The 72,089-nt window shown below is 38.6% G+C and overlaps 1 protein-coding gene and 1 pseudogene across 1 annotated transcript; both read left to right on the forward strand.

Moving 5' to 3' along the window:
• The first annotated feature begins 36,347 nt into the window (after window positions 1-36,347).
• On the forward strand, window positions 36,348-44,156 carry LOC123610330 (annotated as a pseudogene).
• A 162-nt stretch (window positions 44,157-44,318) lies between these two features.
• On the forward strand, window positions 44,319-45,063 carry LOC123576106 (high mobility group protein B1-like). The gene has a single exon (XM_045437101.1). The coding sequence runs from the start codon at window positions 44,376-44,378 to the stop codon at window positions 44,838-44,840; it is 465 nt and encodes a 154-aa protein (XP_045293057.1). The 5' UTR covers window positions 44,319-44,375; the 3' UTR covers window positions 44,841-45,063.
• The last annotated feature ends 27,026 nt before the right edge of the window (window positions 45,064-72,089 follow it).

Genomic DNA, 72,089 nt, shown 5'->3' on the forward strand with positions numbered 1-72,089 from the left:
GATGTTGTCAATGCATTTAGTGCATTACCTATCTACCTGTTTTATGCTGCACAATCCTCCCTCTCATACCTACCTTTACTTGTCCTCAACAGATGGCCTGTATAGGCCTTGAGGTACAAATGGAGTTAAAGTTTAATTTGCCAACTTGAAGAGGCTTATTTCTAAAATAGACATTTAACGGGGTGTCTGGGTGGCTCAGTCGGTTAAGTGTCAGACTTCGGCTCAGGTCATGACCTCATGGTTTGTGAATTTGAGTCCTGTGTCAGGCTCGCTGCTGACAGCACAGCACTTCAGATCCTCTGCCCCCTCTCTCTGCGCCCCCCTCTGACTTTCATGTGCTCTCTTTATCTCTCTCTCAAAAATAAATAAACATTAAAAAAATAGTACAGATATTCAGGAAGCCTTAACAACAATCAAGCAAAAACTACTTCCCCCCTTTCCCCACTTCTGATTCTGGTCCCACAGTTTTCCCAGTCAGCTGAGATAAAAAACCTTCCGGTCACTTTTCATTCTCCCTCTTTCTTCACCTGTAAAGTCAGTAAGTCACCAAGGTCTGTCACTTTTCATTTATTTATTTTCTTATTCCCATATCCTTGAGGAGGTTTTTTCTTTCCAGATCAACCACTGGTCATCACAAATTCCACCCAAATCATCCCCATACAATATTCTAAGCCTGCCTGTTTTTATTTAGTCTCACCTCCGTGACCTATCCCATACAATTCCAAGGCTGAGTCCCCAGAACACTACTTTGACAGTTTCAATGGTGCTCTTTTTGGCCAGTCAAGAATATGTTAAAACCTGGGGTGCCTAGGTAGCTCAGTCAGTTGAGTGTCTGACTTCAGCTCAGCTCATGATCTCACATTCCATGGGTTTGAGCCTTGCATCGGGCTCTGTGCTGACAGCTCAGAGCCTGGAGCCTGCTTCGGATTCTGTGTCTCCTTCTCTGTCTGCCCCTCCCCTGCTCGTGCTCCATCTCTCTCTCTCTCTCTCTCTCTCTCAAAAATAAAAATAAACATAGAAAGTATTAAAAAAAAAAAAGAATATGTTAAAACCTTAACCTACCACTCAAGAGAATGCACAACAGAGCCTAACCTGCATTTCCAGTTTTCCTTCCACTGATGTTCCCCCAAGATCATCCCTTTGCTCCAGCTTTAAGTGTCTATTCGCAGTCCTCCCAAAACAACTTGGATTATCCCCCTTTTTTTTTCACTTTATTTTTCTAACAAAAGAGTTCCTTCCTTCTTAATAATCAATCTATATTCACTTTTCCCATCTTTCAAAGTCCAGGTAGATCCCATTTCCTACCAGAACCTGCCCCCGCCCCCCACCCACCATCCCAAATAAAAGGAATAGTCCACTCTAAGTGTCAAGTGTCTGTTCTACTTATTTGGCACAAAATTATTTCATGGAATTACCAGTGTCTTTTCCATGTGTACATCTTTATTTGAACTAGACTGTAGAAATTTGCAAGTAGAAACTACATCATGTATGTTATTAATCCTTTACAGAACTTCTTGTTAAATATTTATACTCATAATACTATATATTTTATATTGCACATAAATATTCATATGTCTGCCTCACAAAATTCCAATTAACTTATTTTAGGTAATCCACCCCTTCGTGAGGATTTGTCTCCATGACCCTTAAGGAATAAATAGTGATGGCAGCAAATTATAATTAGGTAAATTTTAGCTTCTATTTTGGTTGTTACCTAACACTACACATTTTTTTTTTTCAGAGCCCTAAGGTGAGTTACCTGTCTAGTGGCTAAATCAGTTCTGTTCTTCCTCATGTACAGAGTCTGTAATTGGCATAAATGTTCAGTTTCTGTAGATGTACCAGGCGTCATCTATCTGACTTTGTGACTCAGATGGATTTTACAGCTCGCACAAAGAACAAGGACTCTTTGATGACCAGTGACATCTCTTAAGCTGACAAATCACTTCCTTGTTATCGCTGGCATCTCTCACACCTAGCCCATTAGAAAGTGGCAGCTTTAAGAGATGTTGAAAGTTGACGCAAAAAAAAAAAAAAAAAAAAAAAAAAAAGAGGACCAATACTAGGCATTAAATACTGACAGGCCTTGGGCAGACTCGATTTTTAAGTTAGCCATTCTAAGACAGATATAGGATTTTGCTGTTAAGATCAAAAAGTTAAGTCCCATAGCTTTCGTGTGTGGCAGGTCTTAATACCTGGGGGAAGTCTGAACTGTGACTTGAATGGTGACTGGTCACATACATTGTGCCTTACTTTCCTCCTCTTAAATGAGTTAACATCTTCCTTAACTTCACTCAGATGAGCATTATCGATATGAATTCTGCCATTTGGGGTTAAATGAACATTGGCAGGGGCCCCACAACTGAAATTCAAACCCACTTGGGGAGATCTTGTGAACTAGGGACCTGGCTGCTAAAGTATATTAATCCAGGGAACTGTGGAACATCTTGGAAGATAATTCTTCCAAAGAGGGAATCAGACCCCAAGACTCAGCTGATGAGCCATTTTGGTTTCTGCCATTCTGGCCTTATATTCGGGCACTCATATTTGGGTCCTAAGGAGACAGAAGCCATAAGCAGAAACCAAAAGACAATGGAGTGCAAGTTACTACTACTTTGGAAGGACTTCTAATAAAGGACAATACCAAAAATGGAAGAGGAGCATTCCCTCCACCCCAATTCACTACAGGATTGCCCCCCATTTCAGTGGTCACAGCAGCCCCCAGAAAAAGAGGCAACGGTGCCGTGCAAATGCACCGTGTGGGAAACAATCAGTGTTGCACATGAGTCCCTGAGAAACACCCCTGTTGGCCACTCAGAAATACTTGAGTGAGGACAGTAATGCTATTTAGAGGGCTAGAGTCCAGCAGTGGCCAGGGACAGCCAATGAAATATGGCAGATCTCTCAGAGTGACCCCACTTTCACTCAGGGAACCTTGAAGAGAAAAAAACAGAGACGGTCCCCAACTCAGAATAAATAGTTCCACTTTCGATTTTTTGACTTTACAATGGAGTGAAAACGGTACCCATTCAGTAAAACTGTAACATGAATTTTCAATTTTGATATTTTTCCAGGCTAGCCTTGTGTGGTGGGATACTCTCTCGTGACTCTGGGCAGTGGCAGAGAGCCGCAGCTCCCAGTCAGCCTGGCAATCACGAGGGTGAACAACAGATACATTTAACCACCATTCTGTACCGCTACAAACATTCTGTTTTTCACTTTCAGTCCAGCATCAGTAAATTACAAGAGATATTCCACACACTATATCATCAAATAGGCTTTGCATGAGATGATTTACCCAACTGTAGCCTAATGTAAGTGTTCTGAGCACTTTTAAGGTAGCACTTTTTAGGGTAGGCTAAGCTATGATGTTGGGTAGGTTAGGTATATTACACGCATTTTCAACTTACGGTATTTTCTCTCTCTTTTTTTTTAATGTTTATTTATTTTTGAGAGACACAGAGTGTGAGCAGGGGAGAGGCAGAGAGAGAGGGAGACGCAGAATCCAAAGCAGGCTCCAGACTCTGAGCTGTCAGCCCAGAGCCTGATGTGGGGCTCAAACCCACAAACCTCAAGATCATAACCTGAGCCGAAGTCAGACACGCAACCAACTGAGCCACCCAGGCGCCCCTCAACTTGTGGTATTTTCAATTTATGATGCATTTATCAGGCCATAATTCCATGTAAATCGAGGAAGATCTGTAAAGCTAATGTTTACTGAGTGTTTTCAACATGCAATGTTTTTCACTTACTAGTATGTGATCCTGAAGTCAACTCTAGGGAGTAGGTACTAATATATATATATTTTTTTCATTTTATAGATAAGAGACCTCTTACAGAGATTAGGTAATTGGTCCCAAGGCCAGGAACTAATCAGTGATAGCCTGGCCATTCAGCCTATCCAAATGCTGTGAGGTTCCTGAGCCTGATGGGTAACTACCAGGGCATAGAGGCTACTTTCCTGTCTTACAGAAGCAGCTAAGTGGGCTTGTTCTTGTGACAGTTAAATATAAATTCTTTGTTCCAAAAAAGACCAGAATTGGTGCAGCCGTTTAACATTAGTTGAGGATCCACTACAGCTGGTTGGGGTTCAGGACCCCACTCTCCAAAATGAGCCACAGAATCTCCAAAAGCTAGTAAAGGGACATTCCAGAGCAGGCAGCCTGACCAGCTCAGGCAGGTGTGGGATTCTTGTGCTTGCTGTCACAATGTCTTTGAGACTTCGTGGTAAGCGCTCGCAGAGGTTAGCACATTTGTGGAGTTCTTATTCCCGTGATGTGGACAGAGGGGGACTAAGACAGTATTCCTACTCTACATGCTGGGAAGACTTATTATTGGTACTTTTTTGGGCTAGGCTTTGGGGGACTGTAATATTTCCCAGAGAAGCACTTCCTCACTCTGAGTATTAGTCACCTGTGTTATAAAATGAGGGCGTTGGAACAGATCACCTCTGAATTTCTCTGTTGGACTAAGACTCAAAATTAGAAAATTAAGAAAGCTGCTTTTACATTTTTACTATAAACTGTAGGATGCCAGAAAGAAAATAAGGAGGAAAGAAAGAAAGAAAGAAAGAAAGAAAGAAAGAAAGAAAGAAAAAGAAATTTCAAAAATAAGCCAATGGAGATCACACTTAGAAACTGTGGTCACCATAAGAAAGATAGAACAGGTAACAGAAAATAAGAGAGAGAGAAAGAAGGTATCCCAGGGTTAGTAGCTCCTAGAGAGAGGTGAAAGGTTTTCTCCCGGCTTTAACAGAAATAGATTAAACCTTTCTTCAATGTGTTGAGACATCCTGCAGGGTATTTTATGGGCCAAAATAAGTCAGAGCCTTCTCCATTCAAGACCCAAAGTACAAAAGGAATGAGGTGGAGAATACTAGGAAGTTCTGAAAGTGACTCTGTCGCCAGACAATCAGGGACACATTTCCTGACCTTGTAAACAATGGGATTTTTGGATTCATCTCCTTTAGAGGAGAGTGAAACCTTTGTCCCTTAGAATGTTTTAAACTGAGATAGACAAAGAGCACACTGTTTGAGAAATGTTCTGTATTGTATTAAAGAGCCTACTGCAGAGAATGGTCTGATGGGGGATCCCCAGTGTACAGAACTGGGTGACCTATAACTTCTCTATTTTTGTGGATTTCTGCTATCTTAAACCTTTTGCGGCAAGCAGTCAGGTCCCTGAGGAATGGGGAATTGAAATACAACAGGTGGCTTGGCTGGCTCTTTCCAACAGATGTAGAAGGAGCATGCCAAATGTTCTGTCACCAACATCACCCAGCGTGCTCGCACATCCCCCACCTACCTCACACACACACACTCACCAACACACATTTTCTCCTGCCCTGTACTTCTGTGAAGAAGAAGGGTTTAGTACGGTACAGTCTTATAGGTCTCTCTCCATAAGGCAGAGCCCAGAGAAGACACCGACCATGTTTTTTAGCTCATCATTGCCCAGACAATGTACCCAATTTTTATTTATCTGTAGGAAGTCACGGACAGAAACCTACCCAAGAAACCAAGGCATCCTGAAATGTGATAACAAGATAAGAATGTGTTCACTCAGGAATGATTCAATTCTCTGACAGTAAATACAAACAAAACCAAAATACACTACCAAGTAGATAAACTGAGCTGAGATTATTTTACTATCTATTACAACTTTAATGCCATATATGTTTTGTAACTTCAAATCTGAGAAAATGCCAAAAGATAAAAGGAAAAGAAGGAGGGGGAGGGGGAGGGAGAGGGGGAGGGGGAGGAGGAGGAGAAAAGGGAGGAAGGGTGGAAGGGAGAAAGAAAGAAAGAAAGAAAGAAAGAAAGAAAGAAAGAAAGAAAGAAAGAAAGAAAGAAAGAGGAAGGAAGGAAGGAAGGAAGGAAGGAAGGAAGGAAGGAAGGAATAAAAGAAAATGTCAAAAGATGATTCAGGGAAAGTCAAGGCGGGGGTGGTGGGAGGAGGAAGCATGTAATTCCTATTTTATTGAATGCCATCACATTTTTACTGAATGTTTTAGTATGCACTAAACAAGACATTGTCCCTTCCCTCATAGGGCTTTCAGCTTACAAGAGAAAATGTTCATTTAAATATCCAATCATAATAAGAGAGAACTTTTAATAACAAGAGTACAAATAATAAGAAAATACTTTAATTACTGAGGCAAAAGAAGCATAGTAACACACAGACAGAAAGACAACTATGAGAGACTATTTAGGGTCAGCAGAGAAAGCTTCATAAAAGGAGGAGGTTGAGGAAGAGGAAAATATATTTTTCCTTACTTAATAATCTTATACTATCCCCAGTTTGCAGACGAGGAAATTAAAGCTCAAAGGCATTGAATAACTCTCCCAAGATAGCTACGCTGTAAGAGACAGAAATTATGCCCAGGCCTCTTTACCTCTGCCACACCCTTCCATCAGACCTAGGCTGTGACCACTGAATGGAGCCATCAAAGAGTGAAGGGTTTTAGTAGCTGGAGACAGAAAGAGCAACATGAGTAAATACACAGGGCATGAAAGTGCATTGCAAACTTGGTGAACTTCAAGAAATCATAGAAGTATATATAGAAGATGAGGTTGGAAACAGTTTAAAGTGACAAATGGATACAAAAAGTTCAAATCTTAGAAAAACAGAAATCACAGGTCACTCTTCCAGTTGCTTATCTATGTCTCCCCTCCCTCAGATCAATCTTGCTTTTAGAAAACGCCACTGCACTGGGGACATACATACTTGTTAAGTATTCAATTCTCACTGGATGACAATTGTGACTGTATTCTTTTAACAATCAGATGAGGGATGAATGGAATATTTAAAGTCCGGCTTATTATATGACTTGAAGATAGAGTAAGAAAAGGGGGACGGGGAAAGATGGGAATGGTACCATATAGCCTTGAGAAATCAAATCCACAGATTATCCTAAATCCACCATGTATTTACAGGGTCCTTAACGCACTTGAAATTCTATCACTGGCACATGTTAACCTATTGCCAAAGCTTCAGAAAATGGGGCAGGAGGAAGAAAGGCATTTTGTGTACGTAATTTGTACAAAAAAAATATCAGAAAATGAATCTCTCTTTGGCTGCTGCCAGAAATTGACTTTTGTATGGAACCGTCAAAGTTCAGCCTAATCCCTAGGCTTCTCAAAATACTTTATCTCATGACTCAATTTATTCTCAGGCTATGACTACACCAAATATGTGGTCTACAAGATGTACATTTAGTATAATGTAATCATTGTAGTCAACCATAGCCACACTACGTGATAAAACCCTTCTATGCATGATAATCAAATTAACTCGGCAAATGTCCAATTTTTCCTTTTCGAAGACCATGTTTCTTATTCAGAGAATTAAATCTGAATATATTTTTCCTTAGTACTACTTCATTACTTCCAGAATATAGATGTTCTTGTTTATATGCTTCATTATCTTTATAAAACATCAAACAAAAGCACTTTGCATATTTCCCTGCTAAGTGGAGAGAAATCCAGAAATTTACTGGGTTTCTATTGACCCAGTAAATGCAAGACTGAAATCTAAAGGCTCTTAACATTATTTATGCTGAAAATGTATCAAATTCTATTCTGAAAGTACACTGACCTATAAAAAGTATTTGTCTTGCTCTGGTAAACAGGAGCCCTGTGTAAATGGATATCTCAGTTCCAACTGAAGTTTACTTTGTTCTAATCAGAACTGATGTATCAGATCACTTGATGATGTCCTTGTTACACTGGAGAGTCACCCATTCTGCAGCTTGCGGTACTCCACTGAACTCAAAATGAATAAGGAAAGTAGAATTTTTTTAATCCTACAAAACTCAATAAATCTCTCTGAAGACAGATCATAACAAAAAGATAATTTGTTGAAGTTGCCATTCTCAAAAATACATTCCTCAGAAATAAAAATAACACACAACTTTCACAATGGATTTTGTACCATCTTGCAGCCCAGGTGATCAAGAATCTGAAGGCATTGTGGGCCTTCATACTCTAAGATTAGTAACTCTATCAAGACTGTGTGACCTTGTACAAAACCTAAAAAGGTATTGGAAACCTGATTTTTCACTTAGCATTCTTCCAGAATAACTTTCTTTCACTTCCTCTTGCCCTTTGCTCTGCCGATGCCCCTTTAAAACTCAGGTCAAATGTCACATCTCTGGCAAGTCCTCCTTTAACTACCCAGTTCCCCCTAACCATCTCTCTCTCCTCTGTGCTCCCAGAGCCCCTCATGCACAACCCGACAGCCACAGTTCCTCACTCTACCCGGCAGTCTTTGATCGACACGTCTGCTTGTCCTTCGGAACAAGAGGATGACTTATTCAACTTTGTTTTCCCATTGCCTCAATCGATATCTGGGACAGAGTAGTTGCCCAGTACGCTTCTTCGAATAAATAAATGACAAATGAAAAATATATCTATTCATATAATAAGAAGATCATTTTGCACATGTGTCCAAAATTGCATCTTCAGACTTTTCTATTTATTCTCTGTCCTATATTTTAATATACAAAGACATTCTAATTTTGGCCTCTGTGAATAATCTGGCACATTTTGACTTTCAGCACTGTGATTTCCATCAAGCAACATATCGCACCAAAAGTGTAAAAAAAAAAAAAATGTATATATATATATAAGTACACATATTTTACCTAAATATTACTTGAAACAATGGCATGGGCTTATGAGCACAGTGATGAATTTATAATCTGAAATTCAGTGATTGTGTTCCACTGTGACTTGGGTATATAATTCTTTCTTCAGGCAAGGGGCTGTCAATAGGCAGCTTCGAAAAATAATGAATGTTTGCAGTAATAATTTCATGGGTTGACTGAAACTTAATAGCTTTTATTTCCAATTTAGACTTGTGATATGTTCCAGTAGAAACAGTCTCAAATGAAATATAGTCTATTACAGTACTATTTAACCCTCTCTTATTTTGTTAATCCTTTGTCGCTGTTTTATTTGGTTTTGTGTTTACAGTCACAGCAGACTGAGTTAGCCACCTCACTTTTTATTTTGCTGCCTCTGTCTCAGCCTTTCTCAGTCTGCTCTCCATCACCCAGAAGATGGATGTGTGATAACTAATTATCTGATTGATGAGGACCCTTGCTTCAGTTCACTATTGCCAACCTTCCTCTTGGCCCCTTTACTATTCAGTATTGGGGAAATGGCTAATTCTAGATTAGGTTAGTCCACCCTGCTTATTGTCAATAGGTCAAATTGGGGACAAGGTTAAGACTCTCAAGTTAATGAAAGTCTTTGGTGTTCAAAGCTGTGGAAAAGTCTGACTGCTAGGAATATAGAATCCGATGGGCTTGAGTTTGCAGGTCTATGTGTATAGGGACAACGGAGCACCTTACCATGGACAAAGTACAATGTTAGCATTTTGAGGAAGGCAGAAATGAGACAAAAATTAGGGTAGTACTGAAACCCTTGGATTGCTGAGTGTATGATACACAACAGAACATTCTTTAAAATAATGACACTTACGATACCCAACAGGTTGGCTTGAGATGATTTTGCAAAATTACACACAGTAGGTATCTACCCTAGAATAAATGAATCAAAAACCCCAGAGGTAACCTTGACACAAGCATTTTAAAAACAATTAAACTCTCAGGTCTGATGCGCATTTCTAGGTCTGATGTGCATTTCTAGGTCTGGTGCACATTTCTGATAATAACAAACCATTTCTTAACTACCATTTCTTAACTACTTCTGAGACAAAATGCCAAAACCAAATAATTTGATGGGAAAAAAATAAATAAACTGGCTTCGGGTAGTTAAAGACAAAACTTGTTTAGATTCTCTGTCATGGCGCTCACGGCAACAACATTACTATGCTTTTGACGATACCGATGCACAGAGAAGCAAAAGTCAATAAGTATGGCAATCACCCTGAATCAGGCTTTATCTAAACTAGACCCCCCAAAATCACATCATTAGACAAAATTACACCAAGAGCTTATTTTTAAGCCCAATGAATAAACTATAGTGGATAATGAGAGTTCGTTCGGTGTTCCCCTTTGTCTACTCTAGAATTAAAGACGTGCTGATACAAATCTAGTGACTAGATAATCACTAATCATTGTGAAGCAGCAATGCTTTTGAACCATATCATTTTAAAATACTGTAGATACTACTAGAAAAGTTGTGATGAACCAGGGGATGTTTCTTTTCTTCTAGAGGCAATGCAGAAGTAATGGAGAGTGCAGGGATGTGAGCAGCAGCACCACAAGAAATTTTCAATAGAAACCTAACATCTGGGATGGGATTGATAGGAGAAAGTGGTTGGTGTCTTTGGTTCTAGTAATCCTCTGCAAAGTTACGCTTTAAGGGACAAGAACACCAAAGAGTTGACCTCTTTACCAGAATAAATGATTCTCTGGACAAAAATGAGGAATGCTTCCATGTTCTCAACAGTACTCATCATCTTGCTGGCCTTGCATCAAGGTTAATAATTATAACATGTCTGTCCCTGCTGTGACCTCTGAGAGGACACGTCCTCTGATCCTTTCTCCTGAGAAGAACATCCCCACTCCCTCTGCTCCAGGGCCAACCCACTTCCTTCGGGCGGGATGGCCCTCATCCAGATCCAGACCATTCCTGCTGGCAGCTCTTGTCTGCATCCAATCGGCCTCAGCTGGAGGTCCAGATGGCTCATTCCTTATTCTCCAGCAGGGTTTCAGCAGCATCCACCCCTTCCTGCTTGCTCTGCCATTAGTGCCATCAGGCCTTGAAAGGTTTCCCTAAATCCTAACAGCAGCTTAGTAGATTTTACTCCCATAGACTCAGCAATAGAAGGAAGACAGCTTCAGAAAGGATACACTATCTCTGTAAATGAGCAAGGTCCAATTGTGAAGTCTTCCAAGAGTTAGTTTGTATTCATGGCATTTCCCGCATAGGTACATGGGCTTTGTATATCTGTATCGATCAATATCTATGGATTCACCCATCAATTGACAGATAGATATATCAGACTGACAGATGGACAGATACTGAAAAATACACATATAGAGATATAGACATAAAGAGATACACATAGGATATATAAATATCCATATCTATAGCTACCTCTGTATAGATTCAGACATAATTTTTTAACTAACAACTGGATAGATAACCCATTTGAAATGTTATATGTTAGATAAATCTGTATCTGTATTCACCTACCTATATCAAAATTTTAAAGGAGTTTTTGACACTTTGTCAGCTTACCTGTGGTTGCCATGCTACATAAGATTTTCACCAACTTTGAAGAACATGTTTGGGATGATCCGACTTAAAATATAGACTCTGTCAAATGCAAAATTCAGTCTGGGAGCCTTTCTAAGGTAGCCAAAACTGAGGCTATATTTTACCTCATTTGAAGTACAAATGAAGTACATTTGGGCTGGTCTGATTTAATACTTGGGTTATAGAGACTTCACTTTTTGAGCCCAATCCTCTTCCGGAACAGGTAAAGTGAGGCAATGTGCTAGTTTCCTAGGGCTCCTGTGACAAATTACCACCAACTGAGTGGCTTAAAATGACAGAAGTGTATTCTTTCACAACTTGGAGACTAGAAGTCTGAAATCAGGCTGTTGGCAGGGCCATGTTCCCTCTGAAGGCCCTACAGAGGAGTCCTCCCTTGCCTTTTCTAGCTTCTGGTGCTTTGCTGGCAACGCTACCCATTCCTTAGTCTGTGGCAGCATAAATGCAGTCTCTGCCACAATCTTCACTTTCCTTGTTCTTTGTGTGCTCTCTGTGTCTTCCAATCTTCAGAGAGATTACGGAGACACCAGTCACTGGATGTCGGACCCACCCTAATCCAGTATGACCTCATTTAACTTGACTACATCTGCAAATACCGAATTCCCCAAAAGCTCGTATGTCCAAATAAGGTGACAGAGGTTCGAACTTTAACATATCTTTTGATATGAACAAACAATAGAGACAATTTAGCCAACATGGGTGGAGAGCCCACATTATGCCAGGCACTAAATACCAGTCTGGAGAGTAGGCCCCAGCTGTAAGATGCTATGAACACAGAAGACAAATAGGGCTGCAAGTTAGACCCTAAAAAGGATGAAGAAAAAATTATGGTCAAACTAAGATACTTTTGATAATGAAAGTTTTGCAATAAGGAATTATGCCAGGACAACAGGCATAAACCAGCACAAATCCTGAAGAAAGTCAAATGTATGTTTACCCTAGCCCTAAAGGGAAAAGTCACAATATTAGGCTCTTGAATTGAAAGTATTATTTCACATTTGAGTTGCTTCTCAAATGGGCAACTCCATGTGAGGTGCTCTAGGGTGAGGCACTGCAGGGATTTATATATTTAATGATGGATAATAACTTCTTTAGAGTGACACTAATTTATTGAAAGAAATTACTTGTAAGCATTAGGGTGTTTTTATCTTAATAATCGGCGACTGTTTTTTGCTGTGAATGTTTTTCGTGCACTTATAAATAGAAAGATTTAGCTACCTTCAATTCTGAATTTCATCTTCAACTTACGTTGGCTAGCAGCTCCCAAAAACGATCCCTATGTTCTCTTTCCTCAGTATATTTGATCACATCTGGCAGGAATGTTACTGGTTATCTTCCCTGAATCGTGTTTTCTGGTGCCACCAAAATTAAACCCATCATCTAAATCCTTAAGAATAGAATAAGGGACTGTATAATTAGTATTTAGCTATCCAAAGTCACTGATATTCAAATGCCACACCAGAGTGAGAAATTTTAATTTTGTTTTGATTTTTGCAAGAAAAAGAACGTAGGGGGAAAAAAAGCCTCAACCAGCTGATAGTTTATCTTAAAAAGTAGGTCAGTTCACAGAATGAAAGGATGACTGTTTAATTAACTAGAAGCTTGAAACCCCCAAAAAAACCCCACTGTGTTTGTCTTTTTAGAGATTAGCCTTACCAACATCTTACATATCTGCCTGAGTGGTAGCTAATAATAATCAATTACATAGTTTGGAACCTCTTGATCAGCTACCTGCAATGTTAGGTACTAAGGCAGCTATATAAAAATAAAACATGTCTACAGACATTTTTGTTGGGTATTCAGGATCTACGTACCCATATAACTAGAAAGGTAATAACAAACTGGTGACCCCAACAAAAATTAAGAGTAACTTAAAGCCAGATGCCAATCAGTGTGGATTTGAATGATGAAATCACTCTCACAGTGAGTGTTATAAGTACTGCTCCTGGAAGGTGACAAGATAGAAGAGAATCTGCCAAGGGAGAAAGAGAGTGTGCAAGGCTACAGGAGAGAGAGGAAGGAGCTAACATTTATTGAGTAACTACTATGTGTGTGCTAGTTAGAGTACCGGACACCTTACATCACCCAATGTGACCCTCATGGCAAACCTGGGCAGCAAGTATAAGTGACAGATAAACCATCAAAGTCACAGAGCTGGAAGGCAGCAGAGAGAATACCTGAGCAGAGATTCTCTGAATCCACAGCCTACTTCTGTGCCAGAGTAAGGAGACTTGTCCAGCAGCGGTCCAGGCCTTAGAGCTGGAAAGGAGCAAGATCTCCTGAGCAAGAGGAACCTCAGCTCTCCGGAGTACCTCTTCAGAAAATGGTCACCACACTGAGGTGGTTTCCTCATTTGGAAATTGACTGACACAAAAGCTTCATTTTCTCCTCTACAGACATTTAAAAGAATTACTCTAAGCCTTTGGTTACAAGAAAATGTGGGGTGGGGGGGAAGTGACTTTATACAGCTGTCTGTGGGAGTAATTTTTAGCAGCTTGAATTTATATTAAAATAAGCTATAATGTAAGTGTAAATGTGATGAGTCAGTATACTGCCATTTTCCAGGGCCATTTTTCTCTACTTGCTTGACATGACTCACCAGATTTTTTTTTTCCTTTCACACAGAAAGAATCATACAAGAAAGGATGGGGAAAAAATAATCATTTAACTCCTTCTTGAAGTTGCTCAGCTTGGCTACACTCAGGGGTCAACGTTTCAAAAGTTGAAACGGATAGCCTATATAAGAACGACTAACTGCCAAAGGGCAGGAAAGTCTCCTGGATTAAGCAACGTCTTGGACTGATACAACTTTTAATGTATACCTTCTCATTAGTGGATAAGAATCTAGGAGATTCTTAGTTCACAATGATAAAAGGGGTTATTGATGCCATCTCTTTACCTCTACACACGGGACCTTGTTTCCACTGGTTAATTAGTGTTGGTAAAGCCATGTGAAATCCTAAGATAAAAAGGCTATACACTATTCATATGAGATGTTGGTGAACGTGTCATCAGAAGCAAACTGAAATATGGATTCTGCTTAAGGTGCTTCATACTCTTTAAGATGAGGATTTTAGCAAGGTAAGTTTTATATTCATTAAACTCAAGGTTTTAGCCAGGTGAACTCAAGTAGCTACAAATGCATAAGTAGCTCCTCACTTGGTTCAAGTGCATCCACTCACAAACAGGTTAAGAGCAAAACAAGTTTCTTTCCTCTGTAATTGAAGAAAACAGTCTATTAAAAGAAAAATAGAGAGGTTTAAAAAAAGTCAGATGTTTTTACAAGGTTGTTGCACAGAGTAAAATAAAAGCCCCCTCAACCTATAACACTGGCACATATGAAGAGTTATATCGCATACCAGACTCTACTCCAGGCATTCCAGGAGCACCCTGAACACCACAGCCATGGCTTGCAGTCTAGTCAGGGAGATGTACAGGTACGTCAGCGTCAGCGGTTAAGGACAGAACCTGCTGCTGAGAGAGGAGGAGACTGCTCTCAGACTTGGAATATCAAAGATTTCCTGGAGACAGTAATGTCTACGCTGAGACATACCATGTGGGGTGAGTTATCTGGATGAAGATCTGGGATGGACTGGGATGGGAGTTAGAGTGGGGAAAGGGTTTACTGGGGATGTTTCAGGCAACGGTAACAGTTGTGTTCAAGGGACTATGGTATATTGAGATTATATTCAAGAAACCAAAAGAACTTCACTATGCCTGTGGCACAGAGCTCCATAGATAGCATTTGCTTCATACAAATAGATTGAATGACATAGTCATGAGCTTTACCCTCAAAGAAGTTAAATCCATTTGGGCAGACAAAACTAAACTGAATAAAGCAAGGGCTAATTACATGGGGCAAAAAGTGTGCAAAGGAGATCAAATCACTGGGGCAAATGATACATCACCTCTCTGCCTTCTCTCTTCAGCACCCCTTTTGTACCACGGAAATTTTATGAAAATGAAGAGCAGGATACCCATAATTACTCAAGTTCTTTGGAAGAGGTTTAGCATTTGTCTGAGTATGAGGATGCTCTCTGGATCTCTCACAAAAGGAAGCGGTAAATCAAAAGTGCACAAGGAAATACGAGTGAGTGTCAGTATTTAACTGAGGGCAGGAGCCTGCGGTCAAGAAGCCACATGGCAAAAGCATCAGGTAACCTAGGAGAGGGCGGCAGCTGGTCAAGAATCTGGTGAGTCAAGCATGTGGCCCTTTGATCTGAGTGGGGAGTTCAGTAAGTGGACCAGAAAATTGCAACAGGAGGTATATATAGTGAAAAGAATAATTTTACTATTCTCTAGGGAAATTCTAAGACCTAATTACAAAACTATCAGGGTAAAAGTGGGTCCCAAGATCCTTTTAAATGCCAAATCTCTCCTGACACCATACAAGTTGTAGCCAGAAACTACAGCTGCTTCCATGGACAGGAAAGAGGCAAAATAAGACTGAGGCAGCCACGTTCATTTCAATGCACTGTTCGTTCACAAGGCTTATATATCACCCACAATAGGGGTCATTTTCCATAAGAGGATTATTAGACATTTGAGTTAGTGTAGAGGCCAGAGACTTCACGCTCTTCTATGTACCCCTCCTTTGTTGGTGTGGACTTAACTGTTCTTTCTGTGGTAGTGAGGATCACATCACGGCAAGCCATCTCTGGGAAGGTCCACCAGCAAGACGATGGCTGCAGTTTGCTGTGTGAGGTTATTGCCAGTGCACGAGTTAGATGGCTGCCCCGCACGCACGTGTGCATACGCAACTCAAAAGTAAGGAAAGAGAACACGAATGAGGAAAGAAAAAAGTGAAGGGAATAAAATGAGCCAGATCTGAGTGTAAAGGAGAGAAAAAATAGGCAAGGAAAAATAATGAAAGGAAAGACAGGGCAACAAAAGTATAAAGGTGGAGAATGAGGAAATAATTGGTTAGGTGGTGTAATGAAACGATCATTTATGTTAAGTTTTTATGCATACCAACAAAACTATATGCTGGTTCATGGATAAATTTATAAGTAGTTAACAACTGACTGGAAAGGGCACCTCAAGTTCATTAAATGGTTCCCTCTGTGAGAGAAGCAGGGAGAAGAACGGGACCAGGTGAAGAAAAGGGAACCAGTGTTATCGATGCTTTAAGTCCAGAGCATTGTGTGAAAATGGCTCCGTTTTTAAATTCCAAGAGGGTTCATTGGTGCTATAGTATTCTCCACAGTTTTCTGGTGTCTGTTTAACTCTTCAAAGTAGAAAAATGAGAGACAGGGAGATGAAAAGAGTTTTGATGACAAAGTACAAAGCATCAAGGTGCATGGTCGACCAGCTAATTACCAGCCAAAGGAGGCAGGCAAGTATTTAATGTCTCAGCATTCTGGGAGTGACCGGAGGGCAGTTTCCCACCCAGGATCAGGAGAATTATCTTCGGTGTTCCTTCTAGTCTCACTGTGCTTTTCCTAACACCACCTCCAAGAACCCCTCTGGCTGCTCAGCAAACGCTCTCAGTGGCTCAGCTTTGTTTACTTTCTGAGGTGGCTGATTACCTGATGTGTTTCTGTCAGCTGAAATTTACAGACACATTACCATGTTTGCCAGGCACCGTGAGCTACAAGACAAGAATTTCCTGAGGAGGACAGTGCAGCACGCACTAGGGAGGCCTGTATGCCCTTCTGACCAAGGCGGTGTGTCCTAGCTCTATTAATGCCATTAGTGTGAAATGTTAAAAATCCCTCACTAAAATTTTTGTTCATCGGGTGCCTGCATTTCTAAAAGGTAAATTGTCTTCTAAGCCAAGATATATAGTAGAATAGATACTTGGTAGGGGAGGGGGGTTGTTTTTTTGGTTTTTGGGTTGGTTGGTTTGTTTTTGTTTTTGTTTTTGCTTTTTAGTATAATAGATACTTGTAACACAGAATCTTACTAATAGGCTCTGTTTACCAAGCAAGGGAAGTTTTTCATATCTCAGGAAAGGGAGTGGAGTTCAAGCTCCCAGCTAACAGGTTACACCGGCTCTGAATAATTGTAGAGCTGGGAAAAGAGAAATTGAGGAGCTTTGAAAGACAAATGAATACGAGAAAGTACAGTTGAAAAGATTGATTTGTTTATTTTATTGTGTAGGGGCTACAGTAGCCTGAAGAAGTGGACAGGTTAATCAATTTCCTGAGGTCACATATGATGAGGTTAGTAACATATAGAATCAACGGATAACCCTGCATCTGAAGGGGAAAAACAATGACACACCGAGCAGCTTTTAGATATTCTTCAGGCACAAAGGGAAGCTTAAATACAAAATCTCACAGCCTAAGAAAGTTTCACTGCAGGTTAGAGGTAAAATGGGATTCTGTGATTTAAGAAGTACATAATATTTTTTTGTCTATTTATCTAATAGAAGTCATGTCAATACCTACCATCAGCCCACTAGCCCCATCTTACCAGAAATGAAACTAGGCAAAAAAGTGGCTGAGGGTCACAAAGCAATGCAGATTATAAATTATCACTTCTAGGCTTGTTGCTTAGCTACCAAACCAGCCTGTCTTCTTACCCTTACGCTGCCTGCAAGCATCATCTGCTGTTACTTAAATACACTTGAGCAAATGCCGAAGTTAGAGACCAAGAAATTATTATATGGATATGATTAACTGCAAGAAAAACTCTTGAGTGCTTAAGATAAAACCTACTGCCTGGGCTAAAGTGTGAAAGGACTGAAAGGGTAAATTGTGGCTTTAGAGTATTTCTGGTCCGTGGTAGAAATTTTGCAAGTAAAACTGGAAGCAAAGGAACAATTGATCATTCACCTGAAAGCAACCGCCAGACAGCACTGTCTCTTTGGTGGTTTTGTGTTAAAGAAGAGACTGGTTTGTTTCCTGTCTGATAGAAATTGACGGTTAAGCTGCCAATCTTCAAACCTTGCTATAAATACGTATTATATACATGACCATGTGCATTCATCCATGTGGAATACACACACATAGAGAACTATCATTCTCAAATATATTTACGTAGGCATAAATTTAAGGCAATACTGGCACCTTGTTTGACATGGTAAAAGCCAAGTATTACCTAATCATGTCATAGTTCCCCTCATTACCAAATGAGTTAAAGAAAGAAAAAAAAAGAAAGAAAGAAAGAAAGAAAGAAAGAAAGAAAGAGAAAGAGAGAAAAGAAAAAGGAAAGAAAAAAAGAAGCACAATGAAATTGAAACAAGAACTGGCGCTCTGGCAGATGCTTCTCGTGTGTGTGTGTGTGTGTGTGTGTGTGTGTGCGCGTGTGTGTGTGTTTCCTAAAGAGTATGAAATGCAGATGCAAATGAAAAGTGAATGTTTAAATGTGTTTTGTATAAATGTGAGGAATAAACATGTCGAGTGGCTGAATTAGTTGCATGTGTTGAGAGAGAAGTGTGATACCATCTGAAGAGCTAAAATTGGAGGTGAGCAATGACAATGACCGAGAAACAAACTGTCTAGGTGTTAGTTTCAATAAAAAAGATAAGAAACAGAGCAGAGAGGCTAGAGAGAAGGTAGGGGAACATTCTGATCAAATTATGTTTGATCAAGGTTTGAGAAGAGTGTTGGGAGAGGAAAGTGGGCTCAGTGCATGACTAGGGAAAGGGAATATACCAACATACTTTAATAAGCAACCAAATAAAGGTAATTTTAACTTTCAACGGTGACATTAATACAAGGTTAAAAGTACAGATGTAAGCAGCAGATTAGATAAGGAAGAAGAATGCTATTTGGTAACTAAGAGAAAACTAGATGTTAGTATCATGACACTTTAGTTACCCAATTGGTGTCCCAGGAAGGTCTTCCAAGTAAAGGAATATCTAGGATATTGAAAGCTTAACCCTTTAAATCCCATTAAAAAAAATGCAATTATTTTGTTGAAAGTCTGGCTGAGATGTATACTACTCCTCCCTGCTCCGATAAACAGGGATAGCATTTACCCTTTTCTTGGTAACATGGAGTCCTTATCATGAGCATCATGCTGGTGTTCTGAATGTCCCAAGGCCATTGAGGACTTTGGACTTCAGACCGATTCACTGAATTCCTCCCACCTACTGGTGTATTGTAATTGCCAGTTTTTAGTATCTCGTCCCTATGTGGTTAAGTCCAGTGGTTCGGAGGGGAGCTTCTACACTACGTGACCTCACACTGTACTGCTCCAATTACTTAATCAGTTTCTTCCTTCATTCCTGGGCTGTTTTCCTAGACATCCTTTGCTCACTTTTTGTCTGTAACCTAACATGAAGTAAAATTAATGGGGGAAAATTAATTTTAGTCATTCAATGGCATCTTGACACACAAAAGGAAAATGTGGTTCTACTCTGCTAACCAGCAAAATGTAGAAGATTCATGCACAGGCTGTATTCTTGTTCAAAGATCCTTTCTGATAAATATTAAATAGTGACAATTATATTCTACCTGATAGATAAGGCAATGGGGTACCTTGGTATTATCACCTTACCTTCTCTCATTTCTGACTTTCCCTTCATAACTTGCCCTTGTTTAGACTGCCCACACTCAGCCTTGATCATTTTTCAACTTTTCACACCTACTTCTATGCTGCAGCAAAAGCTCCACAGAAGCCCTGCTTGTTTTGCAGTCCAAGATAGGATGTACACAAAAATAGCACTTTTATAAAATATGTTACCACTTTAAATACAAATCTTCCGCAACTACTTCTTGACCATCTTTCCTTCTTTCAGGAGGGAGGCCAGAGAGGTTAGATGAAATGAGGTAAAGCATTTCCTCCCTTGAGAAGCGACTTGCTCAATAACTTAAGCTCTTGCTACATGCCTAATAAATACTCCCTATGGTTTAAATGTCTTAGGTACAAGATACAGCCACACTGAGTGTGGATGTGTACCCAAGCTTAACACAGATGACCCGGATGTTTCAAGGGGAGTTTTTCACACTTCCCTCTGAAATTAGTAGGTGTAAATGACTCCTCTAATTTCAGAAGGAAAGAGAGTTCTGGGCTTATTATCTGACTTTGTTCTGTTTCTGTATCCTTATTTAAAAGGGATCTATCCTGCAGTCAGAAAAGTTTCTTCCTTGCTTAGAGTGTCTGGACATAATGACAAAGAACCAGAGACAAAGAGTTAGATGAAAAGTCTTAATGCATTAATAATTAGCCATGAGAAAGGAGTAAAAGGACATTATGGATCTCAAGAAGGAGGCATGAATGAGTAAAGAGAAGGCTAGATAACCAAAAAGCAAGAATGAGATACTGATTGACCTAGACTCAAGCTAGAGAGATACTAGTCATTCCTGAAGTAGGAGAAGCAGCAGCTGGTCAAAGGACAAAATGTCCTTCTATGATGTATTTGTTTCCCACACGACTGATCAGAAGATGCCTCAAACTTAATCCTCCAACTTTCTGGGGTTACTCTTCCTGTAGTTTATATTTTAAGTAGCTCAAGCCTCCATCCTTCATAATCCTATGAGGATTTTATGACATCACAAGAATTGTGTGAATTACTAGAGTCAAATTCTCTCATAGTCACCTCTTACCCTGCTTCATAAAAAAAGCCAACAACCTAAAATTGAATATTACACATTTGTGTTTTTAAAGTACTTTAGCCAACCTCTACTGTCTCCTCCCCCACCATGAAAATTTCTCACTGGGAAACCTTTCCTCTCAAAGCCTCGCTTCCTAGCACATTGGAGTATTACCTACCATAGGCATCCTCAAACTTTGCCTTTTTTCAGTGTCCCTAATCTCTATCTTCCAGGCTACCTAGGTAACCTCCAGATTCTCTTTTATATAAAGTTATTCAGTGAAAGTTATTCAGCTTTGCCTTATATTTCATAATTGCGACTGCACCCTGGAATCGCCTGAGAAGCATACAGCATACCAATATCCAGTCCCCACCCTACACCAAATGGGCTATATATAATCTCTCTGAGTGAGGCCAGAATATCATTATATTTTAACAGCTCCCCAGGTAATTCTTTTTTTTTTTTTTTTTTTTTTTTTTTTACGTTTTATTTTATTTTTGGGACAGAGAGAGACAGAGCATGAATGGGGGAGGGGCAGAGAGAGAGGGAGACACAGAATCGGAAACAGGCTCCAGGCTCTGAGCCGTCAGCCCAGAGCCTGACGCGGGGCTCGAACTCCCGGACCGGACTGCGAGATCGTGACCTGGCTGAAGTCGGACGCTTAACCGACTGTGCCACCCTGGCGCCCCAACTCCCCTGGTAATTCTAATGCACAGCTAGAGTTGAAAACTTTTCTAGCCCGGTGCTTCTTGTGGTTTAATGTGCATAGAAACCACTGGGGGATCTCATCAAGATACAGATTCTGATTCAGTTGACTTGAGGTGGGGCCCAAGATTCTGCATTTCTAATAAGCACCCAGTACCACACTTTGAGTAGCAAGATTCTAGACTAGGTTTCCAAATTTCCTCAACACTAGAATCACCTGGGGAGTTTTAAAAACTGATGCCTGGGTCCTAGTTCCAGACATCAGAATTTTTAAAGTTTCTCAAGTGTTTCCATATCTCTGGTTTAGACCATGAATACATGAAGAGTGAGTCTGTCGTATCTGTCATCTCTCCCATTTCCAAACCAAAAGCCATCTCTCTAATAGGAATCTGGCTGCTCCCCTTATATGCAAAAGCTTCTGCAGTTGGCTCCTATTTTAAACAGCCTTTTCTATCCCAGTTAAAGGATATTGTATGTATGTCTAAGGCAACTATTTAGTAAATCAGTACTAATGATTGTCAACTAATACTTTTATTCCCAAGATTCAATACTGTAATACCTTTAAATATTAGCTTTAGCAGATATTGCTAAACCCAGGCGGAATTTTTCACCCATCAGGTCTCAATAATAAGACCAATAGGAGATCACTCTTTAATTGGTACCCTGATATGGGCTCTTTATAAAATTGATACTTAAAAAAGGATGCCAAGGTCTTACCTTGGGGGTAGTCAATGAGTTATTCACTGCATGGGGGTTCCATCTGGATGTCAAGATAATTACTGGTGAGTTTACTCCATTACCACACATACACACAGATGCTGGATGGATAGATAGATAGACAGATGACAGATAATAAATGAAGAATTGAGGAGAAATAGATAGACTAAATTGTTGCTTTTCCCTAATCCTGAGCTCAAAACAATTAGCATCCTTCCTTTGCATATTATGCCCCAGCCAGTTCATAATTTTAGTGGGCTAGTAAGATTTTTCAAAATGTCAGTACTTTCAGAGCTTGATTTTGTATCTAATTTGAAGGAACTACAAAGAAGAGCAGTATACAAGGTATTGTAGAGAGACGTGAGGGGAGTAGATATGTTTTCTATATTTGAAAAGCAGAACACTCATTGTCAGACAGGATGAATAGAAATATGTAAGTATATAAAAACACACACTGAAACACACAGCTAGTTTCAGCTATGCAAAGAATCAGACTTGAGGGCCGTACTGTTGCTGAGAGACCAGGCCCTGGAGCCATATGTCTGTGAAAGCTGTATAAAAATGATGGGTTTCTATAGAATTTTTAAGGCACAGAGGGAGGGCCTTGGCATGACAGAAAAGGGTTAAGAGGGCAGGTAGAACAAAGAAGACTACTATTTAAGCAGTGTCATTGGCAGTGTTCTGTGGCAATACAATCCCATCAAGAAAACTTTACAGATCAGGATTTAGGGACCTACATTTTAAAATGACTGAATATAAAATGAATTAGATTTTTAAAACTTAAATTTCAAAGGTACTATGGGATTCTCTTTTCTCTTCTCTGACAATTCTGCAGTGTTAGATACAAAAGAGACATAGTTCAAGAGATTTAAAGAGTATCCTATTACCTTGAAGATTAGGCTGATTTGCAATTGCCTTGCTGTTGTGTGTTCTTCTGCAGAAACTGGAGACCTCTGAATACTTTTCACTTCAGGGTACTTTTAAGTCTTTTCCTAAAGTAAAATGTGTTTGTCGTGTGTATTTGGCAGGAAGGACAGGAAAGTAGATAAAGCTTTTATTGTACCCGATACTCTGACGATTTGAATTTCATTCACCTATAATGAGATGGCTAAATTTACAATAATACCTGTACCATCATCTGATCAACAGGGCTCCGTGCTTGTGTAACCAGATGGCATAAATGTACATGCCAAAAAGTTAGCAGTCTTACTACATGTTAACAACGTTGAATTGATCAAATATCTGTTAAGATTATAGGTAAATGGATGCTCTGGTAAGAGATAGCTAGGCTGCCCAGAAGGTTTTCCAGCACTGCTCCACACTATTCTGAGCTCAGCTGTCTTTTTATCATTTTTCTTCTATTTTTTCTTCTTCCTTTTTTAAAATCACCCATCAAGGGCACTTGAAAACAAGAATTATTACCAATCCAACTCTTTTTACTACATTGTTGCTATTCTATAAAGATCCGGAATCATTCTTCCAACTTCTTCCATGTAAAACCTTAAACAGATGTGTCTCCTCTGCGGGAAAAGGCACAAGACTTTTCAGTTTGGAAGCACCTTAAAAGCCAAGTGCTATGAAAAGAACAACTGGACAGATTGGCTATCCAGCTTGGGTCCTTATGACTTGAATATCTTCTTCAATTCTATACTCAAGGTGTGGTGGCTCAATATTTAAACTCCATGTAATCTCACACTGAGTACACAAAAATAAAATGCTAGAAAAATCTCTAATACTTGAACCTATCATTTAGTTGAGGTTGCAGAGCAACAAACTAACCTCAAATCTAAGGAAACTATAGAAAGCAAGAACTGGGGCGCCTGGGTGGCGCAGTCGGTTAAGCGTCCGACTTCAGCCAGGTCACGATCTTGCGGTCCATGAGTTCGAGCCCCGCGTCGGGCTCTGGGCGGATGGCTCAGAGCCTGGAGCCTGTTTCCGATTCTGTGTCTCCCTCTCTCTCTGCCCCTCCCCCGTTCATGCTCTCTCTCTGTCCCAAAAATAAATAAACGTTGAAAAAAAAAAAGAAAAAAAAAAAAAAAAAAGAAAGCAAGAACTTACTGACCTGGGGTAGATGCTGCTGGACACATGTAATAAAAATTAGGATAAAATATTTAAAGGATTACTACATGCTGAGTACGGGCTAGCCAAGGAATATAGAATGCCTGGGGGCTGCAAACATAAGGGGAACTTGCACCCACTTGCCAGCCCTGTCTCTACAGACCTTGCCAAATGCTTACAGAAACACTGGTTAGAGTACTATACTAAGAAAGCCTCCCTTGAGATGTGGGAAGGGAACAGTCTGCTGGAAAAGCACAAAACTCCACTTGGATCCTTCTCTCCTATCTCTCCTAGAATCAAAGGGCTTAAAACTACTGAAGAAGGGAGATGTGGGAATCCTTGTTCCCTTTCCTTTAGAGCACTCCTGAAAACCCATTCTAGCTAAGAGATTGGAATAGGAAAAAACTCCCTACCCTTATGGTAGGGGCAGGAATAAGTGCTCATCCCAGACCAATAAAGGTCTTCTCTGACTGGATGAGACACATCATGAGATGACTTATGAGACTCCAATGACCAGGACACAATGCCTGTTAAACTAAATCTTAATAAGAACAACAGAAACATCACCACCACCACCACACACATACACAAAACTAAATCTTAATAAGAACAACAGAAACATCACCACCACCACCACACACATACACACACTTACCATGATGCAACTAAAGATGAGTAGCAACGCATAGCAGTCTGTTTGGGGGAAAGGAGCAAGATCATGGAGGGAGACCCTCTCAAAGTAAGATTTAAAACAGAGTGGGGGAGCAGACATCAGAAAAACCTTCTGGCAAACCAGTCTCCACCCTGAGCATAAGGTAATGCTAAAGGATTTTAAGTTGGTATTACCGCAAGGTAACCATAGCAAAACAAAATGCAGATGAGCTCAACTCCTGACTTTAATTGACCCAACCTCCCTCTATACTAAAGTCCTATCAGAAAAGAAAAAAAAAAGTTGTTGCATCATCTTCAAGTACAAAAATTAGTTATCTCAGTCTTTGATATCCCACACGAGATGTCCATGTACCAAGAAAAAGTTAAGAAGCATCCAAAAAAAGCAAAGAAGAAACAATGCATTGTCAAAAACAAGGCAATAAATATATCTCAATCTCAGATATGATACAGACGTTGGAAATAACACACTAGGAATTAAAAATAACCATAATTAATATATAAAAAGCTCTAGTGGAAAAGGCAGACAAACATGCAAATTCAGATAGTAATTTCAGTGGAGAAACTGAACCCATAACAAAAAAAAAATCAAATGAAAATGCTAGAAGTTAAAATAACACAGATGAAGAATGGCTGCAGTGGGTTCAACATTAGATAAGACTTAGCAGAACCCAAAATACATGAAATTTAAGATAAGTCAAAAGAAATTAACAAAATAAAACACAAAAAGAAAAATGAGTTAAAGAAAATGAACAATGCATCCAAGAGCCATGGAACAATAGCAAATAATCCAACATATATGTAATTAAAACTCCAGAAGAAGGAGAGAGAAGAGGGAAGGAAAAAAAATGTAAAGAAACAATGGTTGAGAATCTTCCCAAATTAATAACAGATATCAAACTATAGATCCAAGAAGTTCAGAGATTATCAAGGAGGATAAATACAAAAACACAAAAGAAAATATCTACACATATATCAAAACTGTTGAAAACCAAAGACAGAAAGAGAAAGTTAAACACAGCCACAGGCAGTAACAAAAAATATATACAGAAGAACAAAGGTAAGAACTATAGCAAACTTCTCATCAGAAACAATACAAAGAAAAAAAAAAAAAAACTTGAGTGGCATCTTGAAGACACTGAAAGAAAAATTGTTAAGCCACAATTTTATACCCAGTGAAATTCCTGTCAAATAAAGAAGAAATAAAACTTTCTTCAGATGAACAATCTCAGAGAAAATTCATGGCCAGCAAACCTGAACATACCAAATGTTAAGAAAGTTCTTCAGACAGAAGGCATATGATACCAATCAGAAACTTGGATCTACAGAAACAAATGAAGAGCAGTAGAAATTGAACAAAATGACAAAGACAGAGGAATCGAATAAAATGACAAAGACAGACAAAATGACAAGACAGAGGAATTCTCTCCTAAAGAAAGATCAAGAACAAATCATAGCCAGGGATTTGTTCAAAAGATATAAGCAATATAACTTGAACAAGAATTTAGAACAACAGTCATAAGAATACTAGCTGGGCTTGAAAAAAGCATAGATGATACCAGAGAAACCCTTGCTGCAGAGATAAAAGACCTAAAAAGTAGTCAGGCCAAAATAAAAAATGCTATAATAGAGATGTGAAACTGAGTGGGGTTAATCACAATGAGGATGAGAGAAGGGGAACCTATCTGATAACAAGATAAAATTATGGAAAATATTGAAGCTTAAAAGAAGAGGGAAAAAGAAGCTATTAGATCACAAATACAAACTTAGGAAACTCAGTGATTCCATAAAGTGCAATAATAACCATATCACAGGAGTCCCAGAAGAAGAGTGAGAAAAGAGGACAGAAGGTTTATTTGAACAAATTATAGCTGAGAACTTCCCTAATCTGGGGAAGTAAATAGGCATTCAAGTCCAAGAGGCACAGAAAACTCCCCTAAAAACCAACAAAAACAGGCCAACAACAAAACAGAGTGAAAACTGCAAAATACAAAGATAAAGAGAGAATTTTGAAAGCAGTTAGAGACAAGAAGTTCTTAACCTACAAGGGTAGACACATAAGGTTAGTAGCAGACCCGTCCACAGAAACTTGGCAGGCCAGAAAGGAGTGTTATGATATATTCATCGTGCTAATGGGGGGGGGGGGGGGGGGAGGGGGGAGGAATAACTCAACCAAGAATACTTTATCCAGCAAGGCTTTAATTCAGAATAGAGTGAGATATAGAGTCTACAAGACAAGGGAAAACTAATGGAGTTTATGAATACCAAACCAGTTCTCCAAGAATTATTAAAGGGTACACTTTGAGTGGGAAAGAGACAGACCAAAAGCAACAAAGACTAGAAAGGAATAGAGGCAATCTACAGGAACAGTGACTTTACAGATAGTACAATGGCACTAAATTCATATCTATCAATAATAACTATAAATGTAAATGGACTAAATGTTCCAATCAAAAGACACTGGGTATCAGAATGGATTAAAAAAAAAAAGAGCCATCAATATGCTGCTTACATGAGACCTATTTTAGACCCAAAGACACCTCCAGATTGAAAGTGAGGGGGTGGGAAATGATTTATCATGCCAATGGACATCAAAAGAAAGCTGGAATAGCCATACTTATATCATACAAACTAGATTTTAGGCCAAAAACTATAATAAGAGATGAAGAAGGGCACTATATGATAATAAAGGGGTCTATCCAACAAGAACATCTAACAATTGTAAATATTTATGCCCCCAACATGAAAGAAGCCAAATATATAAACTAATGAGTAACAAACTTAAAGAAACTCATTAATAATAATACAATAATAGTAGGAGACTTTAACACTTCACTTACAACAATGAAAAGATCATTTTAGTAGAAGATCAACAAGGAAACAATGGTTTTAAATGACAAAATGAACAATATGGACTTAATAGATATATTCAGAGCATTTCATCCTAAAGCATCAGAATACATATTCTTTGGAGTGCACATGGAACATTCTCCAGAATGGATCACATACTGGGTCACAAATCAGGGCTCAACCAGTAAAAAACAACTGACATCATACCATGCATATTTTCAGACCACAACACTATGAAACTTGAAATCAACCACAAGAAAAATTTTAGGAAAACCACTAATACATGGAGATTAAAGAACATCCTACTGAAGAAGGAATGGGTTGATCAGGAAATTAAAGAAGAAATAAAAAATACACAGAAGCAACTGAAAATGAAAACACTACAGTCCAAAACCGTTGGGATGTAGCAAAGGCAGTCATAAGAGGGAAATATATTGCAATACAGAACCTCCTCAAGAGGCAAGAAAAATCTCAAATACACAATCTAACCTTACACCTAAAGGAGCTGGAAAAAGAACAGCAAACAAAGCCTAAAACCAGGAGAAGAAAGGAAATAATAATGATTACAGAAGAAATAAATGATATAGAAATAAGAAGAAAAAAAATAGTAGAACAGAATCAATGAAACGAGGAGCTGGTTCTTTGAAAGAATTAACAAAATTGATAAACCCCTAGCCAGATTGATCAAAAAGAAACAAGAAAGGACGTGAATAAATAAAATTCTGAATCAAAGAGGAGAGATCACAACCAACACTGCAGAAATACAATTATGAGAAAATATTATGAGAAATTATATGCCAACAAATTAGGCAAACTGGAAGAAATGGACAAATTCCTAGAAATATATAAATTACCAAAAGTGAAATAGGAAAAAATAGAAAATTTAAACAGACCCATATCCAGCAAAGAAATTGAATCAGTAATCAAAAATCTCCCAACAAGAGTCCAGGGCTAAATGGCTTCCCAGGGGAATTCTACCAAACATTTAAAGAAGAGATAATAACTGTTCTTCTGAAACTATTCCAAAGAATAAAAAATGAGTATGAAAACTTCAAAACTCATTCTACAAGGCCAGCATTACTTTGATTCCAAAACCAGACAAAGACTCCACTAAAAATGACAATTACAGACCAGTATCTCTGATGAACATGGGTGCAAAAATTCTCAAGAAGATACTAGCAAATAAAATCCAACAATACATTAAAAGAATTATTCACCATAGGGGCACCTGGGTGGCTCAGTCGGTTGAGTGTCCGACTTCGGCTCAGGTCATGATCTCTCAGTCTGTGAGTTCGAGCCCCACATCAGGCTCTGTGCTGACAGCTCGGAGCCTGGAGCCTGCTTCGGATTCTGTGTCTCCCTCTCTCTCTCTGCTCCTCCCCCACTCATGCTCTGTCTCTCTCTCTGTCAAAAATAAATAAGCATTAAAAAATTTTTAAAGAATTATTCACCACAATCAAGTGGGATTTATTCCTAGGCTGTAGGGTTTGTTCAATATTCACAAATCAATCAACAAAATACACCACACCACATTAATAAAAGAAAGGATAAGAACCATTTCATCCTCTCAATAGATGCAGAAAAAGCATTTGACAAAATATAGCATCCTTTCTTGATAAAAACCGTATCAAGCAGGGATAGAAGGAACATACCTCAACACCATAAAGGTCATACATGAAAGACCCACAACTAATATCATCCTCAATGGGGAAAAACTGAGAGCTTTTCCCCTAAGGTCAGGAACATGACAGTGATGTCCACTCTTAACCACTGCTGTTCAACATAGTGCTGGAAATATTAGCCTTAGCAATCAGACAATGAAAAGAAATAAAAGACCTACAAACTGGCAAGGAAGAAGTCAAACTTTCACTCTTTGCAGATGACATGATATTCTATGTAGAAAACCCAGAGGGTTTCAGCAAAGTCACAGGATATAAACCAATGTACAGAAATTGATTGCATTGTTACACACCAATAATGAAGCAGCAGAAAGAGAAATCAAGAAATTAATCCCATTTATAATTGCACCAACCAAAGATGGAAAATACCTATATGCTGAAAATTTCAAAAAGCTTATGAAAGAAATTGAATAAGACACAAAGAAATGGAAAAACATTCCTTCCTCATGGATTGGAAGAACAAATATTGTTAAAATGTTGATATTACTCAAGGCAATCTATACATTCAGTGTAATACCTATCAAAACAACACCAGCATTTTTCACAGAGCTAGAATGAACAATTCTAAAATCTGTATGGAACCAGAGAAGATCCTGAATATCCAAAGTAATGTTAAAAAAGAAAAGTAAAGTGGGAGGCATCATAATTCCAGTCCTTACGCTGTATTACAAAGCTGTAATCAAGAAAGTATAGTACTGGCACAAAAACAGACACATATATCAATAGAACAGAATAAAGAACTCAGATTATGGACCAACAACTGTACGTTCAACTAACTAATCTTCAACAAAATGAGAAATAATATCTAATGGAAAAAAGACATTCTATTCAACTAATGGTATTGGGAAAACTGGACAGTGACATGCAGAATGAACCTGGACAACTTTCTTACACCATACACAAAAATAAATTCAAAATGGATGAAGACTTAAATGTGACACGAAAAAACATCAAAATCCTTGAGGAGAACACAGACAGCATATTCCAACAAGAGAACTTGCCTTATAATGTGAAAACTAGATTACAATGTCACAATAAAAGAAAACTACAGACCAATATTATTGATGAATACAGATGCAAAAACCTTCAACAAAATACTAGCAAATGTAAAAACTAGCAATATGTAAAAAAAAAAAACAAAAACATAAAAAAAAAAAAACAAAACTACACAATATGGCCAAGTAAGATTTATTCCAGGAATGCAAAGTTGGTTTAACATCCAAAAATCAGTGTAATACATGAGACTAATTAATAAAATGAAGAACAAAACCATGTGATCACCACAATAGAGAGAGGAAAAACAATTGATAAAACCCAACTACTCTCCTGAGAAAAAATGCTTAACAAACTAGGAATAAATGAAATTTTGTGAACCTTTTGAGGGACATCTATGGAAAACCCATAGCTAACATCATACTTGATAGTGAAAAACTGAATGCTTTCCCCCCTAAAATAAGAAACAATACAAAGGATATCTGCTCTTACAACTTCTATCTAACATTGGAAGTTTTATCCAGGATGAACAGACAAGTAAAACAAACAAACAAAAAAACCAACTTTCAGATGTGAACAGAAGCAGCAAAGCCATCTCTGTTCTACAAATCATATGACCTTGTATTATAATCATGAAGAATCCACACACACACAAAAATAGGATTAATAAACAAGTTGAGCAAAATTGGAGAATACAAGATCAATATTAAAAAGTCATTTGGGGGATGCCTGGGTGGCAGAGACAGTTAAAAATCCGACTTCAGCTCAGGTCATGATCTCACGGTTTGTGAGTTCAAGCCCCACATTGGGCTCTGTGCTGACAGCTCAGAGCCTGAAGCCTGCTTTGAATTCCATGTCTACCTTTCTCTCTGTCCCTCCTCCACTCACAGTCTGTATCTGTCTCTCTCTCACTCACTCTCTCAAAAATAAATATTAAAAAAATTTTTTTAATCATTTGGAATTCTATACACTAGCAATGAACAATTCAAAAACAAAATTGAGTAAACAATTCCATTGACAATAGCATCACACACACAAAATAAGAATAGATTTAACAAAAGAAATTAAATACATATACTCTGAGAACTGTAACACACTATTGAAAGAAGTGGAAGACATCTCATTTTTGTGCATTGGGAGACAATTAGTAAGATAGGAATATGTCCCTAATCGATCTATAGATTCAATATAATCCTTAGTCAAATCCCAAGTGGCTTTTTTGTAAAAAAAAAAAAAAAAATGTTTTTAAATTCATTTATTTTTGAATGGAGGCATGAGTGGGGGATGAGCAGAGAGGGAGACACAGAATCCAAAGCAGGCTCCAGGCTCTGAGCCAGATTGGGCTTGAACTCACAAACCATGAAATCATGACCTGAGTCAAAGTTGATGCTTAACCCACTGAGCCACCTATATGCCCCACAACTGGCTTTTTTGTAAAAATTGATGAGTTGATCTTAAACTTTATATAGAAAGTCAAGGGACCTGGAATAGCCAAAACAATCTTGGAGAAAAACCAACTTGAAAGTCCCAGATTTCAGAACGTACTACCAAGCTATAGGGATCAAGACTGTCATACTAGCTTCAAGACAGACATATAAGCCAAACAAAACAAAACCATATGTTTATGTGATCAATTGATTTTGGAAAACGGTGCTAAGACAATGTAATAGGAAAAGAACAATCTTTTCAACAAATGGTGCTAGGACAGCTGGATATCCACATAAAGGAAATTAATTTGGATCTCTATCTCGCACCATATACAAAAATTAACTTGAAATTGAACATAGACCTAAATATATGAGCTAAAACTCTAAGACTCTTAGAAGAAAATGGAAATAAAACTTTGTGATCTTGGCTAAGGAAGCATTTCTTAAATACTGACAACAAAGAAACATGAACAACAAAGAAAACTAAATGAACAACATGAACATGAACAACAAAGAAAAACTAAATAAATTAGACTCCATCAAAATTAAAAACTCTTATATTTCAAATGACAGCATCAAAAAAATGATAACACAACCCAAAGAATTAGAGAAAATATTTGTAGATCATATATCTAATAAGGGATTTGTATTAAAATACAAAAAGAAATCTTACAACTCAGTAATGAAAATACAAACAACTCAATTGAAAAATAGGCAAAGGATCTGAATAGACATGTCTTTAAATATACACATATATGTATATGTAAATAACCAATAAATACATGAGAAAATACCCAGTATCATTAGCCACGAGGGAAAGTCAAATCAAAACTGCAACAATACCACCTCATATCCACTAAGATGCCTAAAATAATAAAATTAAAAAAACAGATCATAACAAGTGTTACCAAGAATGTGGAGAAATTGTAACCCTCATACATTGCTGGTAGAATTATAAAAGGGTACAGTCATTTTGGAGAACTGTTCCTCAAAAGGTTAAAGATATGGTTGCCCTAGAACCCAGCAATTCCACTCCAAGTTACATAACAAAGAAAAATGATAACATATGTCCATGAAATAACTTATACACAAATGTTCACAAACAGCATTATTCAAAATCATCACAAAGTTGAAGCAATCCAAATGTTTATCAGTTAATAAATAGACAAACAAAATGTGGTATATCCATACAATGGAATACTATTCAGCCATTAAAGTGACTGATAAGTACTGCAACAGGAAGAAATCTTAAAAAGACTATGCCATGTGAAGGAAGCCACACAGAAAATAGTACATACTGTATTATTTCATTTATATGAAGTGTCCAGAATAGCTAATCCATAAAGACAAAAGTAGACTAGTTAACTGCCAGGAATTAGAGGGGGAAGGAGTGGGTAGTAACTAAAGACACAGGGTTTCTTTTAGTGCAATACAAGTATTCTGTAAGCAAATATTGTATGGTGACACAATTCTGTGAATATACTAAAATTCCTTGAACTGCATACTTTAAAAGGATGAATTTTATGATCTGAAAATTATATATCAATTAAAGTGTTTAAAAAAAAATCCAAGTATCTCAGATATCAGAACCAAAATGATAACATTCGAAGGAAGAGGCTTACAGCTTAGGAGATGGGGGCATGACCCGTCTGGTTGAATGTCTATCTTTCCAAAGCCTAACTATTTAAACCACAGAAATGGTACAGAATGATAAGACAGAAAACTATAAATGCAGGTTGAGGGCACTCAACAGGGTTGACATTATTATCTATGTGGTATAGAGCCTATGAAAAAGTTCTGGCGAGCATGTGACCTGACTTCATGAACATCATGAGGATAAATCATTAATAAAATGGACTGTCAAGCATACTACAACATGTTGAAAAGCAATATAAAGAAATGAAAATACATGTCCCTGGCTTTAAAATTCTTCAATAACAACAATGAGAAAAAGTGCAACCATAGTGAAAATTAAAAAAGAAAAAGGTTTCTTTTCAATAATATAAATCATAGAGAGGAGAGGTCAGTAGAAATTGGAATGAACAACCTTTTAAAAACCACACAGAACACATGGAATTCAAACTAGGCCTTAAAAAGTGAATGGAATTTAGATAAACTGAGGAGAGGAATTAGCAGAGGTCAAGGAATTAGGACGTCAAGTGCCTATCCCAAACTACAACAAATTTGGATATAGTCATGCACAAAGTCAATTTCTTACCTCCAACCTTACCCCATTGAAAATGAGAAGGTCGCCAGAGTAATATTACTAAAACATCATTACTTGACTTTGGCATTTGGTAATCATTGTCTCCATTAGAAAGTTCACTTATAATCTGTAATCATATGTAATATGATTTCATATTAATCTGTAATATTTCATATTAATCTGTTCATAATCTGTAATCACTTATGACCTGTAATTATACCCAGCTTTTTAAAGACAGCCATCTTTTCAACTTCCAGTTTTCATCTTTTAACTCCCCCCAACAAACCTTGCTCCCAGCCCATGCCCCAGCCAACCCTCTTTCCAGGAACACTCAAATAAAATACTCATCAAACTCCAAATATGATTTTCTTTCATATGCCTGTCACTGCCTTTATGTTCATTTTTACCCATTTAAAATACTCTGCCCATCAATGTGCTGCTTATTCTCTAATGCCAAGTTCAGTTAACACCTTAAGTCTTCCTGAGCCTCCCTCTATTTGCTCTTGCTCAGATAAGTAACAGGCCTCTCAAATCATTTCCTGCAAACTGCTTTGCTGTTTCTTCTTCACCTTCCTTCACTTTATCTCCAATACTTACTGTTGGAGTATCCAGCAGCTCAGATCTTTGACCTCTTCTCCCTTAGTAATATAAATAGCATGTTGGAAGATGACAAGAATATAATTTGTTGCCTCAGCTGCCTTCAGGTCCTTACTAAATGATGCACTATTTTAAAACTGCAATTCTAGGGGCGCCTGGTTGGCGCAGTCGGTTAAGCGTCCGACTTCAGCCAGGTCACGATCTCGCGGTCCGTGAGTTCGAGCCCCGCGTCAGGCTCTGGGCTGATGGCTCAGAGACTGGAGCCTGTTTCCGATTCTGTGTCTCCCTCTCTCTCTGCCCCTCCCCCGTTCATGCTCTGTCTCTGTCCCAAAAATAAATAAATGTTGAAAAAAAAAATTTTTAAACTGCAATTCTAATGTGCAGCCTCAACACTCCATACTCAAACATCCTATTTATTTTTTCTCCATAACACGTATTGCTTTCTAACATACTATATGTTTGACCTATTTATGGTTCATTATCTTTCTTGCCATGAGAAAGTAATTTCATTTGGCAATTATACCTCAATAAAGCAAATAAAGAAAGGAAAGGAAAGGAAGGAAGGAGAGGAGAGGAGAGGAGAGGAGAGGAGAGGAGAGGAGAGGAGAGGCGAGGCGAGGCAAGGCAAGGAAAAGAAAGGAAAGGAAAGGAAAGGAAAGGAAAGGAAAGGAAAGGAAAGGAAAGGAAAAGGGAGAGAGGGAGGAGGGGGAGGAAGAAGGAAAGAAGGAAGGAAGGAAGGAAGGAAGGAAAAGAGAGAAAGAAAAAAACAGAGAAAGGCAGGCAAGAAGGAAGGATAGAAAGAAGAAGGAAAGGAAGGAAGGGAGAGAGGAAAGGAGGAAGTTTCCAAAAGGGTAGGGGTTTTGCCTGTTTTGTTGACTATTGTATCCCTAGCATTAAAATATTGCCTGGCACATAGAAAATACTCAATGATTTTATGTTACAAAGCACATATGTTATAAAAGTCGATTTCCTAATGTGAGTTGAACTCACTCTCTTGGGATACGATAGGAAAGTATACATCATTTTCATCAACATTTCACTTTAATGCGTCTTCATATTCCTAACTTCCATGTTTTCCCAGGAGAGAAACAAAATGTTATTCTGTATTTCAGTTGATAACTTTTATATTTTCAATGAGGGTAACTTGCAAATGAAGGAAATTTAACTTAATACCTTCATTTTCTCATTATGTAATTGACTTTACACCAATAATGCAAAGAATAATTTGATATAAGGTTAATAAATTTATAATTTATGTAAATTGTATTTATACACTGCCACTAAGTTGACCACAGAAAATCCTACAGAACTAAGAAACCAAAGGAACAATAGTCAGATAGATACCTGACAGAGTTAATGGTGAGTTAGATTCAGCCCTATAAATAACAACTAAGGACAAGATAGTTGGCTAATGGAACCAAAGCATTACCTTTACTACTACTGAAAGCTTGAGTGAAGGTACAGGGCAACAACGGACTTCCTAACTGTGAACTGCAGGCTTGGGCAGACTAACCCCACACAGTTACCAGCAGCACTGGATAACCAGCCAGACTTCAATATTCAAGAGCCTCCCAGTGAAAGACAGTCTACCTGGCAAAGCCTGGAGGAGCAAGCCTCCCTCCGCACACCCTCGGGAGCCAGCACTCTCAAGATGAAAATGGAGCAGAACAGGGCATGTCCGGTTCCTCCCCTCCCTCAAATCCACCAATAAAATGAATTCCTTCCTTCTTTCTGGGGGAAGAGCCAATGAGAAGGGCGGGTACAGAATAACGGAAGTATTAAGAAGAAACGCTTCCTCTGAGAAATTAGAGGACCAGGATGTAAGGATTCCTCCCCACAAGAGTCCTAAGCCTTACTTCTGGTAATATCAGCGCTGCCTTTACCGAGAGTATCTGGCGGAAGATGGGGCCTCTGGCCCGATCTTTCCGATCACAGTAGCAGGCACTACGGATGCCTCCAGTTTCCACTCTAGGCAACATTTCAGGATGAAGGGAGAAAGGTTGCTCTCATTTTCTCTCACCCCTCCTTTGGTGTACCAGGAGGGGTAGGTACATACATTTTGGACTCTTTAGGCACCAAGGTAAAATCAGCTGACCCTTCTCAGTGGAAATAAGGTAACTCCCAATATCCAAAAAACAACTGTTAATTTTCATATTTATTGCAGTAATGTACAAAGAGTTTAAAGTCTTGAAATGGAAACGACTCCCTGTTTCCAACCTATCCTGCTACCAAAAACAGTCACTTGCAACATTGGTGCTCTTTTTCTAATATGTTATGTATTGATTTATCACTTTAGACATTAGTTGTTAACTTCCTCATATATGGAGACACTGGCAGTCTTACCCTGCTTTTTCTTTCCCCATCCCACAAAATAAAAAAAATATCAAAAACTTTTTATTAAGTCAGTATTTAGTATCTCCATTAATGTTTTCGGCAGACCATGTGCTATTACCTTTTTTAACCAAATTTCATTTGCCTACAGTGTGTATACACCTTAGAAACAAAATCAAATTTCATTTTCCCCTATAGTTAGCAATTTCTTTTTTTTAAACACTTTTAAGTTTTCTTTATTACCCATTGCTAATTTTTCCCACAGCTTCCAACAGCTGTTATTTCACTTGTCCACATGCTTGCGCCTCTTTTTTTCAAGATACCTATCAGATCTCTGCTTTTCCTGAAGTCACTCTAACCCGTCTTAACTTGTTGCTCTCCAAGCTCGCTGTACACCTCTGATCCTGGCACTTGCATTGGCCATCATCTGGGGAACCGCCTTCAACTCTCTCTAGTGTTAGATCTGCTCTTTCCAGATTCCATGGCTTCCTCTTTTGCTAGAATTAACTCCTCATTTTAGAGTAACTACCTAAAACTTAGAGAATGGGAAGGAAACGTTTTTAGACCTCACTTGCTTGAAAGTGACACTGTATTGTTCTCTCAACTTCTTTATAATTTGTTTATGGACAAACCGTGAGGGTTGAAAATCATTTTCATCACAGTTTTCAAGATATTCCTCCTTCAGATGGCTGTTGAAAATCCGATGTTATTCTTAGTCCCAATAATTTGTAAGTTACCTGTTTGTTTTCTTTTGTGGAGACTTTTAGAATTTTCTCATGATCTTGGTGATCTGAATTTCATGAGGCAATACTTTGGTCTGAGTGTATCTTACTTGCTACTATCTTAATTTTCTTTTAGCTAATTATCCAGGTCTCTTGAAAGTCACTTTCAATCTGGAGATTCATAGCCTTCATTCATGGACATGGTCTTGTATTATTTTGTTATGAATTTTTCTTCCCATTTTCTTTTACTTTTGTATACTTTCGTTTGGGATCATTTATTATTTAAACATTAAAACTACTGTGTACCAAAAACCATACAACCTAGGAATAAACCTAACAAAAGAGGTGAAAAATCTGGACACTGAAAACTATAGAAAGCTTATGAAAGAAATTGAAGAAGACACACACACAAAAAAGGAAAAATATTCCATGCTCATGGATTGGAAGAACAAATATTATTAAAATGTTGATACTATGCAAAGCAATCTACACATTCAATGCAATCTCTATCAAAATAACACTAGCATTCTTCACAGACCTAGAACAATCAATCCTAAAATTTGTATGGAACCAGAAAAGACTCCAAATAGCCAAAGCAATCTTGAAAAAGAAAACAAAAGATGGAGGCATCACAATCCCAGACTTAAGATGTATTACAAAGCTGTAATCATCACAACAGTGTGGTATTGGCACAAAACCAGACACTCAGATCAATGGAACAGAATAGAGAACCCAGAAATGGCCCACAAATACATGTGGCCAACTAATCTTTGACAAAGCAGGAAAGAATATCCAATGGAATAAAGGTAGTTTCTACAGCAAGTGGTGCTGGGAAAACTGGACAGCAACATGCAGAAAAATGAACCTGGACCACTTTCTTACACCATACAAAAATAAACTCAAATGGATGAAAAACCTAAATGTAAGACAGGAAGCCATCAAAATCCCAGAGGAGAAAGCAGACAAAAACCTATTTGACCTCAGCCACAGCAACTTCTTACTCCATATGTCTCCAGAGGCAAGGGAAACAAAAGCAAAAATGAACTATTGGGACCTCATCAAAATAAAAGCTTCTGCACACCAAAGGAAACAATCAGCAAACCAAAGGAATGGGAGAAGATATTTGCAAATGACATATCAGATAAAGGGTTAGTATCCAAAATCTATGAAGAACTTATCAAACTCAACACCCAAAAAACAAATAATCCACTGAAGAAATGGGCAAAAGACATGAACAGACACTTCTCCAAAGAAGACATCCAGATGGCTAAAAGACACATGAAAAAATGCTCAACATCAGTCATCATAAGGCAAACACAAATTAAAACCACAATGAGATACTATCTCACACCAGTCAGAATGGCTAATGTTAACAACTCAAGCAACACCAGATGTTGGCAAGGATGCGGAGAAAGAGGATCTCTTTTGCACTGCTGGTGGGAATGCAAACTGGTGCAGCCACTCTGGAAAACAGTATGGAAGTTCCTCAAAAAATTAAAAATAGAACTACCCTATCACCCAGCAATTGCACTACTAGGTATTTATCCAAGGGATACAGGTGTGCTGTTTCAAAGGGGCACATGGACCCCAATATTTACAGTAGTGCTATCAACAATAGCCAAAGTATGGAAAGAGCTGAAATGTCCATCAGTGGATGAATGGATAAAGAAGTGGTATATATATATACAATGGAGTATTGCTTGGCAATCAAAAAGAATGAAATCTTGCCCTTTGCAACTATGTGGATGGAACTAGAGGGTATTATGCTAAGCAAAATTAGTTAGAGAAAGACAAATATCACATGACTTCACTCATATGAGGACTTTCAGACACAAAAAAGATGAACACAGGGAAGGGAAGCAAAAATAATATAAAAACAAGGACGGGGACAAAACATAGGAGAGTTAAATGCAGAGCACCAACTGAGAGTTGCTGGAGGAGTTGTGGGTGGGGGGATGAGCTAAATGGGTCAGGGATAATAAGGAAGACATTTGTTGGGATGTATAGAGTACCTTATGTATAGTACCTTTCATTTCCTCTGGAGGTGGCATCAGGGTGGGCATATGCTGCATGGGGTAAGGGGGGTACCTAGATGACTGTCTAATCCTAATTTGTATCTTAACCCAATTCATTAGTTTTTAGTCTCCATTACTCCTCATCACTCAGGCTATATAACAAAATACCATAGACTGAGTGACTTATTAACAGCAGAAATGTATTGCTCACAGTTCCGGAGGCTGGGCACCAGCATGGGTTCTGGAGGCCAAGTACCAGCATGGTTGGATTCTGGTAACAGTCCTTTTCCAGATTGCAGGACGCAGGTTGCAGACTTCTCATTGTATCCTCACATGGTGGAAGAGACAAAGGAGTTTTCTAGGGCCTTTTTCATAAGGGCACTAATCCCATTCATTACAGTTTCACCCTCATCATTTGATCACCTCCCAGAGGCCCTGCCTCCTAATACCATGACCTTGGGGGTTAGGATTTCAACAGATGAATTTGGGGAGTGGGGACACAGATATTCAGACCATAATACCCCTCCTCTGATTAATTGTTACCTCTAATGCCTGAGCCTTTCCACTGTTTGACAAATGAATAGGTTTGCACTTTGTTACCTCCCTTTGCTTGCTTTTAAGATGCATCCTCCCCTGCACTATTAAATGTTTCTTCCATGCACTTGCTATATTTCCCCAATTTTTATCTTTCTAGTCCACTGCTGTCTTCTCTCCCATTCTCATTATCTTGTATTGTATAAATCAGTACCTTTTTTATTCCTTCCTGTAATTTTGCTGGAAATTTGGGAGAAAGTGGAGAGATGAACACATTTGTTCAATCAGCCATGTTTACCTGACAGGTTTCAGTGAATTTTAAAGTGCATCTACAATGCTAGTCATAGGGGAGTATATTAAGCAGTAAAGGATTTGGTGTCTGCCCTAAAAATTGTAAGAATTCAATTGCATTTTGAGGTAATAGTTCAGCAATAGCCACAAGGCAGTAAAAATTAATGGTATAGACAAGAAGTAATGTGGTCATTTAGATGAAGGATTAAGTGATATGTGACCTTGATCTTGATCAACAGAATACCCTTCTCCTGAGTATTTAAGATGAAGAGAGATTGTGTCACAGGCTAAGGGAACTTAAGAGCTACATGTCTTAAAGATTATACCAAGTTGTGATGGAATAAGAAGTCCAAATTCCAGTACATGTTTTACACTGATGGTGAAAGTCTATTTGTTCTGTTGATCTACTCCTAAAGTTCCTTCTCCTACTCATCAGCATACAAAACTCCTGAAATGCTCTAATTGATTTACTGTAATAACTGGTTTACATTTTTCATGCAGACAGCATCTGAAATTATAATAATCTTAGCTAGTCCCTGCCTAGTATTCTTATCTGAAATGTTCTGTTAACACTTGCTCATTCAGCTCTACAGTGTCTTATATTTTCCTTAATCTTCTGTATACAAAATAACATAATAGGTGTATTTCTGATGGCTTTCTCCCCATTCTCCCAAAGTCCCAATAAAAATCACATAAACCTATTGAATTGATACATATGGATACATGTGTTTCCCTAAACCAGGAAAGATATGCTTGTAGCTGTATTTGAGGAGGTAAAAAAAAAAAAAAAAAAAAAAAAAGCCAGGAGATGCTATAGTTTGATTTTACAAAATAAAAGCATGAACAATCTTTGTAATAGTTTCAATTTTTGAAGTTTTAGGACTTCACAAAAACTTCCAGAATTTCAATAACAGCTTTCTAATATTTTATAGTCCTGCCAAGTTAAACAGCATCAGTTGTGAGATTTATCTGCAAGAGCACATGACTAATGACCTTTAAGGCAACTCGCCTCGTATGTCAACTAGAAAAAAACATGAGCTATAACTATTGAGATTAGTTGCTTTTCTTATTTTGCCCACTTATGTAACTCAATATGTGGCATAATAGATGTAACATAAGTGCATGGAGGTGTTTTTAAGGACAGTTTTTCTCCAAAAAATGTCATTTTTGAAACTAATTATTAAGAAATTTCCAGTTTTTGGCATTTTAATCTAAAATATGTCAGTGTTTCTCAAAGTAATTGGGTTGAATTTTTCTACAAATGTGTATATTGGCTTATGTTAATCTTGGCTGAACAAACTGTTACCGTGAGATTGCACTTAAAACAACTGGTGGGATTTGTGAAAAATACATTTCAACCACTAATAATTTGCCTTAATATTACACATTTCTTCAAGCAACTCAAACGAATTTATAAGACATTTGTTTTTGTTCTAAATGTCTTACGATATTTTACAAATGCCAGACATTCCTTTTATTACAGAGAATTTTTACTCTTCCCATAAGGAATGATTATCGATAAAATGTTACAGATAAGAAAACAGAAATATATATGGAGGTTTTATTCGCCATTCAGAAGGCTTTGTTCTAAAACAGCTAGCAACAATACTGACATTAAGTTCTGTGTTTATGATCCATGGTTATCACCAAAAGTAGGCTAGTGTCGAGGTTAACCACAGTCTACAGCATGAAAACAGAAAGAGTCTGGTATCCAGGTCGTTTACTTTCAGACTTTAGTCACACGGGCCTGAGGTTAAATACTGGTCTGCTACCTCTAAGCAGTTCTACCGGAGGCAAATTCCTTCACTTCTTCATTTGTTGACAGGAGTAAAGGCACCAGATCATGGCAAGTAACAAATGGAGACTATTATTGACTTCTACAACCGAAGTAGCAGTCAGTGGGTCAGGACTTGCTAGTCCCTGGTCAAAAAGCCAGGAACCTGCCTGTCTTTAAGGGGTACATTTAGGTGAAGAGACATTTTGACAGACTTCTTCAGGAGAAACCTAGCCAGTATTCTGGAATTGTGTCTGATAGGTTATCTTGTTTTCTTTTATTCTGTATATTAAAAAATGGCGTCTTTGGCCCTCTCCCTCCAGGGCGCCCCCCGGGGTCGTTCATTCTGCCCCAGGCCTGCCAGACACCTGGGTTCTCCTTCAGCTGTTCGCCAACGGGGCCAGCATGTTGGGTCCTGCCGCGGAGACCATCTAGTCCTCCATCTAGGTCTGCCCCATCACGCGGCCGGATGGTGTCAGTGTGGCTGGCAGTGTCCACAGTGGAACCATCCTGAAGGTGAGGGAGGAGGCAGGGGCCATTGTCAGCACCCGGGACTGTAACAGCCGCGTGGCCGCCCTGGCCCGGATGGAGCGCACCGACTTCCTGTCACCCTTGTGCATCCGCGAGGTGGTGCACTTCTGCGCAGGTATCACCTCCACCTCCAAGCATTCCACGAAAGTCCAGGTCAACGTGATGTCTGAAAACATCCTCACAGGTACTAAAAAGCTGACCAACAAGGCCACGCTGTGGTACACGCCCCTGTCACTGAAGAACGTGGACAAGGTCCTGGAGGTCCTGGAGGTGCCTCCAGTCATGTATCCCCGACTGGAGCAGGAGTAGGAGGGCCGGAAGCGGTACAAGACCCAGAAGCTGGAGCGCATGCAGACCAAGTAGAGGAAGGGAGATGTCGTCCAGCCTGTCCTGAACCCAGAGCCGGACACGGTCAGCTACAGCCAGTCCAGCTTGATCCACCCGGTGGGGCCTTCCGACTGCACCCTGCACGGCTTTATGCATGGAGATGTCACCATGAAGCTCGTGGACGAGATGGCCAGGATTGTGGCCACACATCACTGCAAGACCAACATAGTCACTGTGTCTGTGGACGCCATTAACTTACACGACAAGCTCAGAAAAGAGTGCATCATTACCATCTCCGGGCACATGACATTCACAAGCAACAAGTCCGTGAAAATCGAGATGTTGGCGGACGCCAACCCCGTGGTGGACAACTCGCAGAAGCACTATCGGGCTGCCAGTGCCTTCTTCACCTACATGTGCCTGAGCCAGGAGAACAAGTCACTGCTGGTACCCCAGCTCGTGCCCGAGACCAGGGACGAGAAGAAGCGTTTTGAGCAAGGCAAAGGGCAGTACCTGCAGATGAAGGCAAAACGACAGGGCCCGGCAGAGCCCCAACCCTAGGCGCCCGGTCCCAAGTCGGGTCTGCGGTGGCCCCAGTGTCTAGTCACTTCAAATTTACCCCCTTGGCCAAAAACCCAATCCACATTGTGAGCTAGTGTTGTGTGAAGCGTTCGTCTTGCAGTGTTAACCTGTGCTCTCTCCTGAAAACCTGCACACCAAAGCTTCATTTATACCACTCCAGTGTCGTCCCTCCCGCCGGAGAGACTCCCGAGGGAATGCTTGCGTGCACGCTGCACGATGTGTACAGAATCCAGCGTCACTAATAAACCTGCTGTTTGGCTGGGGGGAACAAATGGCTGTTTGCATTGTTATTAAAAATACGGAGCTAATAATAAATCATAACAAACCTTCAAACTTGTTTTACTTCAAGTAACAAGTTTTCTGCCTTTCTGAGGATGCGCATCATGTAAAAAATGTTAAGCATTTTGGACATGATATACCTCTATGATAGCATTTTTAAGCCATACTATATACTTTCATGCCTTCTTAAATAGAGCACATGAAATATAATTTAAAATCTTTTTGGAGGTTGCATTTGGCTCCCACTCTTACACCCACTGCAGTACATTTAACTCCACAGAGACAGCAATGGGGCAAGTGAGAGCCAGACCAGCACTAGGTGACTCTGTGCCTCCCTAAGGAAAATAATTTAACATGGGCAAAGGAGATCCTAAGAAGCCAACAGGAAAAATGTCATCATATGCATTCTTTGTGCAAACTTGCCTAGAGGAGCACAAGAAGAAGCACCCAGATGCTCCAGTCGGCTTCCGAGAGTTTTTTGAGAAGTGCTCAGAGAGGTGCAAGACCATGTCTGCTAAAGAGAAAGGAAAATTTGAAGACATGGCAAAGGCGGACAAGGCCCATTATGAAAGAGAAATGAAAACTTATATCCCCCCTAAAGGGGAAACAAAAAAGAAGTTTAAGGATCCCATTGCCCCCGAGAGGTTTCCTTCAGCCTTTTTCTTGTTTTGTTCTGAGTATTGCCCCCAAATCAAAGGAGAACACTCTGGCCTATCCATTGGTGATGTTGCAAAGAAACTGGGAGAGATGTGGAATAACTCTGCCGCAGATGATGAGCAGCCTTATGAAAAGAAGGCTAAGGATATTGCTGCATACTGAGCTAAAGAAAAGCCTGATGCGGCTACAAAAGGAATCGTCAAGCCAAAAAAAGCAAAAAAAAAGAAGGAAAGGAGGAGGACCAGGAAGATGAAGACGATGATGGTGAATAAGTTGGTTCTAGAGCAGTTTTTTTTTCTTGTCTATAAAGCATTTAACCCCCCTGTGCACAGCTCCTTTTAAAGAAAAAAAAAAAATTAAAATGTAAGGCTATGTAAGATTTGTTTTTAAGTTGTACCGTGTCTTTTTTTTTTTTTTTTTTTTTTTTTTTTTTTGTATAGCTAACACACTGTGGAATGTGTCTTTAGATAGCCCTGTCCTGGTAGTATTGTCAAAAGTCACTAACCTTGCCTGGTACAGTATGCAGGTTGTAAATTGGCATGGAAATTTAAAGCAGGCTCTTGTTAGTGCACAGCACAAATTAGTTATATATGGGGATGGTAGTTTTTTCATCTTCAGTTGTCTCTGATGCAGCTTATGTGAAATAATTATCATTCTGTTAACTGAATACTACTCTGTAATGGCAAAAAAAAAAGTTGCGGCTGTTTTGTTGACATTCTGAATGCTTCTAAGTAAATACAATTTTTAATTAAAAATGAAATAAAATATTTTTAATCATCTATGGTCCTCTCTGAGTAATGGATCATGCTCTATTCATTCTTTCAATAAGCATTTATTGAGTACCTCGATGAGAGGAAAACTCCTTTTCTTGATGAACTTACACTATGATATGGAGAGATAGACAAGAGAATTAAAACTTATAAAGCACCTTTATAATAACTATGCTATAGTCATAGATAGCCACAAGGTATTGTAAGAGCTCAGAAATGGAGCACCTAATTCAAAGCCAGCATGTGTGCTTTGGGAGAGGGGATGGGAGAAGTTTCCCCAAAACAGGTGATTTCTAAAGATAAAGAGAAGTTAGCCAGCTAGAGAAAAGGAAAGAGCATGGAGAATTTTAAGAACTCAAAGAAGTTGTTTTGTCACTACACTGGGTTAAGGTAGCAGAACTGTAAGACATTTAATGATGGAGAGGTAGACATAAACCAGATAATAAGAATTTTGAATGCCAAGATTAAGAGTTTGACATTTATTATGAAGGTTATTTGGAGCCATTGGAGATTTTAAGTTTAAGTGGCTATGTAATTAGCAGAGAAAATAGACATGAGGACAAGAAATATTGGGGCACCTGGGTGGCTCAGTCAGTTAAGGCACCTGACTTTGGCTCAGGTCATGATCTCATGGTTCGTGAGTTCAAGCCCCACATCAGGATGTCTGCTGTCAATGCAGGGCCTGCTTCATATCCTTTATCATCTTGTTCCCTTCCCCTCCCTTGCTTATACTCTCTCTCTCTCTCTCTCTCTCTCTCTCTCTCTTTATCTTTATCTCTATCTTTATCTTTCAAAAATAAACATTAAAAAAATAAATATTACCACAGGTATAGATGGACATGTCATAGTTTAAAAACAAATCAATTTGTTAAAAAAAACACAACAGTCATTAATGTGTATGCACCTATTAACATAGGTTCAAAATACACAAAGCAAAAACTGAATGAAATAGAAATAGACAGAGTAGAGAATGAGATCCTTAAAATTTCTCCTTAAGTCTTTGATAGAACAAATAGTTGGAAAGAAAATAAGCATGTGCAAGATTTACACAGTAGTTACCAACTTAAATTAATTGATTTTATAAAACACTGCATCCAACAATGGGAAAATATACATTCTTTACAAATCCACACAGAAAGTTCACCAAGACAGAGCATATGCTGAACCTGTAGCCTGCCAGTTTTTGAAGATGCTGGCAGAGGACCTAACACTCCAGGATCAGAGATAAAGGAACTTATTACTCATGGCAATAGTTATAGCCAGATTATCAGCATCAGTGTCAGTTCACTGAGCACCAGTTCCCACAGAATGACACAAAAAGTGTCAGATGATAACTGAACACACAGTAGAGTCCAGTGCAGGAGAGGAATCCTGACTTTAGGGAACCCAAATATTTTAATATTAGACAATGAGCCTGCTTGACCTTTGCCTACAAGGGAAACATGATCTTTATTATATTTATAATAATAGGCAATAAACAAGCCTTCCTTTATTCTGGAGGGAGACATTATTTCTGTTTTTTAAGACTATTTTCTATATAAATATCTTTGAAAAAGTAATCCAGAGCAAAGATCGTTAGTACCTCTGCTCACAAGACCTGAGAATTTACAAGAGATCTACAGAGATGTGTTTTTTAACAATAGTATTGGCATAAAGAAAGGCAAATAAATTAATGTAATAGAATATGCCATCAATAAAGATATACACACGTTTGAGCAACTGCTCTCCATAAAGGTACCAAACAATTCAGTGGGGGCAGAAAAGTCTTCCAACAGATCTGGGTAACTATATGAAAAAAATAAATGTACCTTTTCGCCTATGTCACACAATACACAATGATTAATTGGAGATGGATTTCTGACCTAAATGTAAAAGCTAAACTTCCAATGAAAATATATGAGAAATTCTTCATGACTATGAAGTAAGCAACAATTTCTCAGGACACAGAAAGCACCAGCCATACAAGAAATTTTGGTGATTGGACTTCATAATTAAAACCTTCTGTTCATCCAAAGACACTATTTAAGAAAATGATTAAGCAGAACATAGATTGAGAAAATATTTTCGACAAATATATCTGATAAAGGACTTGTGTGAACAGAAAAGCTAGGTTGCACATAGATAAGGAAATTTGAGAGGGGTACATTGGAAGGACAAGGGGCAAGAGAGAAGAGAGTACTGTATGAATGCTTGAAGCTTTGAGTCACCAGGTGTAGACTGGATAGGAGAAGAAAGTAAGAAAGTGGACTTTATATAATAGAAGACAATTAAGCAGTTATTGGGCTAAAGTTTTTGGACTCTATTTGTAAAAGCAAATATAGATGCAAGAAGAAAAAGAAGTAGAGGAAAAGAAGACAATAACAAAACAAAGCACACCTTAGAATTTAACATCGCAGATATACAGCAGATCTGGGAAACAATGAGATGATATAGATCCACTACCAAGGCACAAGTCAGCCCCTGACAAGGGGCTGCTGAAAAGTAGCAAAGTAATAATGAGGTAGGAATATTGAATGGACGATGTCAAGCACTGACAAAGAACCAACGAGCCAGGTACCAAAGCTTTCTATGATTGTGCAATCATCAGAAATTCAGCAGTTAAGGATTACTAGAGAAGAGTGAGGGTAGCTAGTTGGTAATAGCAATAATGGACACTTATTATATAGTATGCATAGTTAGGCATTTTCATATTCAGTTTTCACAATACCCCTATGATAGTATTCCCTCATCCTCATTCACAGATGATCAAAATCATTCACAGATGATTAAACTGAAATCACAGAACCTAAGTAATTCATCCCAGGTTATAGAATTTGTCAATGGCAGGGCTGGATTCAAAACTGTGTCTGTTTGACTACAGAGTTAGTGTCCTTTATACCATATCATGCTAAGAGCTAGATAGCCTAGGCTCTAAGTGAGAGGGAATGTGAAGGAGTGGTGGTGCTGGTTATAAGGAGGTTAGACGGTCAAAAATGTGGACAATCCACTTCTAACCCATAGGAGACCAGAGTAGAACCATACTACCTACCACTGAAAGGTCTGAAGAGACCTTCTATCCTCAAAGAAGAGCAAAGTATTGTTAACTAAGTTGATGAAATGTTCTTTAAAGACGTTGGGTGTGTAAGGGAGATTTTTGTGATTCATAGGGCATACAATAGACCATTTAAGGAGCTGTTATTCCAAACCTAAACTGAAATTTTTGAAAAATTAGGTCTTTTATTTATAGATTTTTTTTAATTCTTTTCCCTTTGTCTTCAAGTTCATAGTTCCTACTTCTCACGGTTGCTGATGTCTTTGAATGGAGAAGCAACTCTCCCTTCTCCTAATGTGATTCTTCTAATCTTGAAGATGGTCATAAACCTGATAGCCAAGCTTATTAAAATCATATATAAAACTTAATAAAATTATGTCCTACATAAGAGCAAATTGACTTTGAAGGAGGACCTGGGAGACCTTCCACATGAGGAATGAGAACTTTTGTTCTTGTGATCTATTTTGGTTTTATTTTTGGTTTCAAGCTATGTTCTGAAGGGTTAAGGTTGCTGGTTAACTAAATGCCAGATAGGTAATGTGTTACTGAACATTAGCAGTATAATAAAACTACTAAATGCAATTTATTTAAACATTATTTAACCAACCTTAGTAAGTTGTAAACTAATGATATTTAGCCAAACATTTTCAATTCTGAGGCCTTCTTTTTGGTCTCTATATTTGTTCATTATTTGGAAGGCAAACTAAAATATCTTTCAGAATCCAAAATCTAAATCTAAATTCAAACAAAGTGAATTTCTTTGGGGGAACTACTGACAATGTCATTAGATCTTTGAGTTGAGCTTGGAGGTATTTTTTACACTGTATTGAAAATGGTGGTATCGGGGCGCCTGGGTGGTGCAGTCGGTTAAGCGTCCGACTTCAGCCGGGTCACGATCTCGCGGTCCGTGAGTTCGAGCCCCGCGTGGGGCTCTGGGCTGATGGCTCAGAGCCTGGAGCCTGTTTCCGATTCTGTGTCTCCCTCTCTCTCTGCCCCTCCCCCGTTCATGCTCTGTCTCTCTCTGTCCCAAAAATAAATAAAAAATGTTGAAAAAAAAAATGTTAAAAAAAAAGAAAATGGTGGTATCATAATTTATAAGAAGAGAATAGACTCAGAATGAGGTCTAAGAAGGAACATAGGAGATTTATTAAACTTTAGGCCCACATATCTTGTGGCAATTTCTGAAGAACCTAACTACATTCTAATTTTCTAAAGTATTTTTTTTCTCCATAACACAGACTATCATTAGACCGTGTTGGGTTACAGAATGAAAAGTCTATTGGTCTAAACTAACATCTTTGGGAAAGCTTATAGGAGACATATTTCTGTGACACTTAGATTTTCTATAATGAACATGTATAACTCATGCTCAGAAAAAAAAAAAAGAAAGCTCAATAAAAATGCAAAAAAAGAGACCTAAGAAAAACTGTAAGCAGAATTTGGTAGATGTTCGAAATACATTGGAATAAAATTGAATTCTCCCAATTCAGAAAGTGTGTAACAAACTAATTCTTGAAGCAAACAGTCTTTGTCACAAGGGCTAGCTCTAAACTACTTCGTGGGCCCCCAGCAAATTGATCCAAGTGCCTGCTACATTCTTCCACAAATTAATACAGTAAAAAGATCCAGGACCATCTTAAAAAGAAAAAAACCAAAATGACATTAAAAAGATCTTCCATGCCCTCAGGAGGACAAGAAAAAGACATAATCCCACCCACTTTTGTTTTGCAAAAGCTTATATCTGAAGATAGGAAGACAGATAGAAGGAACCCATGCCATGGGCTTTTCTCTCTTTTATCCCTCTTACTGTTTACTGGAATACTGACATATCCTCAGATTCCTACACTACAGCTCTAACATAGGTAGCAATTGCCTTTATTTTTAGGATCATCATCACCTACAAACAAAAGAAATGTTATAACTGGCTTATATTATCTTTTTTTTCAGCTCCTCCAGAATATGAAGGGAATTGAGATGAGATTAAGGCTTTCTTTTTCTACTTTTCATATTACAGGCATATGTTATAGTTTCTAAACAAACCAAATTGTTAAATTATTTTAACTCATTACTTAGGTAGAAAACAGTTGTTGTTTTTAGGTATTTGTTGCTTTTTTAAGAAAAATTATATCTGTACACATTCGAGGTAATCGTGAATTCCAAGTTTGATTCAGTCATCAACATATTTGAAATTTTGAGGAACAGTATGAGTAAATGTTACTTTTTTGTCTCTTCTGAATATGTGTTGTATTTAAATTTGAAGTTTAAATCTTGAGCAATTCATGTGTGAAGTGATGGAAATTATATTGTAATCAACATATTTGAGGCCGTGTTTCTTAATTGTGCAATTATGTTCACATGCAGAATATAGAGGGCCTTCCAAGAAGTAAATTTGACCTTGGAAAATGAATTGTATCTTCAACTATTCTATAGCCTCCTGTGAATGTTTACAGAACTCATAGAAGAATTCCTAGAGAATGTGCTGGAGAAATCTAGGGAAATATTGTTTTTAAAAACTAACCTTACCATTTAACATCATCGATGTTGCATTGATTTTCCTAGCAGAAGTTTCATAAAGCCAAATTGCCTGTACATGTTTTCCAGCGTGTGATAGTTGAAAAAAATTATTCCACTGGGAACAATGGTAAATGAATTTTCCTCTAATTCACCCTGGCTATAGCCACTTAGTCTGGCTGCGCTGGCATGAATAGTGGTGCAAGGACCAACAGGTGGATCCAAAATCAAACCACAACAGCCACAGCAACGAGCAGGAGCAGGCACAGGACTCCCAATATTAGATCCTTCCCCTCATGTGGGCAGAACAAATAACCACTCACAAAGTTTGATTTGGGATTCTAGAATGTCACAGTTTATGATAGCACTAAGGACCAAGGACAGTCCTGCACCTCGTAGTCACCTGCACCACTTGAGCCACTCTTTGGGAAGGCTCTCACTGCTCTGTGGCTGCCAACAATGGAGCCATGGAAAATCTCAAACACTCATTCTTCTAAGATCAAAGTGTTGAGCCAGGTGTAAGGCAAGAAAGATTGAAAAGGTAGACTGTCAAGTACATGCTTTCTCAACCCTTTTACAACCCATGTCAAAGTCCTATTTGAGCTTCATTTTTATCATCTCAAGGCACATGTCTTCATATTCTTCCAGTGGTGGGTTTATGCTTTGATGTGAGGCCTTCAGGGCCAGGGAGGCATGTTGGCTTTTCTCAGTGTTCCTGTTCCATCCCTCAGGTTTCATCAGTCCCTGCGTGCCTGTGCCTCCAAGAGCATTTCTCTCTAAGCTCTTTCTTACCTCTCTGTCAGCAGTAGACTATTGCTGCTTATTATTTGATGCTAGGCTCCTGCTGGAGACTGGAGGTGGTTCTCGATTCTCCTAGTCCAGCCCCAGGGTCAGGGAGAGTCTGTGCACCTGGACCTTGGGGTGGGCCCTTTCCCTGTTCCTGCCTCTATCCCCATGACAACCAGACATCTCCTTATTTCTGAGGATCCAAGGACAGCTCTCTCTGGTCTTCTGCCCTGACCAGTCTTTCTTGTGAGCATCCAGGGTAAGGTCATGGAAAAGAGTGTGCAAATCAGCGAGAACTTCCCTTGTGAATGGGGCTTTCAGTTGTTCTAAACTGCCATCATAGCCCACCCTTGGCCCATGGGAATTTGTTGACATTTTAACTAATTTCTTCTCACCTGCTTACACAAAGTCCATGTCTTCATCCCAGGCTCTGCTAAAGGTGAAGGAGTTTGTGTGTCCTATCTCTCCTTGGACGGGTTTGTTGCTCTTTGAGATTCAGTTCAGGGCAGCCAGCTGCCTTGCAACTTCAGTTGTCTGAAGTTTAAATTTAAGAAAAGATATACTTTTTAAGACTGTCCGGGTTATTCCTGTTGTTAGTATGGGGGGGGGGGTGACATTTTGTATGGTTTTCTATGTCCTAAACAAAAGTGGAAACTCCAGTTTCTCATTATTGCCTAAACCAAAAAAAAAAAAAAAATCCTTAAAACCTTCTTAAATTAAAAAAAAAAAAAGTAATAGTCTCGTGAGTAGAAAGAAAATGAGGACCAACAGTGCCTTTACCTACAGCAGTTCTTCTGGCTTTCTCCTCCAAGGGTTGGGTGGGGGGAGAGATTATTATTTTAGGCCAGATAATCTGGCTGGTGAGCTAGGAGAGAAGGGTATAGAAAATGTTCCCTGACGCTTTCCGTACTCAGGGCTATAGATCTCAGGGTCCTGATCTCTCAGTGTTATGGACTGAATGTTTTTGTCCCCCTGAAATTCATGTGTTGAAGCTCTAACCTCAATGTGGTAGTATTTACAAATGGGTCCTTTGGGAGGTAATTGGGGTTAGATGGGGGTCTTATAGGTAGGGCTCTGATGATGGGATTAGCACTGTTATAAGAAGAAATGCCAGAGGGCTTGCTCCCTCCACTTCAAGCACACAACGAAGAGGTCCTACGAGTGCACAGCTAGATGGCAACCACCTGCAACCCAAGAGAAAAGGATTTAGAATGAAACCTACCTCACCAGCACCTTGATCTTACATTTTCCAACCCACAACTGGGAGAAATAAATGTCTGTTGTTTAAACTACAGAGTCTATCATATTTTGTTATAATATTCTGAGCTGAATCATCTAGTATTGAGCTTTCAAGAATCATCTGAGAGAAAGTCCATTGAAAACTATTATGGTTTGGCACTAGAGTGTGGAAATCTCTAATCTACAGAGGTTTTAGTGATGGGGTGGCTTTTGGCATAACACCCACATAGGCTTATGTGGGTGAACCAGACCATCTAAAAGGGCTGCAAAGGATAGACCTATGTGGCTTGAAGATCCAAAGTCACTCTTGTGGGATGGTCAACAAAGAGTGCAGAAATATCTTCAAAAGGCCCTGATTAAAATTACACTTCTATTTTCCCAGATAGAGTACCTTAGTAGGAACTTCTCTTTCCTGTGTCTCTCTTTTGCATACCTGAAGGTCTTTTTTTTTGTAAAACTGATTCATTCACTCATTTAGCAAATTTTTATTAAATGCCAGGCACTGTCCTGGGATGTCAGAACACAAAACAGACAAAAATCCTCACCTATAGAGTGGAGTTTTCATTCTAGCAATGGGAGTCAGAAGTAAACAACGTATATGATAAATTAGTACATGAGATAGAATAAGGAAATTTGTAGATGTTACAGAACAAAAGAAAAACTAAATGGAGTTAGAAGTGGTGGGGGTAGTAAGTTACAATTTTAAATATGGCAGTCAACGATTGCTGCTCCAGTGTCAAGGTGACATTTGAGCAAAGACTTGAAGGAGGTAAGGGAGTGAACCATGCAGATAACTGGGGAAGGCCTGTTTCTGGCAGAGGGAACAGCGGGCAGAACAGCCCTGGGTAGGAACAAGCTCAATGTGTTCCAAGAATAGTACGAAGGCCAGCAAAGGGGAGAGCCTAGGAGTGGACGTTAGAGAGGCAAGGGACAGACGTGGCAGATCATGTAAGTATAAGGAGCGAGCCTTATCTAGGCATATTTCTAATCCCCATGCTGAATTGCCTTTCTCTTGGTGAATGATCCCTCTCTTATTGTATCTAGCTTTTTAAAAGAAGAAGACCCTTATAATATTCCTCCTGGGCGTCACCAGACAGAGATCAACTTGGGAGAGACAGGCAGTAGTTCAGTTCCCAATTAGTAACACACTAGTTACTAGAATGATTGTCACCTGATAACTGAAGCAGTTCCTGGTCTAGAGACCTTGAAATAAAGGCTTATCATTGAATTGAATTGCTAATTTTGTAAAAATACATTACTATCATAAACAAAGAAATACAGATGATCGGGACGCCTGGGTGACTCAGTCGATTAAGCATCCGACTTCAGCTCAGGTCATGATCTCATGCACGGTTCATGGGTTTGAGCCCCCGTCGGGCTCTGTTCTAACAGCTCAGAGCCTGGAGCCTGCTTCGGATCTGTGACTCCCTTTCTCTCTGCCCCTCTCCTGCTCATGCTCTGTCTCTCTCTCTCTCTCTCAAAAATAAATAAACATTAAAAAAAAAGTTTTTTAAATAATAAAACAAAGAAATACAGATGATCAATAAGCAAAATGATAAAGAAAATTCAATCTTATTGGTAATCACTCACATGGAATTTTCTATTATCAACAAAGATGACTTCTATATAATCTAGTTTGATATACAAGTTTTATACTACAATCTAACGCTTTCAAAGGTAGAATGGGAATGTGAATAGAATGGGAAATTCACATAGATGACAACTTTACTGGAGAACAATTTGGCAGCTCCCTTTACTGCTGTCTTCTTCATCGGTTTTCTGGATGAACCAGCACTCACCATTCTCTCTACAAAGCACATTGACTAGTTCCTTCTGCACACTGAATGCTTGAGCCCAGAGGGCTCTCAAACTCACCTAAGCAGTGCTGCTTTTTCAATGTTTAGTATTTGGTTTAAAATCAAAGGGACTTATCACCAAGAATTAGTTATGTTTTTCCTACACTTACATCAGTTCTATTCATTATTATAATTGTTATTTAATTAACATTATATAATCTGTAAATGGAAAGCGATTTGTTTTTTTCAGTGGAAACCAAGTGCATTACAAAGACTCAATGAATATAAATTTTTGAAAATGAAAAAGAAAATTGCTGTCAAATTAGATGTGGTGAGTCAAATACAAAAGAAAATTGTAAAAATCTTGAAGAGCTGCTTTTCAGGTGCTTAAGTTCTCTCTCCATTGTAAGCAAAGTGTAACTATAATCATAAGTGACTTATTCATTATAGTTATGATTTATGAAAGAAAAATGATTCAGAAATCCAGTAATTAGAATGTCCTAAAAACAGAAAACAATACAAGCAAACATTCAAACCTTCGGCCCAACCTTAAGATATTGACAAGTGAAGGTACATAAAGCAAAAAAAAAAAAAAAAGAAAAAAAGAAAAAAAAAGAAAAAAGAAAGAAAGAAAGAAAGAAAAGAAAAGAGGTGAGTGAGATATGTATGTATCATTTAAAATTTTTCCTGTTTTAAACAACTTCTTTCAGTTATCCTATCACTTATATTGGGCAAAAGGGCTTCTAAAGTATATGTCAAAAATGTTACAAAAAAAAAAATCTTAAAGCCACACGGTCACATTACCAGTCTAATAATGAGAAAGCATCAGACAAATGCAAACTGTCTATAAGATAGCTATCTGGTATTTTTCAAAAGTGTCATGGTCATGAAAAACAATTTGGAAAAGATTAAAATGCAACATAATTGTATGGATTGGAATCTGGAATAGAAAAAAAAGACATTAATGCTGTACCTCGATTTAATATTTACCAATGTTAACTTGGTCATAGTAAATGTACCAGAGTTATGTAAAATGGTAGCATCAGAGGAAGCTGGCCAAAGAGGATATAAGAACATTTTGTACTACCTTTGCAACTCTTCTGTAAATCTAAAATCATTCAGGAAGATGGCAGCGTAGGAGGACGCTGGGCTTACCGCGCGTCCTGCTGATCACTTAGATTCCACCTACACCTGCCTAAATAACCCAGAAAACCGCCAGAGGATTAGCAGAACAGAGTCGCCGGAGCCAAGCGCAGATGAGAGGCCCACGGAAGAGGGTAGGAAGGGCGGCGAGGCGGTGCATGCTCCACGGACTGGCGGGAGGGAGCCGGGGCGGAGGGGCGGCTCGCCGGCCAAGCAGAGCCCCGGAGTCTGGCGGGCAAAAGCGGAGGGGCCTGACGGACTGTGTTCCGACAGCAAGCGCGACTTAGCGTCTGGGAGGTCATAAGTTAACAGCTCTGCTCAGAAAGCGGGAAGGCTGGAGGACAAAGGGAGGGAGAGCTGCTGAGCCCCCGGACGACAGAGCTCAGTTTGGTGGGGAACAAAGGCGCTCGCCAGCGCCATCTCCCCCGCCCATCCCCCAGCCAAAATCCCAAAGAGAACCAGTTCCTGCCAGGGAACTTGCTCGCTCCGCGCAAACACCCAACTCTGTGCTTCTGTGAAGCCAAACTGCCGGCAGCGGATCTGACTCCCTCCCGCTGCCACAGGGCCCCTCCTGAAGTGGATCACCTAAGGAGAAGCGAGCTAAGCCTGCCCCTCCTGCCCCTGTGCACCTTGCCTACCCACCCCAGCTAATACGCCAGATCCCCAGCATCACAAGCCTGGCAGTGTGCAAGTAGCCCAAACGGGCCACGCCACCCCACAGTGAATCCCGCCCCTAGGAGAGGGGAAGAGAAGGCACACACCAGTCGGACTGTGGCCCCAGCGGTGGGCCGGGGGCAGACATCAGGTCGGAGTGCGGCCCCGCCCACCAACTCCAGTTATACACCACAGCACAGGGGAAGTGCCCTGCAGGTCCTCACCACGCCAGGGACTATCCAAAATGACCAAGCGGAAGAATTCCCCTCAGAAGAATCTCCAGGAAATAACAACAGCTAATGAGCTGATCAAAAATGATTTAAATAATATAACAGAAAGTGAATTTAGAATAATAGTCATAAAATTAATCGCCGGGCTTGAAAACAGTATACAGGACAGCAGAGAATCCCTTGCTACAGAGATCAAGGGACTAAGGAACAGTCATGAGGAGCTGAAAAACGCTTTAAATGAAATGCAAAACAAAATGGAGACCACCACAGCTCGGATTGAAGAGGCAGAGGAGAGAATAGGTGAACTAGAAGATAAAGTTATGGAAAAAGAGGAAGCTGAGAGAAAGAGAGATAAAAAAATCCAGGAGTATGAGGGGAAAATTAGAGAACTAAGTGATACACTAAAAAGAAATAATATACGCATAATTGGTATCCCAGAGGAGGAAGAGAGAGGGAAAGGTGCTGAAGGGGTACTTGAAGAAATAATAGCTGAGAACTTCCCTGAAATGGGGAAGGAAAAAGGCATTGAAATCCAAGAGGCACAGAGAACTCCCTTCAGACGGAACCTGAATCGATCTTCTGCACGACATATCATAGTGAAACTGGCAAAATACAAGGATAAAGAGAAAATTCTGAAAGCAGCAAGGGGTAAACGTGCCCTCACATATAAAGGGAGACCTATAAGACTCGTGACTGATCTCTCTTTTGAAACTTGGCAGGCCAGAAAGAATTGGCACGAGATTTTCAGTGTGCTAGACAGAAAAAATATGCAGCCGAGAATCCTTTATCCAGCAAGTCTGTCATTTAGAATAGAAGGAGAGATAAAGGTCTTCCCAAACAAACAAAAACTGAAGGAATTTGTCACCACTAAACCAGCCCTACAAGAGATCCTAAGGGGGACCCTGTGAGACAAAATACCAGAGACATCACTACAAGCATAAAACATACAGACATCACAATGACTCTAAACCCGTATCTTTCTATAATAACACTGAATGTAAATGGATTAAATGCGCCAACCAAAAGACATAGGGTATCAGAATGGATAAAAAAACAAGACCCATCTATTTGCTGTCTACAAGAGACTCATTTTAGACCTGAGGACACCTTTAGATTGAGAGTGAGGGGATGGAGAACTATTTATCATGCTACTGGAAGCCAAAAGAAAGCTGGAGTAGCCATACTTATATCAGACAAACTAGACTTTAAATTAAAGGCTGTAACAAGAGATGAAGAAGGACATTATATAATAGTTACAGGGTCTATCCATCAGGAAGAGCTAACAATTATAAATGTCTATGCGCCGAATACCGGAGCCCCCAAATATATAAAACAACTACTCATAAACATAAGCAACCTTATTGATAAGAATGTGGTAATTGCAGGGGACTTTAACACCCCACTTACAGAAATGGATAGATCATCTAGACACACGGTCAATAAAGAAACAAGGGCCCTGAATGAGACATTGGATCAGATGGACTTGACAGATATATTTAGAACTCTGCATCCCAAAGCAACAGAATATACTTTCTTCTCGAGTGCACATGGAACATTCTCCAAGATAGATCATATACTGGGTCACAAAACAGCCCTTCATAAGTTTACCAGAGTTGAAATTATACCATGCATACTTTCAGACCACAATGCTATGAAGCTTGAAATCAACCACAGAAAAAAGTCTGGAAAACCTCCAAAAGCATGGAGGTTAAAGAACACACTACTAACGAATGAGTGGGTCAACCAGGCAATTAGAGAAGAAATTAAAAAATATATGGAAACAAACTAAAATGAAAATACAACAATCCAAACGCTTTGGGATGCAGCGAAGGCAGTCTTGAGAGGAAAATACATTGCAATCCAGGCCTATCTCAAGAAACAAGAAAAATCCCAAATACAAAATCTAACAGCACACCTAAAGGAAATAGAAGCAGAACAGCAAAGGCAGCCTAAACCCAGCAGAAGAAGAGAAATAATAAAGATCAGAGCAGAAATAAACAATATAGAGTCTAAAAAAACTGTAGAGCAGATCAACGAAACCAAGAGTTGGTTTTTAGAAAAAATAAACAAAATTGACAAACCTCTAGCCAGGCTTCTCAAAAAGAAAAGGGAGATGACCCAAATAGATAAAATCATGAATGAAAATGGAATTATTACAACCAATCCCTCAGAGATACAAACAATTATCAGGGAATACTATGAAAAATTATATGCCAACAAATTGGACAACCCGGAAGAAATGGACAAATTCCTGAACACCCACACTCTTCCAAAACTCAATCAGGAGGAAATAGAAAGCTTGAACAGACCCATAACCAGCGAAGAAATTGAATTGGTTATCAAAAATCTCCCAACAAATAAGAGTCCAGGACCAGATGGCTTCCCAGGGGAGTTCTACCAGACGTTTAAAGCAGAGATAATACCTATCTTTCTCAAGCTATTCCAAGAAATAGAAAGGGAAGGAAAACTTCCAGACTCATTCTATGAAGCCAGTATTACTTTGATTCCTAAACCAGACAGAGACCCAGTAAAAAAAGAGAACTACCGGCCAATATCCCTGATGAATATGGATGCAAAAATTCTCAATAAGATACTAGCAAATCGAATTCAACGGCATATAAAAAGAATTATTCACCATGATCAAGTGGGATTCATTCCTGGGATGCAGGGCTGGTTCAACATTCGCAAATCAATCAACGTGATACATCACGTTAACAAAAAAAAAGAGAAGAACCATATGATCCTGTCAATCGATGCAGAAAAGGCCTTTGACAAAATCCAGCACCCTTTCTTAATAAAAACCCTTGAGAGAGTCGGGATAGAAGGAACATACTTAAAGATCATAAAAGCCATTTATGAAAAGCCCACAGCTAACATCATCCTCAACGGGGAAAAACTGAGAGCTTTTTCCCTGAGATCAGGAACACGACAGGGATGCCCACTCTCACCGCTGTTGTTTAACATAGTGCTGGGAGTTCTAGCATCAGCAATCAGACAACAAAAGGAAATCAAAGGCATCAAAATTGGCAAAGATGAAATCAAGCTTTCGCTTTTTGCAGATGACATGATATTATACATGGAAAATCCGATAGACTCCACCAAAAGTCTGCTAGAATTGATACATGAATTCAGCAAGTTGCAGGATACAAAATCAATGTACAGAAATCAGTTGCATTCTTATACACTAACAATGAAGCAACAGAAAGACAAATAAAGAAACTGATCCCATTCACAATTGCACCAAAAAGCATAAAATACCTAGGAATAAATCTAACCAAAGATGTAAAGGATCTGTATGCTGAATACTATAGAAAGCTTATGAAGGTAATTGAAGAAGATTTAAAGAAATGGAAAGACATTCCCTGCTCATGGATTGGAAAAATAAATATTGTCAAAATGTCGATACTACCCAAAGCTATCTACACATTCAATGCAATCCCAATCAAAATTGCACCTGCATTCTTCTCGAAACTAGAACAAGCAATCCTAAAATTCATATGGAACCACAAAAGGCCCCGAATAGCCAAAGGAATTTTGAAGAAGAAGACCAAAGCAAGAGGCATCACAATCCCAGACTTTAGCCTCTACTACAAAGCTGTCATCATCAAGACAGCATGGTATTGGCACAAAAACAGACACATAGACCAATGGAATAGAATAGAAACCCCAGAACTAGACCCACAAACGTATGGCCAACTCATCTTTGACAAAGCAGGAAAGAACATCCAATGGAAAAAAGACAGCCTCTTTAACAAATGGTGCTGGGAGAACTGGACAGCAACATGCAGAAGGTTGAAACTAGACCACTTTCTCACACCATTCACAAAAATAAACTCAAAATGGATAAAGGACCTGAATGTGAGACAGGAAACCATCAAAACCCTAGAGGAGAAAGCAGGAAAAGACCTCTCTGACCTCAGCCGTAGCAATCTCTTACTCGACACATCCCCAAAGGCAAGGGAATTAAAAGCAAAAGTGAATTACTGGGACCTTATGAAGATAAAAAGCTTCTGCACAGCAAAGGAAACAACCAACAAAACTAAAAGGCAACCAATGGAATGGGAAAAGATATTTGCAAAGGACATATCGGACAAAGGGCTAGTATCCAAATCTATAAAGAGCTCACCAAACTCCACACCTGAAAAACAAATAACCCAGTGAAGAAATGGGCAGAAAACATGAATAGACACTTCTCTAAAGAAGACATCCGGATGGCCAACAGGCACATGAAAAGATGTTCAGCGTCACTCCTTATCAGGGAAATACAAATCAAAACCACACTCAGATATCACCTCACGCCAGTCAGAGTGGCCAAAATGAACAAATCAGGAGACTATAGATGCTGGCGAGGATGTGGAGAAACGGGAACCCTCTTGCACTGTTGGTGGGAATGCAAATTGCTGCAGCCGCTCTGGAAAGCAGTGTGGAGGTTCCTCAGAAAATTAAAAATAGACCTACCCTATGACCCAGCAATAGCACTGCTAGGAATTTACCCAAGGGATACAGGAGTACTGATGCATAGGGGCACTTGTACCCCAATGTTCATAGCAGCACTCTCAACAATAGCCAAATTATGGAAAGAGCCTAAATGTCCATCAACTGATGAATGGATAAAGAAATTGTGGTTTATATACACAACGGAATACTACGTGGCAATGAGAAAAAATGAAATATGGCCTTTTGTAGCAACGTGGATGGAACTGGAGAGTGTGATGCTAAGTGAAATAAGCCATACAAAGAAAGACAGATACCATATGGTTTCACTCTTATGTGGATCCTGAGAAACTTAACAGGAACCCATGGGGGAGGGGGAGGAAAAAAGAAAAAAAAAAAAAAGAGGTTAGAGTGGGAGAGAGCGAAAGCATAAGAGACTGTTAAAAACTGAGAACAAACTGAGGGTTGATGGGGGGTGGGAGGGAAGAGAGGGTGGGTGATGGGTATTGAGGAGGGCACCTTTTGGGATGAGCACTGGGTGTTGTATGGAAACCAATTTGACAATAAATTTCATATAATAAAAATAAATAAATAAATAAATAATAAAATAAAATCATTCAAATTAAAAACAAATTAAGGGTATGGGTAAAATACCCTTTACCCAGCTTCAGAAATTCTGCTGATAATTTGTTCTAAGGAAATAACTTAAGATGTAGGCAAAGATCTAGCCATAAGGTGTTAGTACGGAATTACATGTACAAAATAGATGACTGATTGAGTATAATTAAGCATTACAATCGGTGGCATATTCTACAGTTTCTAAAATGATACTTTACAAGTATTTTCAATGACATGGTGTAGGAGTGCTGAAAATACTGACTTCATCTTTGGCCCTCCATCTTGTTCAAGTTTGCTCAGTTACCTCTCATGGAGCTATATGGTCTGGTTCCCTCGAGGTTAATATATACTTCAGAAATGCCCACCAAAGCCAGGATGGGAAGAGGCTTGTTTTGACCTCCTATGAATCTGTTAGAGACAGCATGAGCTTTTCCTTCTTGATGGACAGGTGGTGCCACAAGATCTAATTAAAAATTAGCTGTCAATTAGGTCCCTGCAAGCCCTTTTAGGGGCATGGGAACGCTTTGGTCTCACTACGATCCCCTTCTGCATGTTCCCTCACTCTGTAAAATCTGTGGATGAAGGTCTGGATTTTGCAGAGAATAACTATGTGGCTGCCATGGAGCATCCTCTGTCTGATTCCCCCCTGTAGTAACATACTCTGAATAAAACTCTGTGTAAACCGTATGGAGTGGCCTGCTTTGTTTCTTGGTCCTCAAAGAGCTCTCTTGGTTTGGGAGATACTTTACTGTTTCTCCTCCACCCCTAACATATGGAAAATGTTTATAAAATCCTATTAAGTGAAAAAAAGGGTATTTAAAAATAGGTTGTTGAGTATGCACCCATTTGTATGTATGATTACATATATATTCCCATAGAAACACACACACACACACACACACACACACACACACACACACACAGGAAAATCTTTGGAGGGCCAAAGATGTGTACAGGGGTGATCACTAGATTTTGGAATCATTCCTGCTTCATTTTCCCTTAATTTTAACATATAATACATTTTGGGATCTATGTCAAATAAACTTTTTTTTTCCTTTCTTTATTCCTTTTTTTTAATGCCCAGCAAAGAAGTGGAACTTTCTAATTTTTTTCTGCTCTTTTTCTTCCTCTCTCTTCCTCCCTCCTTCTCTTTCTTTATCCCTCCATCTCCCTTCTCTTGCCTTTCCTTCCTTCCTTTCCTTCTTTCCTTTCTTCTTTCTCTTTCAAGAGAAGCTACTGCTATTATAGGTAATCTTTGAAATTGCTTGAGGGAACCATATTTGCATACGATTAGTGGCTTCCTAAGATATGACAATATAGGAGCACAAAACACTTTACCCCAAGAGTCAAGATTATTGAAATTTGTTAGAATAGATTAGGATAACCCCAACAGAAGAAGCCCAGTGACAAGAAAAGTCAAAAAAAAAAAAAAAGCCACAGAAATAAAGTCACCATGAGAGCAGAAAAAGCTAGAACCAAGTGGCATGGCAGATAGAAGGGAGGTTCTGTGCATGAATCTAAAAAGCTAGAATATGAGGACCTCAGGGTAATTTTACTATGGAACACCATTGTCCTAGTAGAGCACTGAGGAAGGTGGTGGGGAGAAAGACCATTCTTTGAAATACTGAAGAGTCAATCACCAGACAATGATCTGCACTGGCTGATGCAAAAGCTACTGGATCTTAAAGTCAATTCTAATCTTCATTCTCTTGGACATTAGCCATTCTAAATGATTACAGGACTTCTGGTTCCCTCCAGCTTTGGCTGCAACACCAGCTATAAGGTAGTGGCCCTGTATTGGAGGAGGTAGTGACTTTTTTAATGAGCAACCAACATCTGCTGGCCGTTGTGAGGTCTGCCAGCTTAAGGGGTAGAGTTGCCAGGCTAAAATGCAAGATGACCAGTTAAATTTGAATTTCAGGTAAACAATGAATAATATTTTAGTATAAATGTGTCCCAAATATTGCATGGGACCTACTCAGACTAAAAAAATATATCATTTATCTGAAATTCATGTTTAATTGGAAATCCTGTATTTATCTGGCAATTCTATCAAGGTAATGAGTCCAATCCCCATTCTTACAAGATAAGCATACGTTACTTCTCATTCTTCCAACTCAAAATGTTACCAAATAAAATATTATTGTGGGAGACATTTGTGTAAGACCTCATAGCAGCTCTAATGCCTTAGCAGGTAACTATTCCAAAGAGAAAAGATGGCCCAAAGACAGCTGACCTCAGACACTCATCTAATAAGAGTGGTCCTATCACCCTTGAGCTAGAAATCTATAGATTAGATTTAAAGACATTTCAGCCATAAGAAGTGTTTCAGGCATTGCTTAATTGCAAGAAATATAAAGACAATAAAGCTGGCAACATGACAAGAACAAGCAGAACTGGCCCTTGGAATATGAAAAGGCATTTGGGAGGAGATGAGCGTCAGAGAAAAAGAGATTGGTTTCTTGCTAAACTGCTTATCTAAGTGAGTAAAGTCAAATACACTATTTGGAAATGTGGTTCACTACCTGGAGCAGTTACCCACATCTCAGCTGGAAATCGGACCACCCCAATTACATCTACAGTGATCATTAATAATGATTAATCATTAATTATGGCTGTCATTAATAATGACTATTAAGAAACAAAAGAAATAAGCTAAGCATTTGGAAGCCAGGAATTCAGGTAAGAAAAGAGAGAGAAAGATTGGTCACTGATGTCAGGGCAAGAAAATCTGGAATCCTGAACGCTGAGTTATGATCAATACCCTTTCTGAGAACACGGGAGGGCCCAATCCCAAGGCAGGAAGTACCTACCTCCTAATATTTCCTGCCAGAGGGGGAAGATGGACAAACTCAGGCTTTCCTGGCATTACATGTGATGACAAGGACATTATCATAAGTTACCTTTGAGTTCCTGATATCTAGGCCTTTGTTGGCATATAAATCCATCAAATTGTATGGAAAGAATAGATATTACAAGTAAAGTCTTAACATGAGATATAGGTTAAGCAAAGTTATTAAGCTTTCTTCACTAACAAAGGATACAGCCCTTTTGCACTAGTCCACTTTGCAACCATGATTTCATTTGCAATACAATGAATAACTAAGTGGTTAATAAATGCTTTTTGATGGGAATTGGAATAGGAATGTTTTGAATGGTAATAAAAGGACCAGAAGGAGACTTGAAGGGAAAGTTGACTGCCACCCAAATAGACACCAATTTGACAGAAAAAGTCAGCTGGGCAAATATTTGACTTACTGTATTTGTTTCCATCTGTCCTTGTCCTAGAAAGTTTTAAGAGGGCTTAGCTGGGCAAATGTGTTCTTGCTTGGTGGCCCAGCAAGGAACACACATGATGGAAACATTATCCCTTTCGAGTTGTGCCAGGTTTTTTTCAGCGAGGGTATAGTTCCTTTTGGAATGGGTAAATCAAATTAAACAATTACCAAGTCTTCACTTTACATTCCATCTGCAAATATGTTCTTCATATTTGTTCTTTGGTACATATTTGCTAGGAAATATTAAAAAGACTTTACACCAACTAGCAGATTATTGAAATTAATTGACTCAAGTATTTCTCAGGGCCTACTATGTGTAAGGACCTTTGCTTTGTGTTTAAAAACATTTTAATGGAATCCAGAAATCCCTCTGCCAGGCAACTACCTAAGGATGCCCATAGGTATTGTCCATAGTAGCAGAAACTGGAAGTAACCCCAAAGCTCATCACTAATACAATGGATAAATAAATTGTGCAATATTCATACAATGAAACATTTATTACTCATCAATGAAATGATTGAACTCAGCCTACACTCACCAACATGAATGAATTTACCTTGACATAATCCCAGACAAATTCACGAAATGTAGTTCACTTTGTGTAAAATTTAAGATTTGGGGAAACTAAGCAATACAATAATGCTTAAGGAGATATCTAGGTGGCAAAACTACAAAGGAAAGCAAGAGGAATAAAAATTTAGTGTAGAAGTTACTTCTGGGAGAGAGCATAAGGAATACTTTAGGCAAGGTGCCTCCAACCTGCTGGCAATGTCCTGTCTCCAACACTGGGTGGTGACTACAGAGATTTTTTTTTTTTTTTACTATTATTTTAACTTCACAGGTAGGTCTTTTTTACTTTATGTATGTATCATATGTTTCAAAAATTATTTTAACAACAGAGGTTTAAAAAAATAATTGAAAAGGAAAACACCAGCTGTTATTTTTTCTGGTTGGATATCTCAGAAATACCAAAACTGTAAAACAAATTTTAATTAGCTACTTTACTTAAAAAGACCTTTCTCTATGGGTCTCTTGGGTGGCTCAGTTGGTTGGGAGTCTGACTTCAGCTCAAGTCATGATCTCACAGTTGGTGGTGTAGAGCTCCATGTCAGGCTCTGAGCCTGCTTCAGATTCTGTATCTCTCTCTCTCTCTCTCTCTTTGCCCCTCCCCCTCTTTTACTCTGTCTCTCTCTCAAAAATAAACAGACATTAAAAAATTTTTTTAAAAAGACCTTTCTCTAACTTTTTAAGTATTCAGATGTTGATGTACAGTGGGTAATTTAGATGATCACCAGTGTGCAGGAAATGTGGAGAAACGGGGAGTGTATCTCTAAAGAAAATCCATTCTCCATCTTTGGCCTTAAAATGGTCACATTTTGTTAAATAAGAAACCTGTGTTTCTGTTCAGTATCAATTTGAAAGAAGACGATGAATTAACTGAGATGACGGCCACTATACATGACAGTAGTGTCTATGAGCTGCGAATAATCAACTGAATGTCAAACAAAATTAAGCCTCAGAACTGACTAGATAAGTCAGTGACCCCAATATACAGATGATGAGACTGATCCAGAGATAGCCAGTATTAAAATTATAATATTAAATATTTGTAAGCATTTTATTAGAGCCCTTAATTCAGAGCCTGATTATTCTTTTATAGTGAGAAAGAGAAAAAAAATTATTTTGAAATAGATCTACCAAGGAAAAAATCATGGATTTGGGATTGCCTAACTTGGAGAAAGGAAAACTCAGAAGCAATTAATTGATGGCCAACCTCAGACCCAGGAAGCGTTCATATAAGAAGGTCCTGAGCACATGTTTCCTGTGTCTGGAAAAGAATAAACAAGAGACATCATATTTAAGTTGAAACAGGACTAAGAGATAGATGATAGATAGATATTATTTTTAAATATACAAATTTTTAAAAATATGTATTTTTAATATCTATAAATAAATATATATAAATCTAGAAAGCTATGCAACGAATTAACAGGAATTTGCTTGAGGAATGGAATCTGGAGAAAGTGAAACCTGGGGTATGTATTTTCAACTTTCTTTAATTCTGTATTATTTGATTTTTTATAATAAGCATGTGTTACTTTTTACTTTTTTAATTCAAATTATTAATAAAGAAAAAAGTAAAAGGAAATATTTGGGTTGGACAGCGTGGTGGCTCTCATATTGAGTCTGTTATCCCTGTTATTCTATTATTCCTCCAGTTGGAAATAAAGAACTCTTAGCCATAAGCATTGTCTTAGTTGAGCATTGTTTGTTTAGTTGCAAGAAAGAGACGTTCACTTGAACTGGCTGAGGCAAGGGCATTTCAGAGGATAGGAAGTGCATCTGGGAGAGCCAGGAACTGGAAAGCTGGCAGGAACTGCCCAGCCCAATTGCTCTCTTTTCCTTACTCCTCTGTGTATATTTGCTTAACTCTTCTCTTTTTCTATGCATCAACAGTTTTCCTCTGTTTTTCTGTTCACAAGAGATGACCTTATATTCTAAGACTAGCTTCTATAACCAACTAATATTCTGAGTCACATTTTCAAATCCCGGATTGTCCCCCTGAAGTCAATCATCTGTACCAGAGTGTTAGGTTTACATACATTTTTTTTTTCCAGTTCAGAGGGACTGAGGGAGAGGTCTGAGAGTGGGAAACGGGCAGTTTCTCTAAGATGGAATGTGGGCCAGGAAAGGAAGAATAGCCTCTTTTCTTTTTTTTTTTTTTTTTTTTTTAATTTTTTTTTTTCAATGTTTATTTATTTTTGGGACAGAGAGAGACAGAGCATGAACAGGGGAGGGTCAGAGAGAGAGGGAGACACAGAATCGGAAACAGGCTCCAGGCTCTGAGCCATCAGCCCAGAGCCTGACGCGGGGCTCGAACTCACGGACCGCGAGATCGTGACCTGGCTGAAGTCGGACGCCCAACCGACTGTGCCACCCAGGCGCCCCAGAATAGCCTCTTTTCTAAAGGGTCTTAAATCATCGTAAGGGCCTGCTAAGGCTTGACTTTTGAAAATATGCTGTCCACTCCATACGTTCCAAAGTTCAATGTAATAAGTATTTTAATATTCATATATTTTGTTTTTAGTAATATCACATTTGAATTTTCATCAGGCTATTTTATCCATGGAAATTTCTATCCAGGTTATTCAGAAAAGATATGCTTTAAAAAATCTGTGTTGCTGGGGTACCTGGGTGGCTCAGTCAGTTAAGTGTCCCACGTCAGCACAGGTCATGATCTCGCGGTTTGTGAGTTCGAGCCCCACATCTGGCTCTGTGCTGACAGCTCAGAGCCTGGAGCCTGCTTCAGATTCTGTGTCCCCCCTCTCTCTGCCCCTCCCATGCTCCTTCTCTGTCTCTCAATAATAAATAAATGTTAAAATTTTTTTTGAAAAATCTGGGTTGCTTTATAAATCAGAAGCATCTTTGCAAACTCTAAAGCCTGGGAGATCCCCAGTGAACATAAAATATCTGTGCCATCAGGAAAAGTGAAAATAACAAAAGTCACCCTGGGACAGTAGACGAAGATGGCAGCTCATCAATTTCAGGTAACCTTAATGGTAGCATGTCCATGGAGAGGCTGCCAGTCTCCTCTACACAAGACTGGCTGTTTCTGGCGTTTTGCTAAATGTCTGAGGTGGAGAGAGACAGGCTGAGAGCAGAAGTCTTCAGGTTAGGTATATTCGTGAAGAAACTGAGTGCAAAATGAGCAACAGAAACCATTTTCTAATGTAGAACTAAAGAATTCTAATGTTATGTGTAGAGAGACAATTGAAGTTAGGTCAAATTAAGGAAAACCTCTTTTGAGAAGATAATTTCCTTTTTAATGCCATGCCCCTGTAAGTGGATTATCTACTCTTTGATTTCTCATCTTTATTTCAACAGTACCTTCATTCAAACTAGATACTTAATTGAACAAAAGATAGTTAAAATGTGAGAAATTTATTTAAATGAGAATCTACCCATAGTGAATCATATCTTAATAGCTTGGCATTGTACATCTGATCTTACAATTTTTCTTTTCTTTTCTTTTTTTTTTTTTTTTTTTTTTTTTTTTTTTTTAGGCAAGGGAGATAAGTAAAAGTTCAGACTAGATCAAGGACTCTTCCAAAGTAAGCTAGGTTCAATGCATTAATAAAGAGTTCCAGAAATTAGTTCAGTGTAAATAAAGTATTAAACAATCAGTGAAAATAGTTCAAACTAGAAGATTATCATTTGATATTACCTATACTTCTCGAGCTAATTAATTTGATAGGTATTAGGAGATAGAAGACATGACCCAGTACCTTTTTTTTTTACTTGATCCATTTCTTTTGATTGAAGTGTAGTTGACATACAATATTCTATTAATTGCAGGTATGCAGCATAGTGATTCAACAATTCTATACATTAGGCAACGCTCACCATGGTTAGTGTAGTTACCATCTGCCACAACATTATTACAATGTTATTGACCATATTCCCTATGCTATAATTTCATCCCCATGATTTATGTATTTTCTAACTCGAGTCTATACCTCTTAATCCCCTTCAGCTATTTCACCCATCCTCCCACTCCTCTCCCTTCAGGCAACCACCACTTGTCTGTGCTTATGAGTCTATTGCTACTTGTTTGTTTTTCATATTCCACATATAATGAAATGCTGTGGTACTTTCCTTTCTCTGACTTATTTCATCTAGCATAAATAGTATGCCTCCGTGTTGTTGCAAATGGCAGGATTTCATTCTTTTTTATTCTATGTAAAGATATATGGACATGCACACACGCACACACACACACACACACACACACACACATCCCACATCTTCTTTATCCATTTATCTATACATGGACACTTATCCATATCTTGGCTATTGTAAATTATGCCAAAATAAAAATAGGGTTGCATGTATCTTTTCGAATTAGTATTTTCATTTTCTTTGGATAAATACCCAGTAGTGGAATTACTAGCTGGCATAATATTTCTATTTTTAATTTTTTGAGGAACTTTTCCACAGTGGCTGCACCAATTTACAGTCCATGGGCCAACAGCTGTTTAAACATATAGATGTTCCTCTATGACTTCAAACTGCATAGGCCTGCAATCTTGAAAACATACACTGTTGGTTAGATCCAAATGAGATTAAGTAAGACACAGCAGAGAGCTTGGTACGTTTTACAAAAATCATGTCTGAGAAATCTATTCAAACATATTTCCCTGGATGATAAATAACATCTCTTCAATTAAAGACCAGAGCATACATTCAAACGAAATACTTTGTGGGATAACCACTTGCTTTAATTTAAATTAGTGGCTCACTACTCTCAAAATACAGTCCACAGACCAGTAGCATAAACACCACCTAGAAACTTACTGGACTATAAATTTTTAAGCCCCACTCCAGACCTACTGAATCAGAAACTCTGAGGGTGGGCCCAGCAATTTTAACAAGCCTTCCAAACGATTCACAAGCACACTACAGTTTGAGAATCACAGCTTTAAACCATTGTAGTCTGATGACCTTTGTTGAAAACAGGAAAAAAAATCTAGGCCATTGATAGAAATAAATTCCCCATCAAAACACTTGCAAAAGTACTTTTAAACCTTGGTGGATTAATCATTCAGCCTGGGATATAAAAATTAACCAAAATAATTACAGTTTAGCAGCCTTTAAGCATTACCTTATTCTTTGATAAAAGAAGGCAGTTTCCATTTTTCAGGTGAAAAGTATTACAATAGTATTACAATAATTTTTCTTTTGCTACTGAAGATTCTAATTATAGAATTCCTTGTAATCAGCACTGCAGAAATTATACTCTAGTAATGACAGAAAATGCTTGTTTAATGAGGTTGCCTAATTCAAAAACCAGAATTAAAATTTTCAGAGTTAAGTTTTTCCCCGGCCTAAAGATTTTTAGACTGGTATTCTATGTTCCAGAAGATCATCTTTCATTTATATCTCATTTTTCTTACCTTCAGATTTTTCCCAGAAATGGAACTTCTGAGGACTTCAAAGGATGTTATACATGCTGGTCAACATAGGGAATTGATCACTATGTATTTTATGGCCTACTTGCTCTGTTTCTTTTTTCCTACATCCCTCCCCATGCTTCTCAGGTCCCTTCGTTGATCTACAAGAGTCCTTAGAGGCTAGTAATATTGTCCAGGGATTAATGAAGCTAATTTTAGGTTAGAAAACCATTTTGAGTTAGTAAGGATGTTAACAACACTTTTATAAGAATTTCCAAAAAAAAAAAAAAATCTGTGTTTGTATAGATTTTTAGACCTAATCAAGCTTTCCTGCAGACAAAGGGCCCATTTTAAAATAGACTCATTTAAATTACATTATTCTGAAGAAGACTTTAAATGCACTGTCATTTATACAGAAGATAAATTATTACTTTGATTAGAAAGGATAAAGGCACTGAAGACAAAGGCAGGGAAACACATCCACACTTGCTATAAAACTGTGTAAGCCGTGTAAAACAACAAGAAGTCATTTTTATTTATAACATTTTCTTCTTTTCTAGGCTTACAAATAGAGTAAGAAATTTTATTTTTTAAGATTTCTGCCCCCCCTTTAACATAATTCTTAGTTATTTAACTTTGAAAGGAAAGCTATATAAAATACAACTTTTGACAAAAACCTTAGATATCATTGAATTAAAAATTAATAGCTAAATATTCTCCTCTACATGAATTTAATGGTGAATATAAATTAGATATCACATATCTCAAGATATTCTTATTACAGCTACCCAGACTTGTAGCCAAATTTTCCCTAAAAGACAGCCAAATATTTGAAGCTGTTCATTCAGTACCAAATACATACTTTTCAATCACTGGTGGTAGTATTATTGCTCATTATAACAGCTTAGAGTAATAGTAGGGTGCAATGCTATTATTATAATATTTTATCAAAGATCCAGAAATATCAGA

The sequence above is a fragment of the Leopardus geoffroyi genome, chromosome C2 (genome assembly GCF_018350155.1).
Source record: "Leopardus geoffroyi isolate Oge1 chromosome C2, O.geoffroyi_Oge1_pat1.0, whole genome shotgun sequence".
NCBI classification, from domain to species: Eukaryota; Metazoa; Chordata; class Mammalia; order Carnivora; family Felidae; genus Leopardus; species Leopardus geoffroyi.

Bases quoted from the DNA above. Each gene is read 5' to 3' on its own strand.
- LOC123576106 (XM_045437101.1), top strand. From the start codon at position 44,376: ATGGGCAAAGGAGATCCTAAGAAGCCAACAGGAAAAATGTCATCATAT.